Raw genomic sequence first — 67,410 nt, 5'->3', positions numbered from 1 at the left:
CCACCACCATCACCACCACCATCACCACTACCACCCCATCACCATCATCACCATCACCACCACCATCACCACCACCACCACCATCATCCCCACCACCACCACCATCACCACCACCATCACCATCATTATCACCGCCCTTACCACCACCATCATCCCCACCACCATCACCATCAATATCATCCCACTTCTACCATCACTATTATTACTATCATCACCATCATTATCACACAATCAATTCACAGAAATAAACTGAAACTAAGCAACAGGTATACACACACACATACACACAGAGAACAGAGGTGGTATTCAAACCCAGATGCCTACTGACACCAGTGCCTATGTTTTTTTTTTTTTTTTATTTGAGACTGGGTCTCACTCTGTCACCCAGGCTGGACTCACTGCAGCCTCTGCCTCTTGGGCTTACAGTCCTCCCACCTCAGCCTCCAGAGTAGCTGGGACTGCAGGCATGCACCACCATGCTCTGCTAATTTATCTATTTTTTTAGTAGAGATGGAGTTTCACCGTGTTGGCCAGGCTGTTCTCAAACTCCTAGTCTCAAGTGATTCACTCTCCTCGGTCTCCCAAAGTGTTGGGATTACAGGCGTGAGCCACCATGCCTGGCCTGCATGCTGGAATTTGAGGTCCTCCCCAACAGGTTCTTCCTCCTTGGACATTCTGTGAACTGTGACCTCTGCATGGAGTAAAGGGTTACTCTCTGTCAGGACAGTACGACTCCTACGTGCCCTTTCCTATTCCATTGAAGCAAGGCTGGAGGATCCCGCCTCCCTGCTTCCTTCCTTGAGGAGCTCTTCCTTCCTTTCTTCCTTGGAGAAGTCAGTCCTTCCTTTCCTTCCTTCTTTCCTTCCTTCCTTCCTCCCTTTCTTCCTTATCAGAAGCATCTCCTTGTTGGACAGACGCAGTCGAGTGCTTCTCAGACTACATGACCCTGTGGATCCCGAGGAGCCATGTGGAGGGGCTGAGGCGGTGGCTGGGCAGGGCCTTGCACTTGCCAGGTAAGAGGCAGTCTGAGGCTGGGCGGGGTCTGTGCTGGGCTTTTGTGTTGTCTTACCCGGCCTGTAGTTCTCCTGCTGCCTGCGATGCTCCTCCCACTGCCTGTGATGCTCCACCCACTGCATGCGATGCTCCTCCCCCTGTCTGCGATGCTCCTCCCCCAAGGCTCTTGCAGGTTCCTGGACATCACTCAAATCTCTGCTCAAAGGCCACCTCCTCCCGCAGCCCCTCCATGCTCTCTAAAGTGGTTCATGCCCACCACAGTCACAATCCCGGCACTCCTCACTAGTAAGAAGATCTCCTGCCGTTATTCCCAAGCTTGTCATCTGCACCCCTCTTCCCAACAGAAGGCAGCGCTGTGAGGGCGCGGCCCACGTGCTTTTTGTTTACAGCTGTGTCTTCAGAACTGAGAACACTGCCTGGTGCTCAGGAGATTCCCAATAAATATTTGTTGAATGAATAAGTGGCCCAGAGTCCTGGAAGAAGCACCCTTCTGGTGCCAATATGCTCCAAAATCTAAATCACTCTGCAAAGGTGGAAGTAAGACTAAAGGGATGATTCGCACACACTTGGGAGAAATGGGACCTGCCACATGCTTGGTAGGGGAAGAGCACGCCTAAAATAGCAAAAAACAAGGGCATAGTGTCACTTTCAGAAACCGTTCTGCCATGAGCTTGCCAACTGAAAAAGTAGGAAAGAGTTGGGTGCCATCAGGGCACCTGGAACCTTCTGGAACCTTTGGGAGGTAACACGGATAGAGAGAGGAGCAAATAGCCTGCCTCCCTCCATGCTCTTCACCTCAGTGGCTGCAAAGCAAGACCCCAGATACCTCCTCTCTTTTGCACAGAAAAAGAGAAATGGGGGAGGGAGGCTTTCCAATCTCTCCCAAAGTCTAGGAAAACCTCCCAGGGACCCTGCTCATTCTGGAAATTCCTAAAGCATCTTCTGGGACCGGTAAGGCCTTAATCTGCCCTAGGAGGGTCAGCCACCCATTGGCCAGCCAGCCAGCCCAGGCTGCCTGGGGAGAGGCATTTGTGTATTAAAAGGCCACTTTTCCAGGAGAAAAGCTGTGGATACATTAAGCTGTCCCCTGTTCTTTGGAGAGCCATTATTAATGGAAAACAATAGATTAATCGTTTTAAAACGCTTGTTCAATAAGTAATTTTTATGGCTCTGGATAGAGCCCATTAAACATTTCTGTGTGTTATTATAAAGAAGTTTTAAGCGTAAAATCATAAAGTCAATAATCAGAGAATTAGTCACAGTGGCCAGCCACAGGCCATTAGTTTTAGGCGCTGTCAGAGACACCTGTGGCTTTTGAGGGAGAGTTTTCATTTCACGCAGCGCCAGGTGGGGATGGAGAAATGGCGATGCCTGCTGCCTTCCATAAACTTGAGGGGACAGCCAGCAGGTGTGAGCAGCAGGGTGCCAGGCAAATATTTACAAAGTGCAAACGTGAATGCAAAACTAAAACGATCCAGGTCAATTTGCACATCCCAGCTCAGACGCTTTATTTCCCCAGCGAGCTACCTTTCAGAGCCTTCCTCCGCCAGAGGCTCGGCCTTGATCTCTTGCTAAAGATAGCGGTGGAAGCTGCGTGCTTTTGAAAGGAAAGCGTGTCACCAGAGAATCCCACGTAGAAAGGCTGCCAGAGCTGTTTTCTGAAATAGCGCATTCATCTCCCATCAAATGCACAATGGAGTCAAGTGTTCAAAAATGAAACTGGGAGCTTTAAAAGTTCCTTGAAAATAATCATGACAAAAGCAATACAAGATGATTACAGAAACTAGAAGCAATCCAAAGGAGATAATCCTTTATCTGTGGCTACCCACAGATAGCCCCTTTTATTTTTTGCTGATTCAACAACTGTGTATTTATTTTTTGTGACAGAGATCCACTATGTTGCCCAGGCTGGAGTGCAGTGGTGCGATCCCAGCTCACTGCAACCTCTGCCTCCTGGGTTCAAGCGATTCTCCTGCCTCAGCCTCCAGAGTAGCTGGGATTACAGGTGCTCACCACCACCTTGGGCTAATTTTTGTATTTTTGTTTATTTATATTTTTGAGATGGAGTCTCCCTCTGTCTCCAGGCTGGAGTGCAGTGGTACGACCTTGGCTCACTACAACCTCCGCCTCCTGGGTTCAAGTGATTCTCCTGCCTCAACCTTCCAAGTAGCTGGGATTACAGGCATGCGCCACCAGATCCGGCTAATTTTTGTATTTTTAGTAGAGATGGGGTTTCACTATGTTGGACAGGCTGGTCTCAAACTCCTGAGCTCAGGTGATCCTCCCACCTTGGCCTCCCGAAGTGCTAGGATTAGAGGTGTGAACCACCGCATTCAGCCAGCAATGAAGAGGTTTGAACAGAGGAGAGACACAATATGCCTAAGTTTTGAACAGGATCCCACAGGCTGCTGCATGAAATATACACAACAGGGGCAATGGAGGAAGCCAGGGGACATGGGAGGAGGCAGCCGCAGTGACACAGGTTGAGGACTCACATGGGGAGGCAGGGTCGGATTCTGGATATACCTTGAATGAAGAGCCATCAGGCTTTCCTGTTGGTATATGCCTTTCCAGACTTTTTAAAATTACTGCTATTTTGGCCAGGTGCAGTGGCTTATGCCTGTAATCCCAGCATTTTGGGAGGCCGGGATGGGTGGATCACGAGGTCAGGAGATAAAGACCAGCCTGGCCAACATGGTGAAACCCCGTCTCTACTAAAAATACAAAAAATTGGCTGGTCCGATGGTAGTGGGTTATCAGAACTTATTAACATTAGTGTCACTAAAGTTGGTATACAACCCCCCCACTGCTAAATTTGACTGGCTTTAAAAAAAATACAAAAAATTAGCTGCGGGTGGTGGTGGGCGCCTGTCATCCCAGCTACTTGGGAGGCTGAGGCAGGAGAATCGCTTGAACCCGGGACATGGAGGTTGCAGCGACCCGAGATCAAACCACTGCCCTCCAGCCTGGGCGACAGAGACTCCATCTCAAAAAAAAAAAAAAAAATTACTGCTATTCTTATTCCCTCCAGGTTAGACGCTTCCAGGAGAGCAGTTTCTATCTGTGAGTCTTATGTTTCTGACCCAGCCAGAGAAGCCGCCTCCACAGGCTCAACCCGCGTTTCTATCCGTTTCTCATTCTAGGCACCTGGAGGGCCCCTGACGGCCTGGATTCTTCTCTTGCTAAATGTGGCTACTTCCTGCATTCGACTTCAGATGGTGACTTCATTTTTCGAGCTCAATACTCAGCCTGCTTTGTGGAGAAGGAGGTGGGTTTGGGAAACTTTTTTTTTTTTTTTTAAGGGAGATTTAAGGAGCTAAGCCTGAGCTCAGATGTGAAATAAGGAGACACTCCACTATTATTCGTCTGTAGAAACTGAGCTGAGGGAGACCAGAAGTCTCTGCCCTTATGGAGTTTATGGGCATGGATCTCAAAAGGCTGCCCAGCTCAGATGCTGCCTCTTCCAGGCAGTCCTCCTGAGACTCCCCCCTTCTCTGTGCAGAGGACCTGCTTCTATCATTGCCAACACTGACTCACAATGTGCCCATTCACACACCATCTCCTGCTAGACCTGGAGTCTCTGGGGAGAGGGAGTCACACCTACAGGCTTCCCCCAGGGCCTGGCACATAGTAGGTACTCTGGAAGTGCTTAATTAAGTGAATAAATGGAGCTGAGGAGTTGCAGAGGTTGACTGACAGCCCTCACTTGCACAGGCCTGTTATGGGCTCACAAGACCATAAATTTACAGAAGTAAAATTTACAGAAGTAAAATTTTTTTTTTTTTTTTTTTTTTTTTGAAGCCTTGCTCTGTCACCCAGGCTGGAGCACAGTGGTGCAATCCTGGCTCACTGCAACTTCTGCCTCCCAGGATCAAGCAATTCTCCTGCCTCAGCCTTCCGAGTAGCTAGGATTACAGGCATGTGGCACCATGCTCAGCCAATTTTTAAATATTTTTTAGTGGAGGCGGGGTTTCACCATGTTGGCCAGGCTGGCCTTGAGCTTCTGACCTCAAGCGATCTGCTACGCCCAGTTAATTTTTGTATTTTTTCGTAGAAGATGGGGTTTCACCATGTTGCCCAGGCTGGTCTGGAACTCCCAGGCACAAGCCATGCTCCCACCTCGGTTTCCCAATGAGTTGAGATTATAGGCAAGAGCTACCGTGCCCAGCATTCTTGTTACTGAAATTTCACTCCAGGGGTCCTGCAAGGCGACAACCAGCCCTGCAGTTTGGCTCACAGTTTTTTTTCTTGTCTTTTCTTCCCTACCTCCACTTCCCATTTTCTTCATTTCTTTTTTTTTTTTTTTTTTGAGATGGAGTTTCACTCTTGTTACTCAGGCTAGAGTGAGTGCAATGGTGCGACCTCAGCTCACTGTGACCTCCGCCTCCCAAGTTCAAGCAATTCTTCTGCCTCAGCCTCCTGGGTAGCTGGGATTACAGACGTGTATCACCACGTCAGCCAATTTTGTATTTTTAGGGGTTTCTCCATGTTGGACTGGTTGGTCTCGAACTCCCGACCTCAGGTGATCTGCCTGCCTTGGCCTCCCAAAGCGTTGGGATTACAGGTGTGAGCCACCGCACCTGGACTCCTTCATTTCTTTGTCCTCCCTTCCTTGACCCTGTTCAGAGTTTTTCCCAAGTGGGGCTGTGGTCTGGAGTGGGGAAGGAATTTCGGGAACTACCCCGCTCCTCTTCTTTCCCTTCCTCTCTGTGGTCACGCTTCTCTGACAGCCCCATGAACGCCCGCCCTTCTCAGGCCCCACCGCAAAGTTTAGACTTGGGTTCTTCTTGTGTGGGTGGCTGAGGGCAGCCCAGGATGGGTGGAGGGACCCATTGGTTTGACATCTTTGAAGTCTGCCTTGTACTGGAATGAGCTAGACCAGCTCTCACAGCTAGTCTCAGAAATGGCCACATGCCTTTGACTTAGTCATTTACCTTCTCTAAGCCTCAACTTCCTCCTCTGTAAAATGGGAATTTTATGTCTCATAAGCCCATCCTTGGCCGGGCACAGTGGCTCATGCCTGTAATCCCAGCACTTTGGGAGGCCGAGGTGGGTGGATCACTTGAGATCAGGAGTTTGAAACCAGCCTGGCCAACATGGTGAAACCCCGTCTCTACTAAAATACAAAAATTAGCTGGGCGTTGTGGTGCATGCCTGTAATTCCAGCTACTTGGGAGGCTGAGGCACAAGAATCGCTTGAACACAGGAGGTGGAGTTTATGGTGAGCTGAGATTGGGCTGAAATCGATCATTCCAGCCTTGGCGACTGAGTGAGACACATCTCAACAACAAAGAAGCCCAGCCTTATGAGACATTGGTGAGGGCCAAAGGAGATAAAGTGTGAACAAATGTTTGTCAACTGTCAAGGGACATTGGGATGCAAGCTCTTATTCTCTCTGACTAGGTTTGACTTTCCCCAAATCTACAAATGCTCCCCAGCCTGGAGGGCTTCATTGGTGGGGGCCGAACTTACAGACCTGGACCCAGGCTCTGAGTTGCTGTCTACCTTGGCCTCATTTCCCATCCCTCTTCTGCAAGCCCACCTTCTAGGAGGTTCATGGTACCCTATTTGCTGTGAACAGGGACTGACCTATAATTGCAGTCTACTAACTGTATTTTCCTCTCTCATTTGCACACATGAATTTTGCCCTACTTCCAGAAAGCAAATTACAGGCTGGAAATCAGAATATTTCAGAAAGGGGTGATGAGGTTGGAGCGGAGTGATCGCTACATAATGAAGTGTCCAGTGCTAAGGTCAAGGCTGGGCCAGGAAAGCGTCCGCTGCGGGCCCAAGTTCATCCAGGTAATGGGTTCAGAAGGTCTGGGAGGTGTCAGAGGGGCCTCCCAGGCTGGGCTTATCTCTAAAGGCCAAGGCAGGTAGCTCTGGCTCCTGCATCACAGGATGTGGCCTGGGGACACAGGTGGTAGCTAGAGGTACAGTGTGGCATCATTCTCCTAGACATCCCTGGGTACTGGCTGGGTGCCAGGTCTGCTGGGTTTGGTTCTGAGCAAGAAGGGGTGAGATGGGAGGGGAGGGGGAGATTAAAGGTCTCTGACCTCCTGTTCTGGATTTCCCATCTTGGTTGGCTCATGGGGGCCACTTGGGTTATCCCCAAAGCTGCAACAATGTATCGTTGTGTCCTTTCCCTGTGGATTGGAAACATTTGCTAGTTTGGATGCTCTTTTTTGACCTCAGTAATGTCAGAGAGTTACAGACCTCAGGTATGATCAGATGCAATGTCTACATTTTAAACATCAGGGAAGGAAGGTTGAGCCCCAGATCCAACTGTGAGCTCGTTTGTGGCCTTGCGGGCTCCTTGAATTCAAGTTTCTCTCTACCTTTCATCAGTGAGGCACCTCTTTAAGCTAAACCAGATTTGGGTGGGAGATGTTTGGAAACCCTAACATCTATAGGGAGCAAACCCGCCATAGAAATGAGTGTGCCGGACTGAGGAGGCAGTAAAGAATTTTACTCATTCCTTCATTTAGTCAGCTGTTCTTCTTCTTTTTTTTTTTTTTTTTTTTTTTTTTTTTTTTTGATTTGTGATGGAATGTTTCTCTGTCGCCCAGGCCAGAGAGCAGTGAGTGATCTCGGCTCTCTGCAACCTCCGTCTCCTGGTTCAAGTGGTTCTCCTGCCTCAGCCTCCCAAGTTGCTGAGATTACAGGTGTGTGCCACCATGCCCAGCTAATTTTTTTATTTTTAGTAGAGATAGAATTTCACCCCATTGGCCAGGCTGCTCTCAAACTCCTGACCTCAAATGATCCACCCTTGTCAGCCTCTCAAAGTGCTGGGATTACAAGTGGGAGCCACCAGACGTTCTTTTAAAGAGACGGGATCTTGCTCTGTCACCCAGGCTTACTGTAGCCTTGACATCCTGGGCTTAAGGGATCCTCTCACTTCAGCCTCACAAGTCACTGGGACTAGAAGCGTATGACACCATGCCCAGCTAATGTTTGAATTTTTTGTAGAGACAGAGTCTCACTTTGTTTCCCAGTCTGGTCTCGAACCCCTGGCTTCAAGTGAGCCTCTCATTTTGTCCTCTCAAAGCTCTGGGATTACAGGCATGGGCCACTACACCTGGCCCAGCAAACACTTGTTTATGGCTCATTCTGTGCTGGGCACTGTTCTACTCACTTTGCAAATATTAACTCATCTAACCTTCATAGCGATCCTATGTAGTTGGTTCTATATTGATCCCCATTCTGCAGGTGAGAGAACTAAGCAGAGAGAGATTAGGAGGCTTGCCAGCTGGTAGCAACAGCGCTGGGCGTTGAGCCAGCCACGTGGTGGGGGCTGGAGCACACTGGAACAGCACAGGCTCCTGTCCTGGCCCCCCCACAGAGGGAGCTAAGGCTGGACTCCACTCCAGCCCCATTTTGCCAGATTTTCCATTTCAAGATAGACTGGGAATCTGTAACTGTATGTGAAATCCTCAAGTTTAAAAAAGTTAACTTTAATTTTGTAGGCACCGTATGGCTCAAACAAAGTGCTGGCTTTGGCCTGAGGGATTTGGGTGGGCATCTTCTGTCTGTGAGGAGGAGGAGGAGTGGGGAAGAGAAAGGAGAGGAAGGCAGAGTGGAGAGAAGGAGGCTGGAGTGAAAAGGCTGCTGATGACAAACACCATTTATCCAACAAGCGTTTACTTATTTATTTAGAGATGGAGTCTCACTCTTTTGCCCAGGCTGGCGTGCAGTGGAGTGATCTCAGCTCACTACAACCTCTGCCTCCTGGGTTCAGGCAATTCTCATGAAATCACAGGCCACCACACCCAGCTAATTTTTTTTGTATTTTTAGTAGAGATGGGGTTTCACCCTTTTAGCCAGGCTGGTCTCAAACTCCTGACCTCAACTGATCCACCTGCCTTGGCCTCCCAAAATGCTAGAATTACAGGCATGAGCCACTGTGCCTGGCCCTAACAAGCATTTATTGATCACCTATTGTATGCCCAGCCCTGTGCTGCTACTAAGGAAACAGATATGACCAAGACACGACACCCCAGAAAGAGCTTATGGCTTTCCTCTCGTCTGGTCTGAACTTCAAAAACGAATGTGCTGTGGTCCCTGCACCACCCCCAGCTCGGAAGACCTGGGCTCATCTCCGCTCTGAGCTCCACTAACTGCCATGTTGGACTTTATGAAGTTCCTTTGCTTCTCAACCTGAAGGAGCAGGGTCTGAGTGGGAGGAGCTTCCTCGTCTACCTGCTGTTTTTTTTTTTTTTTTTTTCCTTCTTCTTTTTTCAGACAGAGTTTCTGTCTGTCGCCTAGGCTGGAATGCAGTGGTGAGATCTTGGCTCACTGCAACCTCTGCCTCCCAAGTTCAAGTGATTCTTCTGCCTCAGCGTCCCGATTAGCTGGGACTACAGGCAGGTGCCACCACACCTGGCTAATTTTTTGTATTTTAGTCGAGACGGAGTTTCACCATATTTGTCTGGTTGGTCTCGAACTCCTGACCTCGTGATCGCCCACCTCAGCCTTCCAAAGTGCTGGGATTACAGGCATGAACCACTGTGCCCGGCCCCACCTGTTTTTATTAAGGGCTCAGAGTGGCCACGACAAAGCCCCTGTTGGTGAGCCTAAGAATTGCCAGGCCCCACCCCAGGACCCCAAGCAGGGCTGTCAGGGCACCTGTTTGACATTTCGGGGCTCATCCCTGCTCCCTCTGCACTGGGCCTGTGATTCTGGAAGCTGCCGCCAGGGGGATGGTGTTGCTGGCGTCACGCGGAACTGCGCCGAATTGCTGAGAAAAGCAGAAACTACTCCTCGCCCGCCCGGGTGCCTGCCTGGCCTCCATTGTCTGGCCTTTGAACCCCTGATGTCCCAATGCCCTAGTCCCCGGCATCCTTCACCAACTGAAGTGTGGGAGCAGGTGGGGGGGCCTCTGCATCCCTGAACAGGGACTCACAGAGGGGGGCAGCACACAGGGACAGAGGCAGGTCTCCGCTGCCCCTGCCTCCCCTCCAGCCCCTTCCCCCATCTGAGAACCTCATCGAATTGACTGATTCATTCCTGGTGACTTCTGCAGTCGCCACTTCCGTGGCTGCACCTTGAACTTGCATTAAGTTTTAATTAAAGCCGTTTCACCGGCCTTGCCCTTGGCTAAATGCAGCTGTGGGCACAGGGCACATAGATATTTAATACTCTGCCTCTCCCCACTGATGGCGCAGGGTGCCCAAGGGTGTACCCGAGCCGTGCCCTGCTCGCAGCGATCTTCGAGCTCGCTTAAGTGTGCCCACAGGCCCCGAGCGGGAGGCTGCGCAATAACTATTCATTGCCCTGGGTTAAGTGTGCCCAGGGGCACCAGTAAGCTCAATGCAGTGATTAGCGATTGCTCCCAGCGAAGGCTGCCGAGCTCCTGCGCGGTGTCCGAGGGCCCTAAATATAGCCTCCTCATGGCGACTTAAAGGGCACGCTGCATTTTGGCTGCACACTTGTCATGTCTTCCCTTCCTTCCTTTTTTTTTTTTTTTTTTTTTGGAAACAGAGCCTCACTCTGGCCAGAGTTGCCCAGGCTGGAGTGAAGGATGCGATCTCAGCTCGCTGCAGCTTCCACCTCCCGGGTTCAAGCAAATCTCGTGCCTCAGCCTCCCGAGTAGCTGGACTACAGGTGCCTGCCACCATGCCCGGCTAATTTTATTTTGTATTTTTAGTAGAGATGGGGTTTCACCATGTTGCTCAGGCTGGTCTCAAACTCCTGAGCTCAGATGGTCTGTCCGCCTCAGCCTCCCACAGTGCTGGGATTTCAGGCTTGAGCCACTGTGCCTGGCCTTCCCTTCCTTCTTTTAGCAGAACTGCTTCCTTCCTTCTGACGGCCTGGTGTCCGGGGGCCTCTCTGCCTTCCTCCCGGTTGCAGCAGGTGGGATGGGCTGGAACACCGTGGCTCAGCTTTGGGGGTGTTGGGGAATTGCCACATCCTCTTCATTCTCCTGCCAGACCTTGCAGATGTGTTCTCCATTTCTTCCACTTTGCTTCCCAAGGGAACGCAGCCTCCCTAAAAGCAAGGCCATCACCGGACTCACCCGAGGGGTCCCCGTGGGCGGTCCTGAGCCTGCTGCCAACATGGGCTCTCTGGGGCCAAGGGACAGCTGAGCTAGGGAGCTGGGAAGGCTGCATGGCAGTGGGGGGGACCTCCTCTTGGCCCCACCCACTCTTTTCTGCTCCTGGGAGCTCCTCTCTCTCCCTGGGAAGAAGGGGTGGGTAGCCTTGGCTGGGGGGGCTGTCAAGATGAGTCAGTCTGCTCTGGCCCCAGTCTCCTCATTCTGTATGGGGTAGGAGAAGGGGTCTGGTGGTCTCTGAGGGACCCTCTGCTGGTCTGTGATTCTGTCCAGTGCCACAACCCCCTTGCCCAGGCCTGACGCAAAGGCAAAGGGGCATTTGGAGAAAGTAGAGAGACTTGGCTGAGCGCGGTGGCTCACACCTGTAATTCCAACATTTTGGGAGGCCGAGGCAGGTGGATCACAAGGTCAGGAGATCGAGACCATTCTGGCTAACACGGTGAAACCCTGTCTCTACTAAAAATGCAAAAAATTAGCTGGGCATGGTGGCACATGCCTGTAGTCCCAGCTACTCGGGAGGCTGAGGCAGGAGAATTGCTTGAACCCGGGAGGCAGGGGTTGCAGTGAGCCGAGATTGTCCCACTGCACTCCAGCCTTGGAAAAAAAAAGAAAGAAAAAAGAAAGTAGAGAGACTTGAGAGAACAGCTGGGTGGGCGGCACTGGCTGCAGAGGCGTTTTGGGGACGGTCCCTTACCCACGCCATCACCTTGGGCCCTGGTCTGTGAAATGGGAGAATGATGCCACCCTTCGGGATGGTGGTGAGACTTAGGCGCAGTAGGAGTAACCACTGTCTCGGTTTGCCTGGGCCTGCCTCAGTTTTACCACTGAAAACCTGAAATCAGGGGAACCTCCCACTCCTGGGGAACTGGAATTGTTGATCCCTCCAAGAACGGTGCCATCAGCAGGCACAGGTGCACCCTCCGGGCCTGTAGAAGTCCTCACTCTTTACTTTTGCCAGTTGGATCCAAAGTGGAAAGCAAAAGGGTGAGGAAGAAATTGGGTCTGAGGGAGAAAAACAAGACAAGAGGCCCAGGAAACATTTCGCCCCAGTGGAAGTGGGCTCCAAACAGGGTTGGTCCCATGCCCATTGGCTCTTGGCCTCACCAGCTGTGCCCAGGACCCCAGCTGCCCCTTTGGCCAGGCCTAGGGTGGCAGCTGAGGCGGCAGCACATTTCCCTACATCTGTTGACACTTGAGTCCCAGAACATAAATGATTTTCTTGTCTTAATGAGCAAACAGCCCGGCGGCACAGCTCTCTCGATGGCCTCCTGCTGCGGTAATTGCAGGCACCGATGAGCGCAGGCAGGGATGTTTGCTCTCTTTTGCTCACGGCGTGCAGGAGATGTTGCTTCCTCTCTGTCTCTGCAGGTCTCCCGGCCCCTGCCCCTGCCGAGTGACCAAGGACAGGTAGGTGGGCCCCGTTAGAGTAGCAGGAGCAACTCTTTTCTGGAAGTTTCTGCCAGGCCCGGTGGGCACTTGGGTTGCTCCGAGGCAGCTTTTGAGGTCGCTTGTCTCCCAGAGAGTATCGTGGATGGCACAGACTCTTCAGGGACCAGGTCTTGCCAGCTGAAGTCTGAAGCACCAACCGGTGCCCTCTAGCCAGAGGCCTGAGGCCATCTGAGAAGAACCTTGAAGAGGAGACCCCAGCTTTGGGTGGGAGGCTGGGTTGGAAAGCTCTGAGGTCCTTCCCATGCTAAGATTCTCTCTGCCAAGTCTCCGGTGACAGGGAGCTTGTTCCTTTGTAAGGCCGGGTGTTCCACGATGCACAGTTGTTTCCCGGATTTTCCTTCTGCTGGTCCTCGGAGTGTTTTCCACAGCCTCCTGGAAGGAGCCGGTCTCTCTTCTCCATTTCACATCCCTTTGAGTGTTTGGGGTCAGTGAGTTGACCTCCCCACGTCTTCCTGACGTCCCTCTGCCAGTCCTCCTGAGATGGGAGCTGGGGACCCTTCCCTGCCCCTCTCCCCGCATCAGGCACTCACCTTTATCCAAGGCCCTGATATCCACGTCCCAATAAAGGGTGGCAAATGGAGCCAAGGACAGGACTCCAGGTGTGCCCAGCCAAGGTGGCATATGGGCTGACCGGCTGGCATTGCTGTTGGGGTAACTGTGTGTTTGTTCTTTCAGCCTCGTTGTACACCTACTGTGTGCCAAGCACCCCTGCAAGGGACCTACTCCCCTAAAGTAAAGGGTGCTAGCGTCTGGTTGACTCTCCTCCCTGAATGGCCGCCACCCTGCCTCCTGGCCTAGCCCATCCTCCCCATGACCGTTACCTTCCTACATCTTCCCTCAAGCGTCCCTTCTCCATGACCTCTAGTGACCATGCCTCCATGGTCACATGATTTGCGAACATGTCCTGTTTCTCCAGACTCCATGGCTGCTGTCCCTTCGAGGGGAGCTGGTGGCTTCTCTTGAAGACGCCAGCCTGATGGGGCTGTATGTGGACATCAACGCCACCACTGTCACCATCCAAAGCCCGAGACAAGACCTTCTTCAGAGGTGGGAGGTCAGTGGTGGGCAGCAGGCCCTGCCAGGCAGTGGGGGGCCCCAGGGGCATAACACCCAGAAGAGCAGGCCACCCCTCCAGTGTCAAGTCAAATGTCCACCTGTAAGACTGGGCAGATTTAGGCAGGCGCCTTCGAAAATTGGGCCCTATTAGTGTAAAGTGCTCCGTGCTGCAGATGAGGGGCTCCTGCAATCATGCATTCAGCTCGTCCTGATCCTGGTGGCAGGAGTGTAATTACCAACTCTTTAAATAGCCCAAAGTTGCCGTGTAAGAGAAGATGGCTCACATGACATTTGCTCCGAGCTCGCTTCCTGCTAAAAATATCTCGGCGAAATAATATTTCCTGGTTGCATCCGCGCAAGAGTCCCTGATCTGGGCTTTGTAACACTTGGGGATTTAGTTCAGAGACGAGTTCGAAGGTGGGAGAGGGGGCCCCGGTGGAGGGAGTTTGCATCTGGAAGGAGCAGTTTTGGAGACCTCAGGGGGGACCCTCCTGCCTCCAAGGTGCTGAACACCACCGCCGAGCTCCTGCCACTATGGCTGCTGAGTGGTCACCATGCCTATTCCTTAGAAGCCGCTTGCCCACCTGGTAAGACCCAGGAGTGCCCCCGATGTCCACCTTTCTGACTTCATCACATTCTGGTCCCTGTTTTCCCCCTTCTCTGGGTACCTTCTTCCCCACTGTCTCACCCCACCTCTCCTCTCTTCAGTCCCAATCTCGGCTATGCATTTCTGAAAGAAATGCTTGGGATAAAGGGAAGTTTGCTCTTGCTGGAAGGTGCTGGGATATGTGTGTGTGGATGTGGGGTGAATGAAGAGTAAAATTGTCTCCTACAGACCTGCAGATGGGATCTGTAAACTCTTGGGAGCTCCCAGGCTGGCGCCAGGGGCTCTGAGAACGGAAACGGGAGAGAGCCTGCAGCCTGGTCACACCCTCCTGGCTTCGTGATCTGAGGGCAGTGGGGACCCCTGAGCTAGACCATGTATGCGAGAACTATTTTGTTCAGCCTGGAGTGACTCCGTTGCCCTGGGTCTTATATAAAGAGGTCTGGAACCTGGAAGGCCACATCCTACCTCCAGAGAATTTAAATTCAAAGAACTTGGTGTGCAAATTTAGGTAGATCAAAGGCTTCATCCTGTGTGGGTAGCTTAGAGGTGGTTTAGGCTTTCCATTTGTTTTTTTTTTTTTTTTTTGAGACAGAATCTCAAACTGTCGCCCAGGCGGTAGTGCAGTGGTGCGATCTCGGCTCACTGCAATCTCCGCCTCCTTGGTGCAAGCAATTCTCCTGCCTCAGCTTCCCGAGTAGCTGGGACTGCAGGTGTGCGCCACCATGCCCAGTTAATTTTTTTGTTTTTTTTTTTTTTTTAGTAGAGATGGGGTTTCACCATGTTGGCCAGGATGGTCTTGATTTCCTGACCTCGCGATCCACCCGCCTCGGCCTCCCAAAGTGCTGGGATTACAGGCCTGAGCCACCGCACCCGGCCTAGGCTTTCCTTTTGTATGGAATTGTATCATGGACCGAGTTTCAGGATCAGCGCTCTGGGGATTTCCCGGCAGTGGCGATGACCGTGATGAGTCCCCAAACATCACTTTCCCTGCTCACGGTGTTTCAAATCCCTTCATACAAAGGCAGATGCTTCCGTTTAGTAACTGCAGAGCTGGCTTAAAATGTCCCCCCAGAGCCTGACACAGTGAAATTCTTGCTATAATGTAAACAACTGATAGAGTCTTCTTCTTCTTTTTTTTTTTTTTTGAGATGGAGTTTTATTTTTATTGCCCAGGCTAGAGTGCAGTGGTACGATCACGGCTCACTGCAACCTCCACCTCCTGGGTTCAAGTGATTCTCCTGCCTCAGCCTCCTGAGTAGCTGGGATTACAGGTGTCTGCTACCACGCCCAGCTAATTTTTTGTATTTTTAGTAGAGATTGGGTTTCACCATGTAGGCCAGGCTGGTCTCAAACTCCTGACCTCAGGTGATCCACCTGCCTCGGCCTCCCAAAGTGCTGGGATTATAGCTGTGAACTACCGTGCCTAGCCTAGAAGCTGTATTTCTTTTCCTTCCTTCCTTTCTTCCTTCCTTCCTTCCTTCCTTCCTTTCCTTCTTTCTTTCACCTCTCTTTCTTTCTTTTTTTAGTATATGTGCTGCAGAAGCGAGCACTCTTTCTTTCTTTTTTTTTTTTTTTTTTTTTGGAGACTGAGTCTTACACTGTCGCCTGTGCTGAAGTGGAGTGGTTTAATCTCGGCTCACTACAACCCCTGCCTCCCAGGTTCAAGCAATTCTCTTGCGTCAGCCTCCCAAGTAGATTGGATTACTGGCGCCCACCACCATGCCTGGCTAATTTTTGTATTTTTAGTGGAGACGAGGTTTCACTATGTTGGCAAGTCTGGTCTCAAATGCCTGACGTCCTGATCCACCCACCTCAGCCTCCCAAAGTTCTGGGATTACAGGCGTGAGTCACCGTGCCTGGCCTAGGAGCTGTATTTCCTAAGAGCTGCTTTGGAAATAGAAGGGGCACTGGGCTGGGGCACTGGGCTAGGTCACTGAAGCCGAAGACAGTCTCAGTAGAGACATTTCTGCAGCTCCCCTGCTGGCATCTGCTTCCTGAGAGGTCTTTGCAAGTGGCAAGGTCCATCGGGTGTTTGGAGATGGTCTTTTTTCTTCTCTCCTTCATCCATGCAGCTCCATTTCAGCACAGGCAGTGACACCAGGACACCAAGTAACTTGCTATCACTGACTCGGGGTGTGCTGTGCTGGCTACAGGTGTGGTCCCTGGCGAAGGCCCACCACTGCTTACTCGTCCACGAGCCTGCAAAGTGTGTCTTTTTCTGTGTCCTGTGTCCTTCCTATTCCAGTGTCATCCCAGCCAGAGTCGGAGGTCTTAGTTCACATCCCCAAGCAGAGACTGGGTCTGGTCAAAAGAGGTTCCTACATTGAGGAAACCCTGAGCCTCCAGTTCCTCCAGGTTCACCAGTCTAACACCTTCATGGTGACTGAAAACAAGGACTTTGTGGTGGTCAGTATCCCAGCGGCCAGGGTGCTCCAGGTCCAGGTGAGTATCTGGTGGCATCTCTGTCTTGTCCCTTCTTTTCCCGAGACCCTTCTTCTTAGGCCACCGATGCGATGCGTGGTCAGATATGTGGAGGGTAGGCCCGTCACGGTGGCTCAGGCCTGTAATCCCAGCACTTTGGGAGGCCGAGGTGGGAGGGTCACGTGGGCCCAGGAGTTCAAGACCAGCCTGAGACCCCATTGCTACAAAAAAATTAAAAAATGAGGTATGAGGATTGCTTGAGCTTAGGGGGTTGAGGCTGCAATGAGCTGTGATTGTGCCACTGCACTCCTGCCTAGGCAACGGGAGTAAGACCCTGTCTCAAAAAATAAAAATAAAAAAGAAACGTGGAGGGCGGATCTGCGGCTCTGGCTGAAGATGGATTTTACCACGTTTGCCCCTCGGGCCCATACTCTTACCGAGGTAGCCCCATCGGGGGCAGCCACAGGGCGCTGGATGCCGCCTGCCATGTGAAACTAATTTCTTTACTTTTTTTTGAGACAAAGTCTCGCTCTGTCACCCAGGCTGGAGTGCAGTGGTGCGATCTTGGCTCACTGCAATCTCCACCTCCCAGGTTCAAGCAATTCTCCTGCCTCAGCCTCCCGAGTAACTGGGACTACAGGTGCGTGCTACCACGCCCTGCTAATTTTTTGTATTTTTAGTGGAGATGAGATTTCACTGTGTTAACCAGGATGGTCTCAATCTCCTGACCTTATGATCTGCCCGCCTCGGCCTCCCAAAGTGCTGGGATTACAGGCATGAGCCACCGCAGCCGGCCAATGTGCAACTAATTTCTTGTGGCCTCACAGCAATGCCGGAAAATCGGAGGGACCCTGGGAACGCAAGCTTTCTATAGAGTAGACCTGAGCCTGGAATTTGCCGAGATGGCTGCCCCGGTCCTCTGGACGGTGGAGAGCTTCTTCCAGTGCGTGGGTGAGTGAGCCACCATGAGGGTGTGACTGCTGGTAACATAACAGACACACACTGCACAAACCCTCTTTCCTTGGCCCCGGGGTTCTTTCTTCTGTGACAGTGTTTCACTCCCTGGGCCCGACAGGTCCCACACCTACAAGGTAAGTGAGGTGTCAGACATGCTGGCTGGAACTGGCAGGGTCAGGAAAACTGAGTGGCTATGCGGTTCCTGGCCCTGCAGTCTGCCAGACAGGGGACCAGGAGGCGGATGGGGTGCATCCATTTCCTAACCAACTGTACCACCTCAGTGAGTTACTTGGCCATGTTGAGCCTCAGTTTTCCCATCTGGAAAATAGGCATACAGTACCTGTTTTGAGGATTGAATGAGATGAGGGGAATGAATGGCTTAGAAGAGTGAGCGGCTGGTGCAGAGGAGCTGTTTCTGTTTACCCACTCTCTCTGCGTGGGCTCCAGTTCCTCGGGTCACTTGGTAGACAGATCAGTGCCCTTGGCAAAGAGCACGACACGATGCAACTTTTTTTCTCGGCTCGAGAGGAACCTTCTTCTAAATGTGGTATGCGCCTTCATGCCAGGATGCTGGGATGGGGTTTTTGGCGAAAGTTCTGCTAACGGACAACCTGGTATTCACACATGCAAACCCACCAGGAGCAAAACGCATTGAAATACAGCACAAGGAAATACACATAATTCACAAATGATGTTGATCACTTTCATCTTATACTTCCTAACTGTCCTCAATCGAAGACAGACGCGAAGGAGATTTGACTCAGATGTTAGTAGCGCAAGTATGCCCTGTTAGCAGGATATGATGTTTTGGGGCTGCATAAAAATGTAATTATATTCAGAACTATATTTAAAGATTAAAAGGGGGACTGCCTACCACAGCTAGCCCCAAATTCAGAATTAGAAACAAAGAAAAAGGCGGGATGGGGGGTGAGTTCTGACAGTCTGCTAAAAATGGAAATGTTTCTTGAAAGTTTTTACACATTTCGGCTGTTTTTATTTTAACAGTTTCCTACAGCAATGACATTGATCTTGGAAAGGGAGGGCTAGAACGTTATCCAACAAATATTCACTAGGCAGTTGCGGTGTGTGAGGCCCCACGCAAGGCTTAGGTGGGAAGAGAGGCTGCTGGATTTGGTTCTTGCTCTTAATCAGCATCCAGTCTGGAAGAGGAGATAAGAAATGCCCAGAGAAAGGCCGGGCATGGTAGCGCACACCTGTAACCCCAGCACTTTGGGAGGCCAAGGTGGGTGGATTATCTGAGGTTAGGAGTTCGAGACCAGCCTGGCCAACACAGTGAAACCCCGTTTCTACTAAAAATACAAAAATTAAGCCAGGCGCAGTGACTCATGCTTGTAATCCCACACTTTGGGAGGCTGAGGGGGGAGGATCCCTAGAGGCCAGGAGTTTGAGATTAACTTGGACAACATGGCGAAACCTGTCTCTACTGAAAATACAAAAATTAGCTGGGCGTGATGGTGCATACCTCTTATCCCAGCTACTTGGGAGGCTGAGGTGGGAGAATCACTTGCATCCGGGAGGTGGAAGTTGCAGTGAGCTGAGATCACGCCACTGCATTCCAGCCTGGGCGACAGAGCAAGACTAGTCTCAAAGCAAAAACAAAAAACAACAAAAAAGAAATGCCCAGAGAATTATGAGGGCAGGTGGACTCAGGAGAGATGCCAGAGAGTAGATGATCCTTATCCTGGGTTTTGCTGAGAGGGGAAGTCCTTGATAGGAAGGTCCAGAATATAATGTATAAATAGATCAGCAACAGCGATAGAAACATTTTAGGGAGAGTTTTTTGGCCTCTCTGGAAAGATTTACACGGGAAAGAATTCTCTCTTTCTCATTTTGTTAATTTAACATCAGCCACCAGAATGAACCTCTCCCCTCCCTGGTTCCCGGCACACCTCCCCTGCAGTCTCCCTCAGCTTCGAGGTCTTTCTGTTCTTATTATGGTTATGGGTGCATGCCCCTGTCTCTCCCTCTGGCATGAATTCCTTCAGATCAGGGGCTGTGCCCTGTTCCACTTCTCATTCTCGATGGGCCTTATCTTGCCTCCTTGCCCTTGGGAAGCATGTCAGAAATGCTTGTTGGCTTGAATTTTCACCAGGAATTTAAAAAACTGTTTTACACGGATAGCAATTTTCTTTCGTAAATATGTGACTAGTGTGTTGGAATATTAGTATGTTGGAATTGCCTAAACTCCCCACGGTTAGAGATTTTTAAAAAAATCTTCCTCCTCCCTGATCTCATAAGTAAGTAGAACCTGTGGGACAAATTCTAATTATTTAAATGTCTGGTCTGGAGAAATCTAGGACTCCAGGTGGGAGGTCTGTGAAATTCAGCCCATGGACATTTCCCAACCCAGGGCTCAAATCTGACCTCTCCAAGCTTCCATTGCCCACCTGTGGAAAGGGGTCACTTACGGTCTCTTCAGTAGGGTGTTGGGAGGATTTTGCTTCCTTAGGAGGAAGGTTGACCTCTGCCTTCTCTCTGGAAGGTTCAGGAACAGAGTTGCCTGCCTCAACTGCTGCACCGAGGACCACTCCCTCCCCACCACCCCCAGGACCAGAGACCTCTCCAGTGGGAGTACCATCTGCCACCGCCTCCCAGGTGCGGGGTGCAGGACCAGCTGCCCAAGAATGGCTTTCTCGGGAATTCCCACACCAGCCTTCTGATGAGCCGGCCAAGGCAAGTCCATGGCTGCATCCTCTGCCCACGGTTTCCAACAAAGGGTCGGGTCCCCATAGGTATTGGTGGATCCAGCTGAGCCTGAGGCCCCTCTCTTTCACCACCGTTCTTCCAAAGAGAGCCTCACTCTGATCCCCAACCATGTCACCTCCTCGAATTCAGAATGTTTCTCAGAGAAAACTGGGTTACCAAGAGCCCCCGCCTGAGGGCAGCCCCCCCATCGGTGGGTCTGGATCACAGCAGCCTCCCAGGGCCTTGAGACACAGCCAAAGGAGGCAGCAGGAAGGGGGTCAGCAGCTATGTACACAAACGGAGGGAGGGAAACTGAGGCACACCAGAGGACTGGAGACCCAAAGGTCACAGCTTCCTCCAGCTCTTCTTTTTTTTTTTTTTTTTTTGAGATGGAGTCTCGCTCCGTTGCTTAGGCTGGAGTGCAGTGGCATGATCTTGGCTCACTGCAACCTCAGCCTCCACCTCCCAGATTCAGGAGATCCTCCTGCCTCAGCCTCCCAAGTAGTAGCTGGGATGATAGGCGCAAGTCACCACACCTGGAAAATTTTGTATTTTTAGTAGAGATGGGGTTTTGCCATGTTGGCCAGGCTGGTCTTGAACTTTGACCTCAAGTGATCCACCTGCCTCAGCCTCCCAAAGTGCTGGGACTACAGGCATGAGCCATTGCACCTGGCCCCTCAAACCCATCTTTGGGCTGAGATCCTCAGAGCAGCCAGAGCCAATGTGCTCTTGTTTCTGATGCTTTTTCTCTCTCCACTTCTCTCTCTCCAAGAAGGGGCTTGGACCATTCCTACAAACGGCCAAACCTGCGAGAAGCCAGACATCTGTCTCCGTTTTCCCCAGAGTGATGCAAGCTCAGCGAGATCCCCAGACTCCTCCAGGGGAAGCAGGGCTTCCTGGACACCCCACGCCTCTAGCCACGCTCCCCTCAGAGCCTGTAGAGGGTGTGCAGGCTGGCCGCCAGCAGCCACATGCAGTCTCGTCAACTTACCTAGCTCTGGCCCTGCCCATGTCCTCAGACGCCTCTTCTCCTCCACCGCGAGCCCCAAGGCCTGGACAATCCAAATCACTCCTAGTCTCAGGACCATCTGTCACCCTGACTGAAGGTCTAGGAACTGTGAGACCTGAGCAGGACCCCACCCGGCCTCCAGGAAGTCCCCTCCTGCTGAGAGGGCTGGCATGGGGGCATGTGGCCGCACCTGAGCCTGCCTTGGGGGAGCCTGACCGAGCCAGAGAGGAGTTCCAGCCATTGACGAGGCCCTGGCGGGCCAGGCTGGCTGCATTGGTGCTGGTTCCTCACCATTCCCCCGGAGAGCTGCGGGAAACGTCCTCTAGAACAGAGGTGGAGGGGCTGCGCCAGACCAGGCCTGGTCTCCCCAGGGAGGGGCCCAGGGAGCACCTGGACCCGTCATCCTCAGAACCAAGCCAGAACACAGAGGGGCTGGGACTCCCCATTCTGCCAGGGACGGAGGCCACATTCTCCACCTCAAGGGTGAAGCAGCCAGACCCCAGTGCCTGTGTGGACACCTCGGAGCCCGCGCTCACCGGGACGCCCAGGGTGAGGCTGGCAGTGCCCCTGGCGGTTCTCCCTATGGAACCTCTGCCAGCAGAACCCATTCACCCGGCAGCTCTTCTGACACCCAAAGCCTCATCTGCAGGAGGGCCAGACCAGGCCAGAGACCTGGAGTCAGCCCCCAGCTGGCCAGTGGGCCAGGAGGAGTTGGGGTTTGCACACACATCCAGCCCCCTGTCCAGGCGAACCCTGAGCCTGTGGGCTCCCACAGAAACATCACCACCCAGCCTGGTGGAGCATGGACACCCCTACCAGGCTGGCCAGGGGGCCCCACCCCAGCAGGAGCTGATGGAGCCCACCTTGGCCCCCAGGGCTGAAAGCCACAGGCCTCCTGAGCTTCAGGACAGTGTGGAGGGGCTGTCTGAGAGGCCCCCATGCTGAGCCTCCGTGGAGACTCCAAGGTGGGTCCTGAGTGCACCCTGGGGAGGTGGAGGGCAAATGGTGAGGTAGTGATGGGTCGGCCTGGAGGTGGGGGTGGGGCATCTTTCCAGGAAAGCACTGGTGCCCTTCCAGCCCATGTCACGGTGCTCAGCCACAGCTGGGCATCCAGGCCAGGGAGTCCAGGGACACTGGGTTATTGAGAGTCACCGGGGCCATCCAAGCCAGCAGAATTCCAGCTGCTGCCATGGAAACCAGAGGAAGGGAGTGGTGACATGGCGGGCCGCCTGCCTGCGTGGACCTCCCCGAGGGAAGAGATGCTGAGGGCAGGGCAATGTCCCTGGTCTCTACTTGGCCCAGCCAGCTGCGCTTCTGGGCTTGCTGTGCAGTCAGAGGTGGAGAAGCCCCCGGGTAAGGCGCAGGCTCTGCAGCCCGGCCTGCCGGGAGCTAGGGGTCAAGGCCCAGCTCCTCTGCTCTTTGGCTGTGTGACCTTGGCAAGGCACTCACCTCTCTGAGCCTCAGTTTCCTGATGAGGCAAAGGGGGATGGTAATGGTTTCTCTCGATGGGGCTGTTGAGGGGTGGATGGGAAGGGGGTGTAGACCATTCGGCATGGAGCCGGACACCCAGCGTGCCCAGAGCTTGAGAGCCTCTCTTCTGGTGATCATTCCACCGTCCACCTCCCGGCCCAGGCAGAGGGGATGTTGCAGGGCCCAGGAGAGGATGGAGGGCCTGAGCCGTGGTCCAGACACCTCTGGAGGTTGCTGGTGATGGTGATAGGAACCCTTGGTGTTTCCTTCCCCAGGCCTTGGGGGGCCATGATCCCAGGTCTCTGAAGGACTCCAGGGGAGGAGAACACGACAACACTGCCTTGTTTTCATTACTCACCACTCCCTTCCTCTGGTTCCATGGCAGCAGCTGATACCCCGCCGGCTTGGATGCCCCAGTGACCCTCAGTGCCCCTGTGCCCCCGGGCTTCCTGGCTTAGAGGCCCAGCTGTGGCTGAAGAGCACTCACTCGGTGCTTCCCTGGAAAGGTGCCCCCCAGGCCCCCCCCCAGCCGCCAGGCCAACCCATCACTGGAAGTGGGATTTGAAATGCAGCCAAGAAGAGGAGGCCGTCGTCAACGCCCGCCCGGAACGAGAAACAAATAAATAAATAAATAATCAGGGTTGTCTTGGCTGATAAACGGTCCCCACCTCGAAGAAGACTTCTCCCGCACTGCACTCTCTCCCCCCTCGCCGGGCAGATCCGTCCCGGGCAAAAGCTTAATAGCCCCATTTAAGGCTTTTCCTTTTCACCACGAGATTGAGCCGCTCCTGCCATTACGAGGTTTTCAGCTTCTCTCTGAAATCAAATTACTGACTCCATTTAATTTTTTAAAAGCTCAGATGATTTCCCTGCTCGAATCAGAGCCGTGACTCTAAAGCTGGCCCCCCACCAGCCCTACTAGGCGGTTACCCTGTGGGCAGCTGCTGCCCGGGACAGCGGCCCCCACGTCAGGGCAAGCCTGACACCTAGAGGGAAGGCCAGCGGGAGGAGGCCCGAGTCTCTGGCCGTCACCCTGGACCCTGGGCAGGGTGGCCTGGGCTGGAGGAGGCCTACAGGAGCCCATGGCTGGAGGCTGGATGATCTTCGAAGACTGGTGGGGTCAGTGGTTAGAGCCCAGCACTTATGTCATAGGCCCATGAGGGAGGATCCCTGGCCCCGCCCCCCCCCCAATTGCCTTCCCACAGTGTCAGGCCCTGGTCTGGGGGATTGGAGACTGATAAGAAACACATGAGACAATTTCAGACGATACATCCTGCTCTGAAGAGGAGCAAGCAGGCAACTCGGGTGCGGGCGGGTCGAGAGCTGCTTCGGGTGGGAAGGTCGGGGGGGCCGCTTTGAGGAGGCTACCAAAGAAAGAGCTGGGGGCGGCATCCAGGCAGAGGGACAGAAGAGCAAGCGCCCTGAGGAGGGCTGGAGGGACCGAGAGAAGGCCGTGGGAGCTGGTGGGGTGAGCAAAAGAGTGCAGTGGGGGGAGGAGGATGGGTCTGCACGTCTTGCAGGCCCCGCCAGGAGCCCAGATTTTATTTTGGCCTTGACAGGGCATCCGACAGGGGCCTTTGGTACAACAGGGGCCTTTTAGCAAAGCAGTAGCCTTGGGTAAATGCTTGGAAAGGCTGGCTGGAGAGTGGACATCAGATGGACAGAGCCGCAGCCCACTGAAAGGAAAGGTGACTCAAAGGGTCTCCTCTTTGAGGGCTTGTGCCACTTCCACACCTGTGTCCAGGTGACGCAGGGGAGGTGGCTGGGTGATGCTGGAGACAGGATGCATCTTTTCTGTCAACACTGGCCGTGGCGTTTCTCCAGGAATCAGTCTCTGTGTCTCTCTGCCTCCTCCCCTCCACCTCCATCCACCCCTGCCCCTTCTCCATCCCTGTAGAGCCCCCCAGCTTTGGGACAGGGTAGACCAGGAGCACACAGGCGTGAGACAGTCCTGTAAACCAGGGCTGACCCTTTACCACGTCCCCCCCTGTTTAACAACCACCCTGCGCCCTTGGAGATGAGACAGAGGGAATGGAGTTAATGAAATCACCAGCCTTTACCTGGCATAAATGGCTCTTCACCCCCAGGTGGGCAGCGATTTGCAAGGCTGAGAGGGTCTGGGCATTAACTGTTCTGGGCACTCTTCCCAGCTCGCTGCTCCGTGCAGCTGGAACAAACCACTTTACCTCTCTTCCTTCCCCCTGCTTCGCTCTGTACCCTCTCAAAAGCGGGGTGGTCATGCTTAATTAGAAAGGGCTAGGGGTTCTCAGGAAGGCTCCTATTCCCTCTCCAGATGGGACAACCCCAACTCTGTGACCAGGGCCGACCTGGCTGGCACCCATGCCTGATCCCGGGGCATGCACGGTATGGCCTCTGCCTTTGGGATGTCCGGTTTTGCTGTTGAGACCTCCCAGGTCTTGAAGTCATTATTTATGGCTGACACGTCTGTGATCAGTGACATCCTGGCAGGGGCAGCTCTTTCCCTTAGGGTCAGCGGCTGCCAAGAGGTCTCAGACAGCCCGGGCTGTTCCAGGTGCTTAGGCATCACTCGGTGGCTCCCCACCCCCAGCGGCTCGGATAATCATCCTTCATCCCTTGAGTCCGCATGAAGTCCAAGGATAGGCAGCATCTGTCATACTTTTCTCCCGCCACACGGAGCAGCTGGAGCGGGTCCAGGTTCTCTTTCGGGTGTTCCTTCTCCAGCACAAAGCCTTTCACTCCCTTCAGCATCCAGGCTCATTGTTTTTCCCTGGTTGAAGGTCTTGAATTCCCAGATTTTTTTTTTTTTTTTTTTTTTTTTGAGACAGAGTCTTGCTCCGTTGCACTGGCTGGAGGGCAATGGCACAATATTGGCTCACTGCAACCTCCACCTCCCAGATTCAAGCGATTCTCCTACCTCAGCCTTCTGAGTAGCTGGGATTACAGGCGTGTGCCACCACACCCAGCTAATTTTTTGTATTTTTAGTAGAGACAGGGTTTCACCATGTTGGTCAGGCTGGTCTTGAACTCCTAACCTCAGGTGATCAGCCCACCTCAGTCTCCCAAAGTGCTGGGATTTCAGGTGTGAGCCACTGCTCCCAGAATTTTTTTTTTTAAAAGGAGTCTCACTCTGCCACCCAGGCTGGAGTGCAGTGGCACGATCTTGGCTTGCTGCAACCTCCGCCTCCTGGGTTCAAATGATTCTCCTGCCTCAGCCTCCTGAGTATCTGGGATTACAGGTGTGCATCATCACGTCCAGCTAAGTTTTGTATTTTTAGTAGAGATGGGTTTTCACCATGTTGGCCAGGCTGGTCTTGAACTCCTGACCTCAGGTGATCCACCACCTCGGCCTCCCAAAGTGTTGGGATTACAGGCGTGAGCCACTGCCCCTGGCCGCCAGATGTTCAGTGCTTCCCACAGCAGACTTTATGTCACAACACACTCTTCCAGTCTTCGCTGCACATCTCTGTTGAGTATTTGTTTTTGTTTTTGAATCAAGAGCCTCCTCTGTCACCTAGGCTGGAGTGCAGTGGTGCGATCATGGCTCACTGCAGCCTCCACCTCCTGGGGTCAAGTGATTCTCCCACCTCAGCCTCCCTCATAGCTGGGAGTACAGGCACACACCACACCTGGCTAGCTTTAAAAAGTGTTTTTTTTTTTTTTGTAGACATAGGGTCTCGCTCTGTCTCCAACTCCTGGGCTCCTCCCACCTCAGCCTCCTAAAGCGCTGGAAAGCGTGAGCCACTGTGCCCAGCCCTTCGGTTGGGTATTTGAATATTACTTAAGCTGGAATTGTAGTTTTCAATTTGGTAATCCTCCCAGTTACTGTGTAACCAGAGAGGCAATGTGGTTGGGAAGGGCTTTCTTCTGGGGGTCTGGAGGCCAGATCTGTCCCCCAAAGCCATGTGACCTTGAGCTAGTCAGTTCACTTTCTGAGCCTCAGTTTTGCTGTTGGGCTGTTTGGAATCCAAAGTGAATGGCCTAGCAACCTCTGATGCAGGAAGACCCCCGGGCCGTCCCGTGCAGATGGGAAGTTCTGAGTCCCTCATGCAGCCCGGGGAGAAACTCTCTGTTTTGAGGGTTCATCCTCCCTAGCTCAGCCGCCTGACACCTCTAGGTCTCACAGGTTTGGTCTCTGGGGTTGGGGGCTGCCGGAGACATCAAGCCAAGCCAGGTGGGAGGACAAGATGGGACGAAATGGACAGAGGCTCGTTCCTATGCAGCCAGCCAGAGCCCACCTGTGGCCTCCACAGATGACCTCCCACCTGCTCCTGGGTCCTTTCCCGAACAACCGGGTTGAGCCATTCCACATCCTAGAACTCAAATCTCTCAGTGGAGCCACCAAACGGTGGTTCTCAAAGTAGGGTCCCTGGAACAGCAGCTCTTCCCACCCCCACTTGCACCCCGTGCTTGTTAGAAATGCAAAAGAGTCTTATACAAAAATTAGTCAGGCGTGGTGGCGTGAATTTATAGTCCAAGCTACTCAGGAGGCCGAGGCAGGAGAAATGCTTGAACCCAGGAGGTGGAGGCTGTAGTGAGCTGAGATCGTGCCACTGCACTCCAGCTTGGGTGAGAGAGCGAGAATCTGTTTTAAGAAAAGAAAAAAGAAAAAAAAGAAATGTAAATTCTTGGGCCCCACTCCAGACCTACAGATCTGGAAATTCAGGGGGTGGTGCCCGGCGGTCTGCGGGAATTAAGCCATCCAGGGGGTTCTGATGCCCCATTGTGTACATTGGGAAGAGCTGCATGGCAGAATCTGCGAGGGACGCCCCCTCACGCAGAGAATGTCACAGCCTCCATAACAATAGCAACACGTGACTCTCATACACCCCCCAAGTGTTAGCCACCCCCCTCTGTTCACTGCACCCAGCACCATCCCTTCCAGGGAGAAAAGAATTGTCCTTCCCATTTTACGGAGGAAGAAACTGAGGCTCAGGGCCCCGCCCAAGGTCACAACTAGCCGATGGCTGCACCAGGGCCCAAACCCAGGCCTCCTCACTCCAAGGGGAGGGCTCTCTCCTGGACACTTTGGGTTTCCAGGGCTTCTTAGACCAAGAGAGGAAACGTGCGTCCCCCCCACCAGAGAGGCATCCCCCCTTCCAGCCCTCTCTCTCCCCAGTTCCCAGTTGCAATCTTAGGCATGAACACCCAGGAAACATAAATTTCGCCTGGCAGTTGAGTAAGAGCTCTGAAAGGAGTTACACGTCAGGGGGATGGGACTTTATTTCTCAATGAAATAGCCTTTTTACGGTTGGAATAAGAGTGCCAGGGGGAGCCTCACGCCAGGAAGTAGCAAGTTATTTGATAAACTCCTCCCGCCAGGGGTGGGGCTGCGTGGGAGGTGGCGGCCAGAGAGAAGTTCCCCCCATTTCCAGATGCATGTTTCTCTTCAGGTTAGCGCCGTGGAAGCCGCGGAGGGCCTCGTGGGCCACCCAGCTGGAGAAGGGCTGATTCTGGGGCCATGCCAATGCCTTTGCTCTAATACCAGGCCCGGAGCAGAGCTGCAGTTCAGACAACGAGCAGCAGGGGGCAGCATAACCCACCGTTCCAGCCCGCCTGGTGGGCGCTGCCGGGGGCTGCGAAGCCGGGGTCCCTGAGGCTCAGCCTTCAGAGGAGGTCAGCAGCAGCCCCCTCCCTGGGACCTCTTCCTCCTCCCTTCAGCTCTTCCCACCCCCTGTTCCTTCATGGCAAGGAGAGTTTGTCATCCTTACCCTGGTGGCAGCCTCTGCCCAGATCCAAATGCTCATGGGGGTGGGAGTAAGTGGCAGGGGGCTTCTCCATCGCCTCACCCCCTGGCTGCTTTCTCAAAGTTTCTCTGTCTTTGCTTTGGACTTCATTAGCCTCTTGGCTTCCTTCTGAGGGTGATCGAGGGACCTCTGTGTTTGTGGGTGGGTGGGTGGCTCTTGCGGGCGGGGGACCACAGCCTGCGTGGTCACTGGGGGAAAGGGGACAGGAGAAAAGCCTGAAGGACAAAGAGAAAGCGAGGCAGCCTCCTCGTTTGAGAATGTGCGTGATTGGCAGGTTTACGGCCTCGGCAAGGTGCACGGTATTCCACACAATCAAGTCATTTTTAAAAATAATCTCTCTGCTTAAGTCGTACACGCTGCTAATTGCATTTTAATAAGTCTCTTAAAATCTTGCCATATTTTTTAATATCCTAATATTAGGTAAGTGATTGCGGGGGACACTGGAGGGCATGGGGAGTTTATGTAGCAGAGAGAGGGCTGTGAGGAAGCCCGGGGGTGGTGGCCACCCAGTGGCCTGTGGTGTGCGTGGGTGATGGGTGGGTGTCTGTGTTTTGTGACCTGTGCAAGATCCCGGGGTGTGAGTGTCCACAGACAGGACTTCCCCCGGCCACAGCCCTGGACAGCCGGCCCTGTCTTCAGCCGCCGTGCCGGAAGTCACTTATTACACCTGCTGGGGTCCTGCAGTCATAGGGGACGGACAGGCTTCCTCCTTCCTTTCTATCCTCTGGCCCCAAACTAGAGCACCTGGACCAGAGGGGACCTTCCGCCCAGTTCCTCTTCTCCTCTTTTTCCCAGGGATGCAGGCCCTGGGCCCAGAGAGCAGAGGTGACTCGCCAAGGCCACATAGCAAGAAGGGGACTGGGGAAAAGTCAGACGCAGTCATTTTTTTTTTTTTTTTTGAGATGGAGTCTCGCTCTGTTGGAGGCTGGAGTGCAATGGTGTGATCCCGGCTCACTGTAACCTCTGCCTCCCATGTTCCAGCAATTCTCCTGCCTCAGCCTCCTGAGTAGCTGGGATTACAGGTGGGCACCACCATGCCTGGCTAATTTTTGTATTTTTAGTAGAGATGTGGTTTTGCCATGTCGGCCAGGCTGGTCTCAAACTCCTGACCTCATGATCCACCCGTCTTAGTCTCCCAAAGTGCTGGGATTATAGGCGTGAGCCACCGGGCCCGGCCTCAGACCCAGTCTTGAGAGGGCAGAGGAGGAACTGCCTTGTCCCTCGCGTGGCAGCCCAGGGCGCTGGCTGCAGCATGGGGCCATCATCCTTGCACGCACACTGCATGCTCCAACCTCACTGTGGGGAGAAGGTGAGTGGTTGCTGGTGGTGGCTGCCATTCCTGGAGCCCTTACTACATGCAGAGTGCCCCGCTGAGCGAGTTTCCCTGAACAGCCCTATGGGGTGAGTGTTTTAGGATTCCTGGGTAGGCCCACAGCTAAGAAATGGCAGAGCTGGGATTTGAACCCACAGTTGCTCCTGTGCCTGCCTGGGGAAGGTTCTTAACCACCACTGACAGGAGGCTGAGCTGAGGTCTGAGGTCCAAGCACTTTCCACATCTCCAAATGCCCAGGGCCAGGGAGGACCGTGCTGGGAACAGCAGGGGAGACTGGCAGAGGCAGGGATGTAGGGCATTGAGTGCCCATGGTCTTTTGTCCCTGACCCCTCTGTGACTACAGGGCAGGGTCCCAAGGCCAAGATCAATATCAACTCTTCTCCCCAGATCCCCTGGAGGTCAGAGAAGGCTGTGGCCTGGGGTGGCAGGCCTCGGACCTTAGCCACACTCTAGATTTCCGGAGGACCCCGAGGCACCCACCGCCCCCCATTGGCCCTGGCCTTCCTCCTCCCTCCTGCCCCCTCCTCCTCCTCCACACATGCCATGGGCCGGGTGGGAGGCACATGCTGAACGAACTTCTGAACAGGAAGTCAGCGTCCAGGTCGTCCAGAGTCCTTTTTCATGTGGTTTCTTTAATCCCCCAGGCTGGGTTTCAGAAGCGTTTTACAGTTTCAGTTTTACAAAGCTACGCTCCCTTTAATGTTGGCGTTTTTCAGGAGGTGGGGGGAGAGCAGCTTCAGTCAAAACATGTGTGTTTTACATCAGCCAGCTGCGGACGGGGCGGCCCAGGGCGGGAGGCAGCAATGTGGCTTACAGGCTCCACGCGGGGTCCCGGGGTAGATGCGTCTACTCCCCTCGCTCCCTTTCCGCTTCTGGGTTTGGCCTTCCTGCCTCCCCGAGTCCCTCTCTCCTGTCCATAGGGTCGGCGGCGGGTGGGCGGGGGGAGGCAGGGCACTTGCTTCCAGCCCCTTCCCACCTGAGCTCTGATCTGGTCAGTGCGGGTCTTCCTGCTGGTTTCCGCTGCTGCCGCACCAGCGTGCTGATCTTCCTCCACGCCCTGAGCCGTGTCCTCCAACCACCTGGGTTTTCATTTACTTGGTATTTTCCTTCAATCGGTGCACTGATTTCACTTACATAGATAGTGCCTAAGCAAAAATGTCCCTGATATTATGAATTTGATGCACGAGTTACATCTATCTGCTCTAATACACAGTAAAACAAATCTAAAATGATTAGAAGATTTAAAAAGGCTAAGATCATCGTGCCAACCTGGCATGCTTCTGGGAATCCTGCATCTATCCCCCTTCCCTGGCAGAGAAGACGAAGGTCAGGAGGTGAGGCAGCCCATCAGAGGCCCCGGGGTTGGTGAGAGTCTTGCCCACTGATCTTCCTCCAAGGCCAGCTTTGCGTCTGCCACGAGTCAATTTCAGGGCTGGCTTCTAGGCCGCGCAGTTTCAGGCTTTAGAGGAGCCACCTGGGGCTGCTGTGAGCACACCAAGGAGAGGGGCTGAATTCCCTGGCAGTGCGGTTGGGTGGAAAGAGCACGAACTTGGAATCAGTCGGACCTGGGATCAGATCCCGGCTATGCTAACTCTTGAGTGTGATTGTGGGCAAGCGTCTCCACGGCTTTGAGCCTCGGTCTCCTCATCTGTGAAATGGGGATGACCACATGGGCCTGGAAACAGCAGTGCCAGGCTCAGAGACACACGTGGACAGAGCCGGCATCGGCCAGGCCTGCAAACCCAGCGGCCATCCGCAGACACGCTGGGCTTGGTTCTTACCCACTGTGCTCCTGTCGCCAGCCTGGTTGCACCATCTCTCCCCCGTTACCCACGGGAGGCAGCAAGAGGTCCAGGGAGGGGCATCAGGAGTAAATGTGCATGCCCAGAGGGGCTCACGGACCCTCCCACCCTCTGTTGCTGCACGGCTTGAGAGCCAAGCAAGCCCTGCGTGGGAGGCTGCCGTGACCAGCCGTGCAGTCCGAACCCTGCTGGAAGAAGGAGGAGGAGGAGGAGGAGGAAGGTAAAAGTGGTTCTCCCCGCACGCAGAGGTGGGCTGACTGGGGAGCTCCAGAGGCTGTTTGCACAGGGGGAGGGCCTAGGACACCCGATCCACACTGCCTGAAATGATGGGGGGTCCAGTATTGCAGAGGCCACCCCCCAACAAAGCAGATACCCTGACCCCTGCTGGCCCCAGAGCTTTGCTGCTGCCTGGAGCCCCCATAATGGCCAGGAGGTCTCTGGAGCGTGACGCCTTGGATCTGGGCTGCTGTTCTCTGGCCACAGAGGGAAGTGGTCTGGTTCCTTCAGGGCCAGGGGCTGCCCTCAAGGGATCTGGGAGAGGGGAGAAGGCCGATGTCAGGCCAGAACACAGAGGGACAGGACCTAGGGGCGGCACTGTTCCAGCCGCTGCTTCTCTCCCTTCAGAGCCTGGGGGCAGTTAAGAGACCTTGAAGAGGTTGGGTGTGTGGCCTGTAATTCTAGCACTTTGGGAGGCTGAGGCAGGCAGATCACGAGGTCAAGAGATCGAGACCATCCTGGCCAACATGGTGAAACCCCGTCTCTACTAAAAAAACAAAAATAGCCGGGCGTGGTGGCGCGTGCCTGTGTCCCAGCTACTCAGGAGGCTGAGGCAGGAGAATCGCTCGAACCCAAGAGGTGGGGGTTGCAGTGAGCCAAGATCACGCTACTGCACTGGCATAGAGCTCAGACTGGCGACAGAGCGAGACTCCTTCTCAGAAAAAAAAAAAAAAAGAAGTAGGCTTGGAGAGGGTGAGAAACCACCCAATTCTCAGCCTCCGTGCTCTTCCTGTGTTTGTCCTTCAAGGCTGGCCACTAGGGCGGGCCTCGGGGGGTCAGCAGAGGAGAGGTTTAGGGTGGCAGGTTCTGCACATGGCACCTGCCTGCTCTTCCTGAGGGACATTGTGGCTGTCCCTTTCGGGTGGGTCTGCAGGAGGGCGATCCCCCAGGGCTGAGGGTCTTCTCCACTTACCCCAAGCCACCCAGGGGAGCAACACCCTCGGCCTGGGGCCTCTTCTGCTTCCCCTGGGGCAGTGTAGGGCTGGGCCTGGCTGGGCTGCAGCTGCGCAGGGGCCCAGGGAGGAGAGAATCAAAGGCAGCCCATGTGGGTCCCGCTTTCATCTCCCGGCTTCAAAGAGGTGCAAACAAGCCCTGTCCCCGTGCCAGGCAGCAGCTCCCTCCTCATCGCCCAGCCTGCTCTTTCTCTTCTCCTCCTCCTTCCCCGGAAACCAGCAGGCCTTGGTCCTGGTTCCAGGAGCACCCCAGAGGGGCCCCGACTCCTTTGCTGTGTATGACAGGCTGGGGAGGGCTGGCAAGGAAGGAAAGGGTGAGTCTCTGCCAGGCCGAGAGAAAGGGGGCTGAGACCCTCTCACCTGCTCACAGTCTGGAAGCTGGGGGCTTCCCCAACCCAGACAGAACCTTCCAATCTAGAGCTGTGCCGTCCAGGACGATGCCACCCTGGGCTCCTGAGCACCCGTCTCTCATGTCTGAATGCCCTACAAGTAAAAGGTGCACAGGCCTGCTCAGCTTTGGTGCAAGCAAAAGAATGTGAAATATCTTACGCATCATTTTACCCCTGACTACGGGCTGACAGGATAATATTCTGGAGCTATCGGCTTAAAAAAACACATTGATGGCCAGGCATGGTGCTCACACCTGTAATCCCAGAACTTTGGGAGGCCGAGGCGGGTGGATCACGAGGTCAGGAGTTCAATACCAGGCTGGCCAACTTGGTGAAACCCTGTCTCTACTAAAAATACAAAAACTAGCTGGGCATGGTGGCAGGTGCCTGTCATTCAAGCTACTCAGGAGGCTGAGACAGGAGAATTGCTTGAGCCGGGACCTGGGAGGCAGAGGTTGCAGTGAGCTGAGGTCATGCCACTGCACTCCAGCCTGGGCTACAGGGCGAGACTCCATCATCTCACATGGTACTTCTTACTCTTTTAAATGTGGCTATAGAAAAATTTAAAATTTTGTATGTGGCTTGTTTTATTTCTGTTGGACTGCTTTGTTCTAGACAATATTCCTACTTTGTTCTTTGGGGGTTTTTTTGAGACAGAGTTTCACTCTGTCACCCAGGCTGGAGTACAGTGACATGATCTCTGCTCACTGCAACCTCCACCTCCCAGGTTCAAGCAATTCTCCTGCCTCAGCCGCCCTAGAAGCTGGGATTACAGACACATGCCCCACGCCTGGCTAATTTTTGTATTTTTAGTAGAGATGGGGTTTCACCATGTTGGTCAGGCTGGTCTTGAACTGCTGACCTTGTGATCCACCCGCCTCGGGCCTCCCAAAGTGCTGGGGTTACAGGTGTGAGCTGCCGTACCCAGCAATATTCCCATTTTGTAGATGAGGGGCCTTGAGGCTCAGAGGGGTTTTGGCACATGGCTCCCAGGTGCTGGTCATAAAAATCATGAATGAATGAATGAGTGCATGAATGAATGAAGGCCTAATACTGACTGCTGGGAAGACACGGGTGAAACCTGTCCCTGTTGCTGTCCTCAAGGAGCTCCCAATCCCAAGTCTAGTCCAGTCTAGGAAGGACAGGTAGTGGTGGAATCAGAGACCCCTGCGTTTAGGAGGACCCCAAGGCTTCTGCACAGCAGGGCAGGGAGTGGTAAGCAGCTCCTGAGTCCAGATCCTGCCTTCACTGCTTCCTAGTTGTATGACCTTGGGATAGTTACTTAACCTGTTTATGCCTCAGTTTTCCCATCTGTGAAATGGGGATGATAATAATTATCAGTATTATGGAAGCAGCTCCCTCTTGGGTTGCAGTGAGGATGAAGGGCGTTAACACACTTGGCTCACGCGGAGCAGAACTTTGCACACAGCGAGTGCAACCCGGTAATGATTAGTTATAATTTGGGCCCAATGCTGTCCATCCTGTGTCACCTGGTCCTGACAGCAGCACCTGGGATTGCTGAAGGCAGTGTCCTGCCCTGGAGAGAGCCGAACTCCCCGCGGATCCCAAGCTGCCACCACCTGGAGGGTGGGCAAAGGGACTCTGTGACTTTCCCTCCCTCTCCGGGTCCACCCGGGCAGCACCTGCAGTCCCTGCTCTCTGGGCCTAGTCTCCCAGCCTCGCCTGCTACCCATCATCTCTTTGCTCCCTGACGTACCCACCCCACCCTACTCTACCCAAGCTCTCTCCCTGAGGCCCTGGGGCCTTTGGAAGTGGCTTTGAGGAGAAACGCCCTCCAGGTAAACACAACTTCGTCTTGCTCTCAGGACAGACAGAGCCTCTGGTTCACTCCTGGTTACCAAGGACCTCCCAGGGAGGATTGGCAGGAGGTGGGGTGGGGGCGGGGACCCCAGCTCGGTGTCTGATGCACGGGAGGGCCCACCCCAGGAGGTGAGGAGAACAAGGCCGAGGGGACAGCGGGGTTTCTGAAGGTCTGGGCTGGACCTGGCGGGCTGTGGGTGGGCACTATGAAAGCGCAGGCCCCCAGGCTACAGGAACAGTCAGAGGAAAGGTCTGGGGACACATGTGGGGGCAGTGAGATGACCCATCATGTTCATGGTGAAGCCAGGACCCACTAGAGCCTGGATGGACCCCAAGCATCCCCAGGACTGCAGGGGGACACTTGGGACCTCCCCCCGCCGACAAACCTTTCAATCTAGAGCCATGCTGTCCAGGCCGACAGCCACCCGTGGCTCCTGAGCTCCGTCTCCCATGTCTGAATGAGGCTGTTGGGGACCCCACCGGGCAGGATTTGCTGGAGGCTGAGGGAAGGGGTAGGGGCTGTTCCCACAACTGGGTGGGGGTTGGGGACACCCAGAGACGGTAGCAGGAAGCGGGGCGATTAGAACCAAACAGGGCCAATGGGAACCAGATGTGATGAGGGCTGGGGGCTCTTCCAGAAGAGAGATGTTTTTCTTTTCCACTGAAGCTGTAGTTGAGGGAAAAGGACTCAGGCTGTTTGTTCCTCCCTGCTCCCCCCACCTCCGGCCCAGGGCGGCATTAGGACGTTCTGCAGCCCCAGCCACCAAAAGGCAAAGAGAGCCACACCCAGAGGTGATTTGCATACCTGTGCCTATGGTGCCCTCGGCCAGTTTCTGGGGAGGGCTGGGCAGGAACTGTGTGGGGGCGGGGGTCAGGGGACAACAGCCCCCAGCCCAGTCCAGCTCGCTCAATCTGCAGCCCTGGGGATGCGTGGGGTCCACCCAGGCTCTGGGCTGCAGAGGGTGCTTCTTGGTAGTCTCCCTGCTGGCAGCCTTGTGACTGCTCAGTCTGACCACTCACGCACAGTGCTCCTGCTTTAGCCACTTCTTCCAGGAAGCCCTCTGGATCCTCAGGTTGGATCAGGTACCTTCTCTGGGCTCTGGAGTGCAGTGGCACCATTTTGGCTCACTGTCGCCTCCACCTCCCAGGTTCGAGCGATTCTCCTGCCTCAGCCTCCCAAGTAGCTGGGATTAAAGGCGTGCGCCACCGTGCCCCACTAATTTTTGTATTTTTACAAAAATTAGAGATGAGGTTTTGTCATGTTGGCCAGGCCTATCTCAAACTCCCAACCGCAAGTGATCCGCCCGCCTTGGCCTCCCAAAGTGCTGGGATTGAACCATCCTGCCCAGCCTTCTCTGGGCTCTGACATGGGTTAGAGCTCCCAGTGTTTACTGTGGTGGATTATGACTCCTTCTCTCAGCGAGCGGTTATCCAACTTAGACACTCTCCCCAGCTGCACTCAGCCCTGGACCTAATGGGGTACTGCCAGTGGCCATACCTGCCCGCCTCCCCAGGCCTCCCCAGACCCCCACCCCTCCCTCATGCCCAGCTTCTAACCGTCTCTACTCCTGGGGCCACTCTGAATTATATACACATATGTAAGGTAAATTGTATTTTTTTTTTTTGAGATGGAGTCTCACTCTGTTGCCCAGACTGGAGTGCAGTGACACAATCTCAGCTCACTGCAACCTCTGCCTCCCGGTTCAAGCAATTCTCCTGCCTCAGCCTCCTGAATAGCTGAGACTATAGGCTCGTGCCACCACGTCTAGCCAATTTTTGTATTTTTAGTAGAGATGGGGTTTCACCATGTTGGCCAGGATGGTCTCGATCGCCTTACCTCATGATCTGCCTGCCTTGGCCTCACAAAGTGGTGGGATTACAGGCGTGAGCCACCACGCCTGACCAGTAAATTGGTTTTTAAAAATCAAGTGAGTCATTTAAAAGAAAAGCACTCATTGCAAAAATTACAAATCCTGGTTTGTTTTGGTTTTAGTTTTTTTTTGACACAGAGTTTCACTCTGTCACCCAGGCTAGAGTGCAGGGGTGCCATCTCGGCTCACTGCAACCTCCACCTCCCAGGTGCAAGCAGTTCTCCCATTTCAGTAGGATTACAGGTGCCTGCCACCAAGCCTGGCTAATTTTTGTATTTTTGGTAGAGACAGGGTTTCACTATATTGGCCAGGTCGGTCTTGAACTCCTGACCTCAGGTGATCCACCTGCCTCAGCCTCCCAAAATGCTGGGATTACAGGCATGAGCCACTGCACCTGACCTATTGTCCCCATTTTATAGGTGGGGAAGCTGAGGCTCAGACCACTGGCCTGAGGCCACACAGCTAGAAAGTAGGAGAGCAGGGATTTGAAGGCAGGCCAGGGGCTCCAGGGACTGAACCCCCAACCACTAGGTGATGCTGCCCTTGCCAACACTGTGACCCTCAACACTGTGGGACCCCAGAATCCTCCTGGACTCCATCCTTGGATGGCACCCCTGCATGCTAGCCTGGGTGACAGAGTGAGGTCTTTGTCTCAAAAAAAAAAAAACAAAAACCAAACCAAAACCAAAACCAGGATTGTGTTAGGGTCACAATAAAACAGTGCAGGATTGGTGGAGACAGCAAGGGGAGGGTCTCAGAGTCTCAGGGTGCTGTTGAATTGGTGGGTCGTATGGGAAGTTTCTCTTATGCACAGTCAAGTCATTTGCCTGGTCAAGAGTCTCCCAGAATCGCGTGGAGACAATGGACAAATATAGTCTTGTTCATGTACACTGTCATTTGTTTGCAGGGAGATAGTTTCAGTCTTCAGTGTCCAAGATGTATGTGTGTGTGAGTGTAGGTGGGGTTTTTTTTTTTTTTTTTTTTTGAGACAGAGTCTAGCTCTGTCACCCAGGCTGGAGTGCAGTGGCATGATCTGGGCTCACTGCAAACTCTAACTCTGGGGTTCAAGTGATTCTCCTGCCTCAGCCTCCTGAGAAGCTGGGATTACTGGTCCCTGCCACAATGCCCAGCTGATTTTTGTATTTTTAGTAGAGATGGGGTTTCACTGTGTTGGCCAGGCTGGTCTCGAACTCCTGACCTCGTGATCCATCCACCTTGGCCTCCCAAAGTGCTGGGATTACAAGTGTGGGCCACTGCGCCCAGCCAGGTAGGTGGTTTTAATGCTTTTTTTTTTTGAGACAGTGTCTCACTCTGTTGCCCAGGCTGGAGTGCAGTGGCGTGAGCACGGCTCACAGCAGCCTTGACCCTCAGATTCTCCTGTCACCTTAGCTTACCAAATAGCTGGGACTTACAAGCACATGCCACCATGCCTGGCTAAATTTCGTATTTTTGTAGAGATGGTGTTTTGCCATGTTGCCCAGGCTGGTCTCAAACTCCTGAGCTCAAGCAATCTGACCACCTCAGCCTCCCAAAGTGCTGAGATTACAGGCATGAGCCACCGCACCCAGTCCAGTGGTTTTGTTACTCTTTAATGTTAAGTAAAATATCGACTGACACTCACATTGGATCTGTAACTGTTTGTCATTTGCCACCACTGGCTGGTTCCAGTTACATGAGTTTGGCAAAATTGAAGCATTCTTGTGGGAATCAATTGGCTATTGAAATTTACATTTTTTTTTCTTTTTTTGAGACAGTCTCACTCTGTCACCCAGGCTAAAGTGCAGTGATGTGATCTCAACTCACTGCAATCTCTGCCTCCTGGGTTCAAAGATTTTCCTGCCTCAGCCTCCTGAGTAGCTGGGATTACAGGTGTGTACCACTATGCCCAGCCAATTTTTATATTTTTAGTAGAGACAGGGTTTCATCATGTTGGCCAGGCTGGTCTTGAGCTCCTGACATCAAGTGATCCACTTGCTTCGGCCTCCCAAAGTGCTGGGATTACAGGCATGAGCGGCCACACCTGGCCTGAAATTTACAATTTATCACTTGTAAGTTATATGCTATAAATCCAGCAAGGTTGTGGGAGACAAAATCAACACACAAGTATCAGTTGTGTTTCTATATACCCGGACTGAGCAAACTGAAAAGGAGATAAATAAAATAATTCTATTTACAACAGCATCCAAATATCTAGAATAAAAATATAAGGAAGTGAAAAACTTGTACACTGCAAACCACAAAACATTGCTGAAAAACACTAAAGATCTGATTAAATGGAAAGATATCCTATGTTCATAGATTGGAAAACTTAATATTGCTAAGATGGCTATTCTCCCCAAAGTAATCTACAAATTCCAGTGCAATCCGTATTAAAATTCCAATGGTCTTTTGGAGGCAAAGATAAAAAAGCTGACCCTTAAATTCACATGGAATTGCAAGAGGCCCCAAATAGCCAAAACAAGAAACAAAGTTGGAGGAATATACTATTTTGCTTGGGTTGCCATGACAAAGTAACACAGACCAAGCAGCTTACGCAACAGAATGTGTTTTCTCACAGTTTTGCAGGTTGAAGTCCAAGGTCAAAGTGTCAGGCAGTTTTGGTTTCTTTCGAGGGCTTTCTCCTGGGCTTGCAAATGGCTCTCTTCTCTCTGTGTCTTCACGTGGCCTTCTGTCCGTGCCTGCTTGTATTCAGATTTTCTCTTCTTAGAAGGACACCACTCCTATTGCATTAGGTCCTACCATAATGTCATCATTTTGACTGTTACCTCTCTAAAGATTTTATCTCCACATACAGTCACATTTTGAGGTATACTGGGGGCTAGAACGTCAACATAAGAATTTTGGGGGTGGAGACACAAGTCAGTCCATAACAAAGGGTTACATTTCCAGATTTCAAAACTTACTACAAAGCAACAGCAATCAAAACGGTGTGGTACTGGCATAAAGACAGACATGTAAACCATTGGAACAGAATTGAGAGTCCAAGCTGGGTAGTGGCTCATTCCTGTAATCCCAGTGCTTTGGGAGACCAAGGCAGGAGGATCGCTTGAGGGCAGGAGTTTGAGACCAGCCTGGGCAATATAGCAAGACCCTGTCTCTACAACAGATTAAAATAAAATAAAATTAGACAGGCATGATGGTGTGTGCCTGTAGTCCTATCTACTCATGAGGCTGAGGTGGGAGGATCACTTGAGCCCAGGAGTTCAAGGCTGCAGTGAGCCATGATTGCACCACTGCACTCCAGCCTGACTTACAGAATAAGAGCCTGACTCTAAAAAAGAAAAAAAAAAAAAGAATTGAGAGTCCAGAAATACACCCAAACATGTAAAGCTAATTAATTTTCCACAAAGGTACCCAGACCATTCAACCGGGAAAGAACAATTTTTTCAACAAATGTTGAGAATAAATTTGGTTCCCTACCTCATCTATATATAAAAATTAACTGAAAATAGACCAATGACATAAATATTAGACCTAAAACTATAAGAAAATCTTATAATAGGCCAGGCGCATTGGCTCACACCTGTAATCCCAGCACTTTGGGAGGCCGAGGCAGGTGGATCACCTGAGGTCAGGAGTTTGAGACCAACCTGGCCAACACGGTGAAACCCCAATCTCTACCAAAAATACAAAAATTAGCCAGACATGGTGGTAGGCGCCTGTAATCCCAGCTATTCCGAAGGCTGAGGCAGAAGAATCGCTTGAACCTGGGAGGTGGAGGTTGCAGTGAGCCAAGATCATTCCACTGCACTCCAGCCTGGGTGACAAAGCAAGATTCAGTCTCAAAAAAAAAAAAATTTAAAATAATAAGTAAAATTTCATGACCTCAGATTTGGCAATGTGTTCTTAGATTTGATACCAATAGCACAGGCAATAAAAGAAGAAATAGATAAAGTAGACTTTATCAAATTAAAAACTTTTGTTTATGGAAGGACATTATGAAGAATGTGAAAGCAAACCTATAGATTGTGAAAAATATTTGCAAAACATTTATATGATAAGGATTTAATATCCAGAATATCTAAAGAACTCTTATAGCTCAACAACAAAATGATACACAATGCAATTTTTAAATGGGCAAAGATTTGAATGGACATTTCTTTAAAAGAGATATTGAAACAGCCAACAAGCACATGAAAAGATATTCGACATCACTGGTCATTAAGGAAATGCAAATCAAAACAGTAGTGGGGCCAGGTGTGGTGGCTCACTCCTGTAATCCTAGAATCTTAGGATGCTAAAGTGGGTGAATTGCTTGAGCCCAGAAGTGTGAGACCAGCCTGGGCAACATGGTGAAATACCGTCTCTACCAAAAAAGAGACAAAAATTAGCCAGGCATAGTGGCACTCGCCTGTAGTCCTAGCTACTCGGGAGGCTGAGGCGGGAGGATCACTTGAGCCCAGGAGGCAGAGGTTATGGTGAACTGAGATCTTGCCACTACACTCCAGCTTGGGTGACAGAGTGAGACTCTCTCAAAAGCAAAAATCAATAGTGAGATACCATACTCACTAGGCTGACTATAAATTTTTTAAATTACACTTTAAGTTCTGGGGTACATGTACAGAACGTGCAGGTTTGTTACATACGTATACACGTGCCACGGTGGTTTGCTGTGGCCATCCCTCCGTCAAGGACTTGGAACCAACCCAAATGCCCACAATGATAGACTGGATAAAGAAAATGTGGCACATATACACCATGGAATACTATACAGCCATAAAAAAGGATGAGTTCATGTCCTTTGCAGGGACATGGATGAAGCTGGAAACCATCATTCTCAGCAAACTGACACAAGGATTATAATTTTTTTCAAAGGAAGATTAATGTTGACTATGGTTAGAGATAGGACCCTTCATCCATTGCTCACAGGAATGTAAAATGATGCTGTGGCAGGCATGGGAACTAGCTGCTTAACTCAAAAAGTTAAACATAGAATTACCATATGACTTAGCAATTTCATTACTAGACATATAGCCAAGAGAAAAGAAGTCATGTCTACACAGAAACTTGTTGGTGAATGTTTGTAGTGGTATTATTCATATAGTCCAAGACTGCTAACAACCCAAATGCCCATCAGTGGATGAATGGATAAACAAATTGTGGTATATTCATACAATGGAATATTATTCAGCCATAAAAAAGGAATGAAGTATTGACAGATGCTTCAACTTGGATGAACCTTGAAAACACGGTGCTAAGTGAAAGAAGCCAGACATAAAAGGTCACATATGATATGATTCCATTTAAATGTGTGTGTAACTTTGTAGGAAATTGCCAAACAATTTTCCCAGGTGGCTGCCCCATTTGGCACCCCACCAGCCATGTATGAGGGTTCCGGCTGGCACCGCTTTCTTCACGTCCTTGCTGGTATTTGTTATTATCTACTTTTTTTTTTTGGTGGAGTCTCACCCTGTCACCCAGGCTAGAGTGCAGTGGTGCAATTTTGGCCCACTGCAAGCTCCACCTCCTGGGTTCAAGTGATTTTCCTGCCTCAGCCTCCCAAGTGGCTTGGATTATAGGCAGATGCCTCCCCACTACAACCAACTAATTTTTGTATTTTTAGTAGAGACAGGGTTTCACCATGTTGGCCAGGCTGGTCTGGAACTCCTGACCTCAGATGATCTGCCTGCCTCAGCCTCCCAAGGTGTTGGGATTACAGGCGTGAGCCATCGTGCCCAACCCTGCAGTTTTCTTTTTCTTTTTCTTCTTTTCTGAGACAGTTATACTCTTGTTGCCCAGGCTGGAGTGCAATGGTGTGATCTCAGCTCACCACAACCTCCCGAGTTCAAGCGATTCTCCTGCCTCAGCCTCCTGAGTAGCTGGAATTACAGGCATGTGCCACCATACCCAGCTAATTTTGTATTTTTAGTAGAGACAGGGTTTCTCCATGTTGGTCAGGCTGGTCTCGAACTCCTGGCCTCAGGTGATCTGCCCACCTCGGCCTCCCAAAGTGCTGGGATTACAGGCATAAACCACCGTGCCTGGCCGACCCTGCAGTTTTCATCTGAACCATTCCAATAGGTATGTGTAGTGGTATCTCACTGTAGCTTTCTATTCATTTTCCTAATGACTAATGATGTTGAGTATCTTTTCATGTGCTTATTTTCCATCATACATCTTTGGTGAAGTAACTATTTACATTGTTAGGTCATATTTTCATTGGGTTTCTTTTCTTATTTTTGAGTTTTAAGTGTTCTTTATAGGTTACCAGTCTTTTATGAGATGCGTATTTGGTAAGTGTTTTCTCCCAATCTGTGTCTTGTCTGTTCCTTTTCTTAGCATTGTTGCTTCAAAGAGCAGAACTTTTCCATCTTGATGACATTATATTTATCCATTTTTTTCTTTTACGATCTGTGCTTTTGTGTTCTAAGAAATCTTTGTTTAACGCAAGCTCTTACAGAATTTCTCCTATATTTTTTTTTCCAGGCATATACCATTACCATGGTATATGCCATATACCTAATATACCATATTAGCATAATGGCATATTAGGTATATACCATATACCATTTAGGTATATGCCTAATACCCTTTTATAATACCTTTCCGCTTAAACCAGAATGGCTTCTGTTGTTTGCAACTGAGAACACCGACTACTCTGGAAACGGTGATGTTGGTTATAGGGATGGCACCGGCGCCGGTGGTGAGGTTGGAGGGAACGGCGGTGCGAGTTGGAGGTTATGGTTGATGCTGGGGTTAGTGCTGGTAGTGATCATGAAAATGAGGCAGGTGGTGTTGATCAGTTTCTACCTGAAATCCTTCTCTCACTGTGGCGCAAAATCCGTGGCAGCCCTGATTGTCATCAGCTTGTCACTTCTCATTAAAGATCCATAGATATGCAGACTCCAACCCGTCAATCTCTCATAAAACAATGTGGGGAGTGAGTCTCAAAGCCACTTCCAAGAATTTACCTCTGTATATCCCTGCCGAAGTATTCAGAATAAAAGTGTTCATTGAATCATTGTCTATTGCAGAAAAAAAATCAAAAACAACCTGAATGTCTATCAGTAGGAGAACGGCTGAATAAAATAGGGTCTCTCCATGCTGTGAAATATTACATGGACTTCAAATAGAATGAGATAGATCATTCTCTGCAGAAGCATGCCCACGATATAGTACTAAACGTAAACAGCAAATTGCAATGATATATGCTAACCTATTCTTTAAAAAGTGTATACAGATGCATGTTTGGACATGCAAAAAAAATGTCTGGAGCCACACACAAGAAACTATTATCAGTGGATCTCCAAAAGACACTTTTCACTTCACATGCTTCTGATCTGTTTGAATTCTTTGCCTTGAGCAGTTATTACTTTAATCTAAAAATAATAATAAAAAAACACAATCATGCATACAAGGTGAGGCTGGGCGAGATTATTCTCTTTATTCTCGAAATAAGGACAAGGAGGCATGGGAGGGAGGTGTTGTCCTGACTTGCCTGGGTGGGTGGCCAGTGGGAGGAACTGGCTAGACAGGAGTCCTCTCATCTGGTTTCCACTTGCTGCCTTCCTTGGAAGCACGGTCCTGCCTCCCTGCCTGTCCCAGGGCAAAGATGACCTCTGAGCCTTGCTTAGCCACCGATGGTGACAAGAAGCTGTGGTCTGGGCCAGCCCCTTGTCAGTTTTTCCTCCATGTCCCTCTCCTCCCACTTGGGTATCCCACAAGCCCAGTGAATATCCCCACTGGCTGTGGGGGTGTGTGTGCTGGGTGGATGGTACAGGTTCAGAGGGGCTGAGGATGAGGAGACAGAGGAGCTCTTCCTGACCTATGGCCTGAGGTCCATGGCCTCGTCATCCCCTGGGAAGTGTGTTAAGAATGCTGGCAGGCCAGGTGTGGTGGTTGACGTGGGCGGATCACTTGAGGTCAGGAGTTCGAGACCAGCCTGGTTGACATGGTGAAACCCTGTCTCTGCTAAAAATACAAAAATTAGCTGGATGTGGTGGTGGGCACCCGAAGTCTTAGCTACTCAGGAGGCTGAGGCAGGAGAAAGGCTTAAACCCGGGAGGCAGAGGTTGCAGTGAGCCGAGATCATGCCACTGCACTCCAGCCTAAGCAATAGAGACTCCGTCTCAGAAAAAAAAAGAATGCTAGCTCCTGGGTTCCACTCCAGACCCAATAATCTGAACCCACTGAAGAAGAATACCAAAGCCTGGATTTTAAGGGATCTAGTTACAACAAGAACTACATGAGACGCACCTCAAAGCTGTAGCTCTCAACCCTAGCTGCCCATTAGAATCAGCGGGAGTACATGAAAAAATACAGGCGCCCCAGTGCCAGCCCGGAGATTCTCATGGGCCTGTGATGTGGCCGGAGCATTGATACTTTTTCACAGCCCCCAACTGATTCAATGTGCAGCTGGGCCTGAAAACCACCAGCTTTCTATTCTGATGACATCAGAATCTCTGTGTTAGAACCCCGGGCATCTGTGGTGTCTCAAATTCCATGGGAGCTTCTGCTGTGCACGGAAACTCAGGAGCCCTTGATGCGGAGCCTCGCTTCTCCAAGTGTGGTCCTTGGACCATGGCAGTGGCAGCATCACCTAGAAACTTGTCAGAAATGCAGAATCCCAGGCTCCTGACCCGCCCAGGCCTACTGCATCAAAGCCTGAAATTCACAAGATTCCCGGGTGATTGGTACGCACGTTGCAGTCGGAGACACGGTTAGAGAATTGAGCTGAAGCAGGGTAAGTTTCATGTTCTAAACTCCAACCTTAGAATCTCAGCGCCAGCCAGGTGCAGTGGCTCACGTCTGTAACCCCAGCACTTTGGGAGACCGAAGTGGGCAGATTACAAGGTCAGGAGTTCAAGACCAGCCTGACCAATATGGCGAAACCCCATCTCCACTAAAAATACAAAAAACAATTATCTGGGTGTGGTGGCACGCACCTGTAATCCCAGCTACTCAGGAGGCTGAGGCGGGAGAAACACTTAAACCCGGGAGGTGGAGGTTGCAGTGAACCAAGATCATACCACTGCACTCCAGGCTGTTGGGCGACAGACTGACACTTTGTCTCAAAAACAAAAACAAAAAACAACTCAGTGCCCAGGCAGCGCTTACAGCACTTCACAGGGGGGCATCAGTGATTCCAAAGGTCCTCAGATGCCTCCAGTGTGCAGGGCTGAGAACCCCAGTGCAGAGGTTTAGCTGAGGCAAGGGTGCAGGGTAAGGGCAGGGCTGGATGGAGGTGATCTCTTCACAGTTAAGGGCACTGGGGGTCTAGCCTGGGTTTTGTTCCACTTGCTATGTCCTGTGATCCAGGACAAGTGGCTTAACCCTCTGTGCCCCAGCTTCCTCATCTGTAAAATGGGGATAGGGAATAGAACCACCCCTTGCCAGGGGCTGTGGAGAAGATGAACTGGGTTAAACCACATGAAGGGCTTAGTGAGGCAGCTGGCTCTCAGTAAGTGCTTCACACCAGCTACTGTTTTTGTTACTGTTTGGCAGAATCTGCCAGTGGAACACAGAGGGTTAAGAGCCTGGCGTCTGACGGTAAATCCTCTGTGCCAAAGTGTGAGGTGTGGGCACACCAGCAAACCTCTCTGAGGCTCACTTTCACATCAACAAAACACAAATAATGATGCTCCCCACCTCGCCGCTCTCATCTGTGCCTGCCCTTGCCCACCTGGAAGCCACACATCCCAAACAGACAAGATTCCATATGTATGCACCGGAGAGGAGATTTTGTTGACAATTTCCTTCCTCTCTCTCTCCCTCCCTCCTTTCCTCTCTCTCTCTCTCTCTTTTCTTACTTTCCTTCCTTCCTTCCTTCCTTTCTTTCTTTTTCTTCTTTCTTTCTTTCCTTCCTTCCCTTCCATTCCCCTTCCTTCCTTTCTTTCTTTCTTCTCTTTCTTCTTTCTTTCTTTCCTTCCTTCCTTTCTTTCCTTCTTTTCTTTCTTTCCGTTTCTTTTTCTTTCTTTCCTTTGTTTCTGTTTCTTTGTCTTTCTTCTTTCTTTCATTTTTTTCTCCTTCCTTCCTTCCTTTCTTCCTCCCTCCCTTTGTCTCTTTCTCTCTTTCTTCTCTTTCTTTTTGAGAGGGTGGTCTCACTCTGTCACCCAGGCTGGAGTTCAGTGACACAATCACAACTCACTGTAACCTCCTCATCCCAGTTTCCAGCGATCCTCCCACCTCAGTCTCCAGAGTAGCTGGGACTACGGGTGTGCACCACCATGCCCAGCTAATTTTCATATTTTTTGTAGAGACAGGGTTTTGCCATGTTGCCCAGGCTGGTCTCAAACTCCTGGGCTCAAGCGATCCACCTGCCTTTGTCTGCCAAAGTGCTGGGATTACAGGCGTGAGCCACCGTGCCTGGACTTTGCTGACGATTTCTTGGGGATTCAAGGAAGAAGGTTCATCTCACACCCCCATCAGCGGCAGCTTTGCTAAAGCCAGCACTGGACATCTGTTCTTCACTCCAGTTTCCTCTGCCCTGCCGGCTGCCCGTTATCTCCTCATCCCCCCGCCACAGCCTCTGGAAACGCCATCTGGGGAGCTGTTCCGCAAAGCTGCAACTTATCCACCTTCCCAAGCAAAACACGAGCTCCCTGCCAGGCACTGTTCAGAGTGCTTCAAGTGAAGTCTCCCACTCAGAATTCACAGTGATCCTGGGAGCTAGATCTATTCCTGTGCCCGTTTTACAGACAAGGAAACTGAGGCAGAGTTTGGTAACTGGTGTGGAATCATGGTTCTACTCCAGGCTCTGTCCCTGCCTCTTAACCTTTCTGACCTCTACTGTGCTGTTCCTCAGAGCGGTGGTGGAGCGGGGAGGGTCTCACTCTATCCACACAGGGCAGGGGAGGACAGGTTAGACCTTGTTTTGCATGGTGCATTCATTTAACAAATGTTTGTTGAGCACCTACTATGTGCCGGGTGCCAGGGACATGGGGGCGTGTCCTTGTCTTCACAAGAAATACATGGTTCCCGGCCAGGCGCAGTGGCTCACGCCTGGAATCCCAGCACTTTGGGAGGCTGAGGCAATAGATTGCCTGAGCTCAGGAGTTCACAACCAGCCTGGGCAACACGGTGAAACCCTGTCTTTACCAAAGCACAAAAAATTAGCTGGGCATGGTGGTGTGGACCTGTAGGCCCAGCTACTTGGGAGGCTGAGGCAGGAGAATTGCTCGAACCTGGGAGATCGAGGTTGCAGTGAGCCAAGATCGTGCCACTGCATTCCAGCCTGGGTGACAGAGTGAGACTCCATCTTTAAATAAGAAAAAAAGAAAAGAAATATGTGGTTCCTGTCTTCACAAAAGATTGATTGAGTTTTTTTGAAGAGACAAAAAAGGCATCACCTAAATCAAGAGGGTCTGGCACACAGTTTTCAGACCCTCTGAGCCTCCGGGACGGCTTGGCCTCTGGTGCAACCTCGCTCACCCCCACCTCACAATCGACCCAGATTCAAGGGGATGAGGCCCTCCTCCCTGACCCCGGGGCCCATCAGGGTTGGTCTCTGGCGACAGAGGAGCGGGGCGGGATTGCCAGGCCACAGGACGCCGGGCCACAGGTGGGCTGCAGCCCCAGACCAAACCCCAACAGTGCTCTGCCAAGATCTGGGTGCCCCCCGCCCACTTCCTCCCTGGCTCTCTCCTCCCCAAATGCCGGTAATTGGTAGACAAAGGAGTTTCAGACAGTTGGGGACCTGCGTCCTTTGAGTCCCTGAAAACATGCTATTATTAATTAAAGACTTTGGCTTCGGCGGGGCCCAGGCCTGCCTTTTCCTGGCTGGGCCTCAGACTTCTGTCTCTCCAGTCGTCTCTTCTTGCTAAATTTTTCAGTGTTTTTAACATCAGACTGATGTTACGTATAATTACCAACTTTGCACCCAAATTATATTTGACATGGCTTGTGTGGGAAATTAGACCATTTCAGCGCCTACAAATTCACCTGGGAAGCCAAGGCAGGCATGCGGGCGTGCCGGGGGGAAGTAATTTAAATATTACATGTGCCCTCGTGAAAATGCCAAAACTCTTTAAACTGCCAGGAAGAATTCTGTCTTCCCCTCTGCTTGCCTCCCCGCCTCCCCAGTCTACTGAGTGCACTGAGGGTCGGGAACCAGGAGGCCTTCGGGCAGGGGGCTTCAGGGGAGCTCTTTCCACTGGGACACCCATAAGAACCAGGGGAGGGGCCTCCAGAGATGCCAACTGGAGCCCTCGTGCCACCTCTGTGGGGAAGGCCCATCGCAGTGTTGTCTTTCTGTCTGTCTGTCTGCCCCTCCCTTCTCTCCCTCCTGCCTCTCACCCGCCTCTTCCTGTGCCAGGGCGAGGACGCTCCACCCACTCTGTGACTTGGTGGAGGGTGGCGGTGGGAAGAGAGTGGCCACAGCACCCCGAACCCAAGCCCTGCTGGGATGCTGAGGCTGGGGCTCCATGGACAGTATAAGTGGCAGCCCGTTTCTGAAGTCCCCTTTGGACCAGACAGGCCTGCATCACAGGGGTTTCGCTTTGTCATTTCAATTCAACAAGTCCTGAATACCCACCCTGTGCCGGGAGTTTTTCTGGGCGTCAGGGATCCAGAGAAGAAGAAAACTAACTTCATTCATTCATTCATTCAACAAACACCTATTGGTAACCTATTACATGCCAAGTGCTACGTAAGGGGAATATAGAAATTTAAAAGATTCATTTGTTCATTCTTTCAACCCATGCTAAATAAGCACCTACTATGTGCCAGACTGTGTGCTGGGTCACAGAGAAGAAGCAGGCAGTCCCAGCCCTCACTGGCTCATAGTGAAGATGGGGAGACAGGCTTCTAGGCAAATGAGTTACTGGGTCCATCAAACTGGAAGACCTAGGCCCTGCTCCAGTTGCTCCCTTGCTTATAGAAGCTGCCTGGTGGAGGAGGGAGACCCTGCTGGCTGCTAAACACTGTCACCTGGACCTGTGAGTCTGAGAGACAAGGCAGGGGTGCAGCTGGTAGGCCACCCTGTCTGGGCCCTGAGGTCCGTGGTAGGACCCCTGGAGGGGAGATAGCGGACCCAGCCTAGCATGGTCTAGGAAAGAACATTTCCTAGGAAAGGGAAGAAAATGCTTTTTCTTCTGCGTCCATTCCTGTCTTAGACTACAGAGACAAGAGCTAGCCCTCTGTAAGGTTTAGTGCCTTCTGGAAGCCATGCCAGGACAACTTTAGAGGCAGGGGTACAGGAGCAAGGATGGGAGAGGCTGAGGCACCCCCTGCCGTGGCTCCCTCCCACCTGTGCCTGGGAAGGTCCAGCGCCAGAGAGAAGTCAGGGGCTCTCAGCCCAGGGCAAAGGGACTCCAGAAAGACACCCCTCCCAGGCCTCAGAGCCTTCCAAGACTGTGGGGGGCCATGGAACCCCAGCCCTGTGTGGATGCAAGGAGGGATGGTGTTGGGTGGCATTCTTTGGGGACCACCTGGGAAGTCCTAATGCTGGACACCAGCTTCTGCCCCTTAGACTGGTGGCTGTGCTTCCACAGGGCGTTCTGCTCTTCTTTTCTCTATCTCTGGCTCTGTTTCTTCCCTCATGTACTGAAGATGTCAGCCCCATTAGCCCAGCAGTCAAGATTGTGAATGGCCCTTGTAGCCGATTGTGTTTTCTGAAGATGCGGCAGCAGCGTCTCTCATCCACAGTTTCTTCATACAGTGTGCTCTCAATGGTCCTCCGTTCCAGTGGAGGGCTCTAGGTCCTCTCCCCTTGAATCTGGGCAGAACTTTGTGACTGCCTCAACCAATGGAACATAACCGCAGGGATGCTACATGACTTCCAAGACTAGATCACCAGCATTTCATGCACTTCTGTCTTGTTCTCCTAGGACTTGCCTTTGGAACCCCAGCCGCCATGCTGTGAGGAAGCCCAAGCTAACCCACGTGGAGAGGCCATGCAGAGAGGTTGTGCATGGGGATCTAGTCAAGAGCCTGGCTGAGATCCCAGTCAACAGTCGGCTGTGTGAGTGAATGTGCCTTTGGATTATTCTATTCCCTGGTTATCAAGTTACCCCCAGCCTGTCTTCCCAGACAAGGCCCTAGAACGAGGAAGCAGAGATAAGCTGTTCCCACCATGCCCTGTTCCAATTCCTGAACCAGACAACCCATGGGCAGAATAAAATGGCTGTTTTAGGTCATGAAGTTTTGGGAGTGGTGTTTTATGCAGCCATAGATACTGGAACAATCTCCCCAGAACTTATTTGGAGTTCCCAGCATGCTATGGTCTTCCCACGTTCTCTGCCTTTAGCCATACTATTCCTGTGCCTGGAGTACCCTTCATTCTTCTGGCAAATGTGTGATTCATCCCTTAAGACTTAGCTTAAACAGGCTGGGAGACAGGAAAGCCTCACCTCCTCCTCCAGTGTAGAAAGTAAAAGTTGCTCTTCAAAGTTTCCCTTCTTGTTAAAGAATTATAATAATAAATGTTAAAAATAATGGTTTGTTTTAAAGACTAACTTTCTTCAGAGCCTTCTTGGTTTTTGCTAATAAATCTTTGTTAAGCCCTATCCTATGTAGCTGTTAAGCATGCTCACAGCACGTAGTACATTCTATGTCCTTGTACTTTAACCAAATTATTTGTGCTGGATGTGCTCACAGGCATGTCTCAGCTTACAGCCTATGCTCATTCCTTATTTGGACTTCCTCTTTCCTTTGTTCTCCATTGCCTTTACCTATTTAGAAAAGTTTTAAGTTGTTAGCCAATCAGGTTTAGCTTAGATTGTGAGGTCTGGCTCCAGCCAATGGAGATCACACACAACAGTAAGGACCCAATGCATAAGGAATAAATATGCGTACCTTTTCTTTGTTCATTGTACTCTCATGGCAAGGTGGCTAACAGGAGCACCCTTTCTGCAGAAAGTAAAATTGCCTTGCTGAGAAAACTTTTTGTCTGAATGTTAATTTTTCCTTGCATTGTACCTGGGAACAAGCATTCTGTCTCTAACATCCAGGAAGCCTCCCCTGACCTCCTGTGGCCAGGGCAAGTGCTGCTCTGCTTCCCTGGCCACGGGCTCGCCTCACTGATTTCTGTTTGTTGGCTTTGTTCACCAGACTGTGCACTCCTGGGAGGCAGGCCACAGGTCCTGTTTCTCCCGGGCATCTTCATCTCCTGCTGTGGCTAACCTGGAAGTGCTTAGAGAGGGCTTGCTTGATCGACGGGAGGGCACAGAGGATGGACACTAATCCCGAGAGCCAGAGATCCATCTCTGGAGCTTGGATCCCACCTCCCTGCCCACATCCCCTGAGCTCTCATTGTAGGGAATCATTGTTGGCTAGGCCTGATGTGGACTCTGAGTGACCTGAGGCTCCAGGCCTCAGTTTCCCCACCTATGAAATAAGAATGTTGGATGAGGAAGAGACTAAGGGGCTCCTTCAGCTCATTTGCTCAGGGATTCCCCAAGAGGGCAAGGCAGCTTCCTTGCAATCCAGCCTCCCAGCCTGACCAGACAGGGAAGGGGGACGGAAGGGACTTAGGAAGGAGTCCCGTCTAGCCACCCCTCTGTTGGAATCTTGGTGACACTCAACAAACTCCAGCCCAGGGGACTGAGCTGGGGCATGATGAGGGGGGTCTACTGGGAGCAGAAATGCCCCGAGGGCAGGGCCAGGCCGGCAGAGGCACCTGTCTGAGTGCAGGTCCCACTCTTCCACCTGCCCGATGCATGACTCAGGCGTCACATCCCTTCACTAAGCCACAGTTTCCTCATCTGAGGAATGGAGAGAGCAACAAAGCAGCCACTGCAGAGGACTGTGGGGAGGACTTGCAGACCAAGACGGCATGCACAGGGCTCCACACAGCCACCGCCAGGGGCACCAGCTCCATGAATGCAGCCATTAGTGCCGTAGAGGCACGTGAATGAGAACCTGCCCTGTGCCAGTAGCCAAGCCTCATACATTCTTTATTGTTGTTGGTAAGATGGAGTTTCGCTCTGTCACCCAGGCTAGGGTGCAGTGGTGTGATCTCAGCTCACTGCAACCTCTGTCTCCTGGATTCAAGGGATTCTCCTGCCTTGGCCTCCTGCATAGCTGGGACTACAGGTATGTGCCACCACACCCGGCTAATTTTTGTATTTTTAGTAGAGATGGATTCACCATGTTGGCCAGGCTGGTCCCAAACTCCTGACCTCAGGTGATCCGCCCGCCTCGGCCTGCCAGAGTGCTGGGATTCCAGGCATGAGCCACTGCACCTAACCGTTCATATATTCTTGCAATGTCAGTTCCCACCAGAGATCTTGCAGGAGTGAATATCTTTATAGCTGTCTTACAGGAGAGAGAATGAGGCTCAGAGAAGCTACGTGACTTGTCCAAGGCCACACAGCCATGAAGAAGGAGTAGGAAAAATTAGAACTCAAGGCTGTCTGAGATCTTGCAGCCTCCCCTTCCTGGGATTCCCATGCAGGGCAGGCCCAAAACCATGGCACTGATACCCCTGCATAAAGAGTCCGTCTCAGCCCTGTTAGTGATTTGATGCCCGAAGATTGGTTGCAGCCTCCTCAGACTCTGCTCCCCAGCCCAGGTCAGAGCAGGCCCCCAGACCCCAGGGATGAGCTCTAGAAGTGCAGGAAGATCCCAGAGAGGACACTGGGCTGGGCCCTGAACCTGCCCTGTGGGTGGGCTGGGAATTCCTCTCACTTTCAGCTCTGACAGGCTGGGGATGGGCCAGGAGGAGTGGCTCAGTGGTGTTTCCTCTGCAATCACGTCCCCAGGCAATCGGCGGTCACTACAGTCCAGTCTGGGCCCTGTACCCCCACACGCAGACATTGAGCACAGCCCTGCTCCTGCAACCTATGAGGGTGCACATGGTCACAGGGGCAGCCCCAGCCCTGCAGCCACACACACAGTCATGTTCACAGGCCCACGTCTTCATGCCCACCATGTGTGACGATGCACAGATGGCACCCCAGGGAGGACGACACACCTGTCCAGACTCAGCCGGGATTCCCGGGACCGCCTGGGCATCGCTTCCTGGATACGCAGAGGGCCCCAGCCCACCGTGTTCCTTGGCTCTGAATGTGTGTGCACGCACGTGTGCATGTGTGTGAGAGTGTGTGTGTGAGAATGTGCGTGTGCTTGTGAGTGTGTGTGATGTGAGGGTTGGGTGGGGCCTTTTTTTTTTTTCTTTTTTTTAACAGAGTCTTGCTTTGTCGCCAGGCTGGAGTGCAGTGGCAGGATCTCAGCTCACTGCAATCTCCGCCTCCCGGGTTTCAGCTATTTTCCTGCCTCAGCCTCCCGAGTAGCTGGGACTAGCGTGTGCCACCATGCCTGGCTAATTTTTTGTATTTTAATAGAGACGGAGTTTCACCATGTTGACCGAGATGATCTCGACCTCCTGACCTCGTGATTTACCAGGCAGGGTCATGAGAAGCAGCCCCGGCCTTTACCCTACAAAGCAGCGGGTCCTGGAGCTGAGGCCGGTCTAAACAGAGGTCCTCCCTGTGTTCTGAGCCTCATTCAGCCCTGGGGCCAAGCCCAGCGGACAGTCGCTCTTATTCTTCATTTTAGGAATTGTGAAATAGGCACAGAGAGGTTAAACAGCTCACCCAAAGTCACAAAGCTAGATTAGAGACAGGCAGCTTGGGGGCTCAAAGCTGGAGACTCTAACCACCAGGCTGTGCTGTGGCGGCGGTGGGGTGGGGGGGCCTCACCATCTGCTCTAACCTTCCCTCCTCACCTGCCCCCTGCTTGGTGTCCCTTGGCACCTAAACCATTGGTGCCCTTTAAACAGACTGTAAACTCTCAATATTTGCTATTCTGCCCCCTCCTCACCTCTCCCCTCCTGCCCCCCACCCTCACACACAATGGCAGCCCCACAGAGGCGGTGTTTGCCTTGTTCCCTCTGTCCCCAGTGTCCTGCGCACAACAGGGACTCACAGATATGTGTAGAAGGGAGGGACTTCGTGGATGAGTGAGCAGGGTCATGCGACCTCAGCACATGGGCTTCCTGCACCTGATCCGACCTGAGGAGGGGCTGGTCTAACAGGCAGGAGGCTGGGTCCCTGGGGGGCTGCAGGTGCCACCCCCACTCCTTCCTGCCCACCGCTCGGCCTCCCTCTCTGGGTGGAATGCCAGTGTCTGAGGACTGGGGACTCCCAAACTGGCCCAGGTGTTCTGGAAGCAACCCCTGCACTCCCCACCCTCACCGTCCTGTTCTGCTCTCAGGATGGCCTCCAGGCTGGGAGGGGCTGTGATCTCTTGGTGCTCACTGAGGCCAAGCAGGGCCCAGAGAAGCCTCGGACACCTGTTCCTTGGCTGTGGCTGTGGCCGTCGCCGAGTCTCACCCTCTCTGGTTTCCATCCTGCCCCAGGGCCCCCAACTCACCCCACCCTGCCCTGCCAGGCCCTCTGGTGCCCCTGCCTGTCACTAGGTGGCGCCAAGTGCCCTGAGACGACAGGAAGTCGCCCTAGAAGGGCTCAGGGCTGGGGCTGGAGGGGCCGGCCCCTCCATTCCGGCTCCTGTCCCCATGTCCCCTTCCTTGGATGGCATGGCGGCCCCTAAAAGAGATGTGCAAAAGGGTGGTCATATCTTCCCTGACTTGTCCTCGCAGGCCTCACAGAGGCCAACAAGGTAAACACCATCTTATGCCCATTTCACAGATGAGGAAACTGAGGTGCCAAGAAGTGAAAGCCACATGTCCAAAGTCACATCGCTACTAAGAAGCTGAGTCCGCCTTGAACCTGGGTCTACCTGATTCCCTTCTTCAGTTCTGCTTCCCAAAGCTCTCCTGGAAGGGTTGGTAGACCCTGAGTGAACCATGGCCCTGGTGCTGGCTTGAGGGTCTGAGGGAAGCCCCGGGGGGGCAGGTGATTGGAGGATTTCGGTGGGCAGGAGGATAGACAAGTCCCAGCTGTCCCGGATCCCCTGGAAGCTGCCCAATGGGTCGGGAAGTGGAGGAAGGAGAGGGGGGAAAGGGTCAGGGAGGGTAGGGAACCCCTGAGAAAGTACTGGAGTGCAGCTGGGAGGAGCTTGGGGATGTGCACAGGTTGGAGGAGAGGTTGTCCCAGATGTACTTGGCTGAGGTCCACAGGCCTTGTCTTGGAGTGTACAAGCTTCCGTGGGTCGGGCTCACCAGCCCACGGTGACGCCAACTGGCAACGTGGTCCCCCTGTCCATCCTTCTTTGTCTTCCTTTTTTTTTTTTTTTTTAAGACAGAGTCTCACACTATTACTGGAGTGCAGTGATGCAATTTCGGCTCACTGTTACCTCCGCCTCCCGAGTTCAAGCGATTCTTCTGCCTCAGCCTCCCAGGTAGCTGAGATTACAGGCGCATGCGACCACGCCTGGCTAATTTTTGTATTTGTAGTTGAGATGGGGTTTCACCATGTTGGTCAGGCTGGTCTCGAACTCCCGACCTCAAGTGATCTGCCTGCCTTGGCCTCCCAAAGTACTGGGATTACAGGCGTGAGTCACTAAGCTTGGCCCTATCCATTCTTCCATGGTACGTACGAACTGTGCTTTTGCCAGGTGTTGGGGATTCCATAGTGAACAGGAGCAATGAGGTCCATGCTCTCTCTGGGGATACTCTTTAGTTTGGGGAAAATGGGTACCGGACATTCTGCAGCTGAAATTCCTAATATTCCTAATAAAAGAAAACCAGAGAGATAAGAGAGAACAAAAAGTGATGGAGGGTCTGTTCGGATTGAGTGATCCAGGAAGACGTCTTGGAGGAGATGGTATTAGCTGTCAAAGGCGAGGAAAAAGTGATGGAGGATCTATTTAGATTAGGTGATCTGGAAGGACTTCTTGGAGGAGGTGGTATTTGCTATAGAGGGCCAGAGATGATTTTCTAGGCAGAGGAGCCAGCAGGAGCCCTGGCCCTAAGACAGGCATGAGCTTAGTGGGCTCAAAGACTAGGAAGAAGGTCAGTGGATCTGCCGCTGAGGGAGCAAGAGCAGTGGATGGGGGAGGAGGCGAGCCCGAGGCGGGGCCAGATAGAGGGGGACCCTGTCTCCTAGGTAGGAGGGAACGGGTTTGGAGGTGTTAGCACAGGAAAAACAAGGTCTGCATTTTGGGAGATTTCATTTGTTGATGTTGGAGAATGGTCAACAGGGGCGAGGGTGGTGCAGAGAGAGACAGCTCGGGAGCCCAGGGGCCCTGCTGGAGACTGTCAAGCACCCAGGTAGCTCAGAATAGTCGAAAATGCCGCAAACAGGCTGGCACGGTAGCTCATCCCTGTTATGCCAGCACTTTGGGAGGGTGAGGCGGGCGAATCACAAGGTCAGGAGATCGAGACCATTCTGGCTAACAATGGTGAAGCCCCGTCTCCACTAAAAATACAAAAAATTAGCCAGGCATGGTGGCGAGTGCCTGTAGTCCCAGCTACTCGGGAGGCTGAGGCAGGAGAATCGCTTGAACCTGGGAGGCAGAGGTTGCAGTGAGCCGAGATCGCACCACTGCACTCCAGCCTGGATGACAGAGCGAGACTCCATCTCAAATAAAATAAAAAAGAAAGAAAAAGAAAATACACAGAACAGGGACTCTGGTACCTGCCCCGATTCGAGCGCTGGACACACAGCTCACTGACAGTATGACCTGAAGCCCACAGCTGCCCCTCTCTGAGCCTCAACGTCTTTTCCTGCAAAACAGGGACAAGAAGAGCTGTGCAGCCTCCTTCCCTGGCATGTGGTGAGAGTCGAGGTCGGGGCAAGACTTGGGGCCAGAGCTTTATAAACTCCAAGGTGCCAAAGGCAGAGCTGGCAGGTAGCAGGACCCTGAGTCTGGGGCGACTTTTGGGAACTGATAAGGGGGTGATACTGTTTCTCCTACGGTTGAAATCACCCCTACGGCTCAGCCTCCATCCCTGCTGTGCTCTCCCCAGTCCTCTGGGTCTGGGGTCCCAGCTTGACTGATCCCTGGAGGCTGCCCACACCTCTCCCCCACCCTCTGTCCCTCCACTTTTTTTTTTCCCTGCATCTTCTTTTTAAAATAAAAACGCCGGCTGCTCGTGGCTCGCTGATGTTTATGCCTCAGTAATACATTATGTATTATTTTGTTTTAAGTACAGCTTTTGCATCCTGACAGTAACAATAAAATGTGACTATGGGATTGCTAATACAGACAGACTAATGTTTCCATCGCCCGCCTCTTTTTTTTGCGTCCTAAGCACTTTTCAAAAGGCTCCTTTTATATTCCTAATAAAATTATAGCAAAATACATCGATTTACTGGAAAAGAGTTTAGGGTCGGGGTTGGAGTTTTTTCTCCTCCTCCCCCATGTGTGGGCTTCTTTTTTCCCCCCACAAAGACTGATGAATATTCTGAATCAAACCTCGTAAGTGCCGTTTGACCCCCAACCCTGGCTGCATCTTCCTGCTGCTGGAGGGCCGGGCTCACCTGGCCCCAGCCCGCTTCAGGCGAGTGTGGAGGTGCTGGGCACTTGGGCCAGGTGTTGGGAAGTAGGGGTGTGCGTGTGTGGTATGTTGGGGTATCCATGTGTCATGAGGGTGTTCATGTCGGGGTGTCATGTGAATGTGGGCTGTGCCCGTGTGGATGTCAGTATCACGTGGATGTTGGGGTGTCTGTGTGTGTGTCAGGGTCTACCTGTGTGGAAGTTGGGGTGTCTGTGTGTTGAGGTGTGTGGGACTGTGTAAAGGTGATTGTGATTCTGTGTGTGTGTGTGTGTGTGCGCATGTGTGCTAGGTAACACCTACCAGTGTGACTGTTTCTGTGGGAGAATTGGAGAGCAGTGGGGGCTGGGGACTGAGCCTGGGTGCTACCATGCTGGTGGGTGCCCTAGAGGCAGGGTGTGGTGAGTACTGGGCAGTGGGTGCTCATGCATTTATGGGTGCAGGGCTATGAATCTGTCTAGAGTGTCCTGGGGCCACTGATGGACAAGGTCAGGTTTGTGTCACAGTGTGGGGGGGGCTGGGGGTCGTCTGCCTAAGTCAGGGACCAGCAGTGATGCCCAGTTCTTTCCCGTTGGGGAATGGAGGCTACCTGTTTCCAAAAAGTCTGCATTATCAGGGAATTACTTTCCATCTGAAAAGCGGGGTCTCCTCCTAGCCAGCCTCTATGCATTTCTGTGCTCTATGAGTGCGTGGTTCTGTCTGTCTACACAAGGCTCTGTGGGATCCTGTTGAATGTGAACGGGGCACAGCGGGTGGTTCCGGGGGCACAGAGGCCACCGAAGGCTGTGGCTATGCCAGGCGTGGGGGCTGCATCTGCCAGTACACAGACATCGCTTCTCTGGAGGGGGGTAGTCCCTGAAGCTGTTGGTGGCCTCCTGGGCAGGGGTGGCAGGTGGGGGAAGGGTTCCTTCCAGGCCATATGAAGGAGAAGCTTTGGATGGAGAGGACCAGGCCCCTTCCTCCTGCCCCAGTGGGCTTCAGGAGAGGGAGGAAGGATGCCCTCCTCATCTTCAACAACATCAGTGCCAGCATCAGGGCGGCAGGTCTCGGTGGACTGAGCAGGAAGCAGTGGTCCAAGCTCTCTGCCCTGGGCATGCACCTGGTGCCAGGACCCAGAATCTGGGGGCAAAGACTTTCATTCCACCTCCTTCTGCCTTGGTTCCCTGAAGCCAGACCCCTCCAGTTTTCACCCTGCCCCCAGAATCCACTGGGATGTGAAGACACCCCTGGGCTCTCCCCACCCCCACAGTGTGCCCCTCGAGGGAGTCTGAATCCCAGATCCTCAGGGACCCCCTGGGCACAGGGGCTGCTTCTGGGGTGTGGAGCTCAGGGGAGTGCCTGGCAGAGAAGCCTGGTTCCCCCGCACCCCAGCCTCCGAGGAGCTGAGGACCCGCCAGCTGCCCCAGCTCAGCCCTGCTTCCTCGCCCCATCCTCTGCCCGCCCTCTCCGGAGTATATGCGGATCTGCACGATTCAGAAACAGGGAAAAAAAAAAAGAAAAGAATTGGGTTTTGTATACTAAGCACTTTTGAGGGCAATCTTGGGCCCCCTAATCCAGAGGTTTATAACCTCCCCAGCTAATGCTCCCTGACACCGTGTTTTGATATCATTACTACATTATACTCACAATTTTTGAGTGAAAAAATACAGTACTTAGAAAGTCGAAATTCATAAATAAATTCATGTCAAACCGCACTTAATATTGATTTTGTTAGTGTTCAGATTCAATAATAAGGTACTGCGTGCATGAATATTTAAATATAATCATCATTTCTGCATCTCCTAATGGCCTCTGCTCCTCTACACTCAATTTAAACACAATTTAAAAACTATAATGTATTGAAAAATACTAGGATTTAGCAATAAATCATCATCGGGAGATTCCAGGCCTCTTATAGGGTGGCTCGATATGGGTTACTCCGGGGACTGTACAATTAGATTCATGTTTTTAAACTTCTCAATTATCCACATACCATAATTTTATGTGAAAGTTTGTTTCGCTTCCCCCCGCCCCCCGCCGCCCCCACCCCTTGTGCCCCCCCCCCACGGCCTCCCTCCGTAGGAAGCGGTAGAATATCGCTTAAGTGTTCTCTTAGCCAGAGTGGAGTGGGGTCAAAGGTGGCTGTCCTCAAACTGAATTAGAGGCCAGGCCTGCCAGAGGCAGCCGGCGCTGAGTCACTTAATCACATTATTTGGGAAAAATATAGGGGGGAAAGAGATAAAATGACTTAAAATGAACTTGCCAAGGAGGAAGTGGAGTTTTTTAGATTTATTTAAAAAGCAATCCTTGGCCTGATGAAATAGACGCAGGGCTGCGGCAGGATGTGGAGGGCAGGGGCTGCCCTCTGGGAGCAGAGGGGTTTCCAGCTTGGCCCCTGGGTCCCAGATCTTTGTGAGCAGTCCCTGGGGGTGCAGACGGCCCCCATGGGTGAAGATAAAGAGGGTGCCCTTGGGACCTGGGGGTGCTGCTGGAGTCTTCTCATCTGGCTGGATCCTTCGGGCTGCAAGGAGGGCAGGGCGTGGCAGGGCCCCAGGGCACATGGGGCTGGGCATGGCTCCCCAATGGCAGCAGGCACAGCTGGCTCTGACAGATGGTTGTAGAAGTGGCACATCAGCAGGCATAGATGACAGGGATGGGTGGGGACCCGGGGCCTGGAGGAATGGTGCCCACACACCCAGTGTGTAGAATCCAGGGCCTACAGATGGCTCCCGGGAGCCCCACAGCCACCGTGTCATGTAAGACATGGTCATGCCCATTTTACAGATGAGTAAGCTGAAGCTCAGAGTGAGGAAGCCATTTGTCCAAGGTCACACAGCTACAAGGGGACAATGTCGGCATTTGAACCCAGCTCATTCTAGAGCCCGTGTTCTTTTTGCCTCGCGCCGTGCCTGGCTTGGAAGGTGCAGTTGGGGGTGGGGGCTATGTTGCCTCTGAGCATTGGCCTCTGGCCTGCTCCAGAGTGCAGTTCAGCCATTCACATCCTCGGGACGCAACCAGCACCTGCCCATATGGGAAAGGGTCAGGGGCTCAGCAGGTTCGGATTCTGGGAAACCGATTGGTCTCCAGACACTGGGGACTGCGGCTGTGGCGGGCGGTGGCAGTGGCAGGTGGCGGGGGGCACTTACATGGATCCAGAGCTGTTCCTCTGGTCCTGTTGCCAAGGAAAACCTGAGTAGTGTTGGACTGACCGTGAGGATGCCCCTGGGGCTGCCCTGGAACCAACGGGGCAGGCAGCTGGTAGGAGCTGATGCCCAGCCTTCCGGGCAAGGCTTTCCACATTGGGCAAAAATGCAAGGCCAGGACAGGGTCTCTAACCGGGGAGGGGAGGGTCACCAGAGGGCTGGCTCCCCAGCTGTGTCATGAGCAAGGACTGCAGCAGGTCGTCCCAGGGATGTGGTCAGATGTAACATGAGAAAGACAGCACCCGGCTTCACACACTGTCGCTGAGAGGAAATCACACAGTGAGTGCCCACCTAGCAGTGTGCCTGGCACACAAGGATCTGTGATTAGAATGGCCTATCTGGGGCCAGCCTCAGGCTCCAGATCCCCAGTGAAGGGTGTTTTGTGTTTTTTTTTCCTTCTGGCTTGCACTGTCTTGGTCTCTTTGGGTGGGTTTGAGGCTGTGAAGCTGGGTGCCTTGGAACCTGGAGTCTGACTGGGGGAAAGTAAGGCCACCACATCATCTGGCTTTGCAACAGGGACACCCAAGGGACTGTGTCACCAGGCAGCAGGTTGCCTATCCCCCGAGACCACGGGGGAGGCAGTTGAGGGGGTATCAAGGGCCCAAGTGCCAGGCTTCATGGCGCAGCCTCTCCAGCAGCCCAGAGCTTCCTGTCTCCTGCTAAGGCCATTACTCATTGATTCACTCATTCAGCAAACGCCTGCTCCATACCAGACCCTCTTCTAGGCATAGAGATATACCAGTGAACAAAACACCATTTTTGGCTGGGCGCACTGGCTCATGCCTGTAATCCCAGCATGTTGGGAGGCCAAGGCGGGCAGATCACTTAAGGCCAGGAGTTTGAGACCAGCTTGACCAACATGGCAAAACCCTGTCTCTACTAAAAATACAAAAATTAGCTAGGTGTGGTGGTTCATGCTTGTAATCCCAGCTATTTGGGAGGCTGAGGCGGTAGGATCATTTGAACCTGAGAGGCAGAGGTTGCAGTGAACTGACATCACACTACTGCGCTCCAGTGACATCCTGTCTCAGAAAAACAAAACGAAACAACAAACAAACAAATCCACTGCTTTCAGCAGAGGGCAGAACCTCCGTCTCTTGCTCTGAAGTCTCGGCTGCAGTTTCCTCATCTATGTTGAGGGGATTCACACGACTGATTTCATCTACTGCCTAAATTGTGCCAGTCTCGGAGGTGAAGGGGCATGAGACCAAAACGTCCCCTCCCCCCTGGTAAACTTCATTCTTTTTCCTGAGAATGGGTCCGATGGGATACTCATAGATAGAATTCTTTTCTTCTGTCTACCGCTCTTCAAGGCTGTGGTTTCCAGATGGTGAGGGCAGGAAAAGGGATGAAACAGAATACAATTTGGGAGAGTGGGAGCCACTGTAAGCTCTTGAGCCACACGGAGGCCTATCCGGACTTCTCTATTCCCAAAGTCCTGGGGAACACGGGCTGTTCGAGAAGCAGAGGGAGAGGGACAGCTGGGAGGGGGCCCAGCTGAGACCCCCAGCTGATTCCTGCACCCCAGCTCCCCATTCTCCCTGGCCTGGTTAGAGGTGGGGTGGGAAGGAATGCGTTTCCTTTGTTTTCACTGAAGCTAGCAGCTGCCAGAGCCTCAGACCTGCGGGACCCTAGTCTTCTGGACAGAAGGGGAGTAGCCAGGAAGAGAGAGGGCAGAGCTTGGGTGAGGTGTGGGCAGACAGCAGCCCTGGGTCCCAGGGAGGCCGCCCAGCGCCAAAGGTAGGATGGAGTAGGGAGGGCTGGAGCCTACGAGGAGCCTCTTCACCTCCCAGCCCCTGCAATCCGCTCCCCCCAGGATGGTCTCCCAGACCTTCCCTGCAGGAACCTCGCTGAGCTTTCCGGTCCCTGGAACCCTCTCCCATTCTCCTCCCGCCCACACACCTGCACCTCCCTTCCTTCTTCCTGCAGGCCTCAGTTTGCTCATCTGTCGGGTGGAGCTGCTCTAGCAGCAGTCCTCCCACGGGGCTGTTGGGAGAACCCCAAGGGACAGGCATAGATGGGGCTGGGGAGCCGGAACTGGGGAAGAGCTCCTATTTGGGATCCTAGAGAGCCCCCGAAGGAATCAGGTTCTGAGGCTGCTGACAGACCACGGGGGACACCAGCCATGCCCTGGTCCTCAGGCATGGAAGGGAGGGCCGGTGCCTCCCGAGGCCCTGTCACTCTGGATCCAGGGCCTGTTTTTTTCTGGAAAACAAGCGACATTCATCACGAGTGACAGCCAGGCCCTAATGCAATCTCGACTGGAGCCATGAATTGCAAATGCGCCACAGGGAGGAGGCTGCTCCATTAGGGCCCCCAGGGAAGCCACTCGCCTGGGCCCTCGGGGGTGCTGGTCAGTGGTGGGGACACCTCACAGACCCGGCAGGGTCCAGGGCTCCCAGAAGTCAACCTGGGCCAGGCCCCGCCACCTCAGGGTCCTTGGGCTCTCAGCGTGGGGTGGGGCCCAGGCTCCAGCGTGGGCAGAAGCGGGAGCCGGTTCCTGGTGACTCAGAACTTGCTTTTGGTCCCCCTGTGAGATTCACAGGGAAAAAATAAGGCACCGGGCAATTAACTGGAGCAAGTCGGGTGAGTGGGGTGGGGCAGGCAGCCCCAGAGGCCCCCACTCTGACACCTCACCCGCCTGGCAAGTGGGAGGGCCCCACCCCGGGACCGGGAGCACTCACGTGACCAGGGTGCCAGGGGCCCTGGGGGGCGGGTCCTGAGCTCTGCCCCTCGTCCCAAATGGGCTCTGCCCCCTCACCCTCATCTGGCCTCCTACCAGCTACCCACGCATGTGGGCCCCACCCCCTACTGCCTCATCCTCCTGTGCTGTGCCCAGGGGCTCTGCTCCTTTCCAGGGCCCGTGCCACCTCCACACGTGTGTGCCGGAACTTCCGGCTCTGCACACACGTCTGTGCCACTGCCCTCCACTCCCCAGCGTGTGCCTGGGCCTCACGTGTGTGCCCAGCTTGCTGCCAGCCCAGCACTGAGTCAGGGCGTGCCTGCCCGCCTCTGGCACCCGGAGCAGACGAGGAGACGGGTGGGTTTGTTTTTCCCTGTGTGTTTTGGGTTCAGGAAAAAAAAAAAATCCACAAACGAGCTCTCCCTGGGGCGATTTTCCCTTCATTTTTCTGCCCAGGTGTCTCTAAAGGGAACTTCATTGTCTGTTTCAAATTCATTTACACTTAACTCATCTAGAAGTTTTGCAAGAGCTATTTGAAGTCCAAGGAGCCTCTGAGCACCCTCTCCACCTCTCCCCGCCCTTGTAATGAGCACTTTAACCCTTGGAGACTCAGAACTGCCTCTGGGTCTGAGTCAAAGGCTCTGCGGTCCCCTCCCCTCCTGGGCGTGGAAGTGAGTTTAGGAATGGGTAGGAGGCGGGAGTGGCGTGGGGTGGGAGAGGCTCTGTCCAGCTTGCCCCTCTTCTGGAACACACACCTCCCCAGGCATCTCTCAGTGCCCCCCTCTACAGTGGCCCCAGGCTCCACGGGGTGCAGGGCCCAGCTACTGGGGCTTTGAGCCTCCCCCACTAATTAATGGGTGCCTGCAAGGGTTGACCCAATCAGCCCCCAAATTAATCTCAATTATAGCGATTTGGTAACTGCAGCGCTAGCCAGCCTGATTGAGCTGGGATTTCATCACCTGAGAATGGGGAGCCAGAACCTAGACAGCTCAGCCTCCATGTTACTGGCGGGGGGCGGTGGGGGGCGGGGGGCAGAATTGTGGGGGGAGTTGGGTGGGGCTCTGGGGCCTCAGGCAGCCCAGCCTTTATCAACACCATCAAATTACTTCACACCAGCTAAGACACTGGCAGAGCGGCCTGCCGTCACCCCTCCCACACACACACACCCTGTCCTAGGTACTGGGGCAGGTGGAGGAGGCTCCGGGTGGATCTCTGGCTGCCTCTCTAGGTCCCTTCAGCTCAGAGCCTCGAGAGGAGGCTGCTGAGCCCAGTGGAGCCCAGAGAGGTCGGGCTCTGGAACTCCCAGTTGGACAAAGGTCCAAGCTCTAGACCCCGAGATCGAGCTGGGCTTCCTCCCCGGGACTGCAAGGCTGGGAGGCAGACGTGGGCAGGTGACTCTGGCGCGTGGGCAGCTCCTTTGGGTTTCCAAAGCCCTTTCCCATCCAGTAACACTGGTTTGCTCCCAGCAATCACCGCAGGGCAGGGTAGGGCTATTAACTCCATTTTACAGAGGGGGAAGTTGAGGCCCAGGGAAGAGACATGGCTTGCTCAGCGTGTCAGTACAGGAGCCAGTGCTCTAACAGGCTGCGGGACTCCCAGTGCAGTGCTCTTCCCATGAGAACACACCTACTGGGAGACTGTCCTCCTGCTCCCACCTCCCCATCACACACCCAGCACCGCCTCCTCCACTTCCTCCTTCCTGTGCTCTAACTGCCTCAATGTGTAGCCATTTGCTCATTCGTTCAGGCAGGCAGGAGTTTTCTCTAAAGTTTCAGTTTCCTCTGCTGTAAAATGAGGTGAAAATCATTACATCTGCTCCCCTGCCCAGCCCACAGGGGTCCCTTCCTCCTCCTTCCTTCCTTCCTTCCCTCCCTCCCTCCTTTCCTCCTCTCTCTCTCTCTCCCCCCCCCCTCCCTCCCTCCCTCCCTCCCTCCCCTCCCTCCTTCCTTCCTTCCTTCCTTTCCTTCTCTCTTTCTGACAGTCTTGCTCTGTTGCCCAGGCTGGAGTGCAGTGGTGCGATCTCAGCTTACTGCAACATCCACCTCCAGGATTCAAGGGATTCTCTGGCCTCAGCCTCCCCAGTAGCTGCAATTACAGGTGTGCACCACTGAGCATGAGTGATTTTTGTATTTTTAGTAGAGATGGGGTTTCACCATGTTGGCCAGGCTGGTCTTGAATGCCTGACCTCAAGTGATCTGCCCACCTCGGCCTCCCAAAGTGCTGGGATTACCAGTGTGAGCCACTGAGCCCAGCCCCTATGGGGTACTTTCTATGTGCTGAAAGCTCTTCCAGTGTGAGGTTTCAATTGTTGTCTTTATGAAGAGTCATGGTGGCAGCAGAGGGTACCAGGCAGCTCCCAGTCTCTTCCTCAGCCATGGGTCATGTTCATGGGGACGGAGGTGAGCAGGAGGGCCGCCTCCCTGGGGACAGCTATGGCTCTCCATGTGGAATCCAGGCAGGCGAGGCCAAGCAAGGGAGGAAGTCTTTGAGGCTCTTCCTCATCACCCTGCCCCCACCCACACACCCCTCGTCCAGACCCCTGTATCATAACACTCCAGGAGGACTGCAAAGTCCTCGGTCACCTCCCTCTGAACACACGAATGAATGAATCGCATCCTACGTCGTGCGGAGGAGATGCTTAACACAGCTCAAGCTACTTCCCCGTGCCCTCCTGCTACCTCCTCCTTCCACCCTGGCCTCTGGGGAGCTGCTGTCTCCACAGCCCTGTCTGGGCACTCTTGGCAATAGCCTTGAGGTAACTCCCACCACCCCTCTCTCTCAGCCTTGGGCCTGGGTGGACCACTGGTAAGGGGTCCGGAGGTCAGGGTGGGATTCTTTTGGGAGTGCTTTGCCAGGCCCCCAACATCGCCCGTGAGCCCAGGCGCCACTCAGAAGGGCTGCCACCCTGCAAGGGAGCCAGGGTCCCTGCGCACTCTCCTGCCGGCCCCCACTTCCCGAAAATGAAAACGCAGTGGCAGGTTGATTGATTTTGTGGAAAGAGCAGCCCCGAGGGTGGGGGCGGGGCCGGGGCGCCAGGGGATCCTCACTCCATTTGCTTGTGGCTGTGAGTCAAGGCCAGGTCCCTCTGGGCAGGGCGTGAGGTGTTCCCCACTGCGCCCGCGGTGGGAGGGCAGGGCCTTATGGGGTTTCCCACAGCAGGACTGGGGCCTTGGGGGGCCCAACAACCTTGAGGGGGCCCTGAGACCCCTGGGACTCCTGGTCAGCCCATTGGAGGATGTGGCTTACCCCAGGGAACATGAATCTTCCGTGGCTTGGTCTGAATTCAGCAGCTGGGCTGGGGATGCGTAAGGTCAGGGAGAGGGTCTGTGTTGGGCTGAGCAGGTCCCAGTCTGCCTG

At 52.9% G+C, this 67,410-nt stretch overlaps 1 protein-coding gene across 1 annotated transcript; it reads left to right on the top strand.

The window, feature by feature from the left end:
* Nucleotides 1-6,675: 6,675 nt before the first annotated feature.
* On the top strand, nucleotides 6,676-22,619 carry CUNH1orf127 (chromosome unknown C1orf127 homolog). Its single transcript, XM_032300368.1, has 8 exons — nucleotides 6,676-6,816; nucleotides 12,434-12,472; nucleotides 13,431-13,568; nucleotides 14,073-14,157; nucleotides 16,423-16,619; nucleotides 17,426-17,549; nucleotides 20,059-20,249; nucleotides 21,034-22,619. Exons 1-8 carry the CDS (start codon nucleotides 6,718-6,720, stop codon nucleotides 22,213-22,215), a joined length of 2,055 nt encoding a protein of 684 aa, XP_032156259.1. The 5' UTR covers nucleotides 6,676-6,717; the 3' UTR covers nucleotides 22,216-22,619.
* The last annotated feature ends 44,791 nt before the right edge of the window (nucleotides 22,620-67,410 follow it).

The sequence above is a fragment of the Sapajus apella genome, unplaced genomic scaffold, assembly GCF_009761245.1.
Source record: "Sapajus apella isolate SASKATOON/1434 unplaced genomic scaffold, GSC_monkey_1.0 scaffold43, whole genome shotgun sequence".
Classification (NCBI taxonomy): domain Eukaryota; kingdom Metazoa; phylum Chordata; class Mammalia; order Primates; family Cebidae; genus Sapajus; species Sapajus apella.
The sequence above is the reverse complement of the archived record's forward strand: the minus strand, read 5'-3'. Positions and strand labels throughout refer to the sequence as shown.

Bases quoted from the DNA above. Each gene is read 5' to 3' on its own strand.
- CUNH1orf127 (XM_032300368.1), top strand. From the start codon at position 6,718: ATGAGGTTGGAGCGGAGTGATCGCTACATAATGAAGTGTCCAGTGCTA. The intron at 12,473-13,430 runs GTAGGTGGGCCC...CTGTTTCTCCAG, and splicing joins TGCCGAGTGACCAAGGACAG to ACTCCATGGCTGCTGTCCCT. The intron at 20,250-21,033 runs GCAAGTCCATGG...TCTCTCTCCAAG, and splicing joins CTTCTGATGAGCCGGCCAAG to AAGGGGCTTGGACCATTCCT.